The 72,089-nt window shown below is 36.4% G+C and overlaps 1 protein-coding gene across 1 annotated transcript; it reads left to right on the top strand.

Annotated features, from left to right (window-relative positions):
- Window positions 1-13,075: 13,075 nt before the first annotated feature.
- On the top strand, window positions 13,076-51,980 carry HERPUD2 (HERPUD family member 2; the record flags this gene model as incomplete). The annotated part of the gene is made up of 8 exons (XM_079150594.1): window positions 13,076-13,222; window positions 28,141-28,218; window positions 30,988-31,101; window positions 33,920-34,065; window positions 48,505-48,627; window positions 49,326-49,649; window positions 50,465-50,579; window positions 51,067-51,980. 8 exons carry the CDS (start codon window positions 13,076-13,078, stop codon window positions 51,226-51,228), a joined length of 1,209 nt encoding a protein of 402 aa, XP_079006720.1. The 3' UTR covers window positions 51,229-51,980.
- Window positions 51,981-72,089: the final 20,109 nt, after the last annotated feature.

Genomic DNA, 72,089 nt, shown 5'->3' with positions numbered 1-72,089 from the left:
AAAACTGGAGAACTAACATATAAATGGTGAGGATCAAAAAATATTGTATTTCACAGAAATCTGAGAAAAGACCAATGTAAATTTAAAGGTTTTCTTTCTTTAAGCTTAGTTGTTCTATCTTCCTTGGGATCTTCACAAATGTTAGTTGTTTATCAGGAGGATAAACAACTCAAAATCTCCCTTTCCTGAAGTAATACTACTCTGAGCTGCAATTTGGGGTAAGAGTGAATGAAAGATGGTTATGTTAACCAAAGAATGACTTTAACAGGTACAAAAGAAAAGACGATGAGCATATCACATTTATAGGAGATTCTAGTCACATGTAATAACAATGACTAGATTAAAATTCTGAGTTTGTCAGAGAAAGAACTGTTAGGAAAATGGCCTGCGTTATGACCAATCACTAAATGAGAAAGTGCGTAAGAGATAAGAATTAGGCACAATACTGAAACTACGACTGTTTATTTTGCTGGGTGAATAACAAGCAAGTTTATAGTTAATCCCGGATGCTGCTTTCAGCTGCGTAAATTTCCTAGCAGATGTCTGAAGAGTGACGTCTCCCCATTGCTTCTGAACTTTGTCCCTGTGGCAATTCTGTGGTCTCATTGCTTCTTTTTGGTAAGTCTCCTCAGTATGACCCAGACTCTCCCAGACACTCTAGTATCACCCACAAGATAGAGGACATGAAACAGTTACACAAAGTCCCTACAAAACTGCAGCTGGAAGTGATATATAGAAATGCATAGGAAAAGACCATGAAATTTTAAGACATTTTGTCAATAGCTCTATCAATTACTAACAGGGTGACCCTGAGCAAATTATTTCTCCACCACTCATTTTCCTCTCTGTAAAATGAGTATTGCCATTTAATCAATAATATTTATTGTTATTATCCAAAAAAGGATTGACTGGAGGCATAAATGGTGTAAAAATAATTAAAGCACAATATCTAACCTAAGGGAGCTCGTAGTGTAGTGAGACACACTTATTGAAGGCTTTATTAAAGAAGTAATTATCATAAGGTCAATGCAATATTTGATTTTACATGAAAGCACACAGAAGGCATCTAAGGAGGAAGCAGAAGTTTGAAAGTGGCCCTCGGAGTTTATCCTGAAGGGATTCAAAGAGATCATCATATAACAACACTTAACAAACTCCGCATTTGTAATAGGCATTCCACCAATGTTAAGTTGCTTTGTCTTCACTGTGGAGTGATCTTCGTTACACATTTTCTTGCAACAGAATTGAACATTCTTTTGCACTGGGCAATATCAAAGTTGTGAAACCTAAATCCCTTCAGGGAGATAACTCCTGCGTTCTTTAAGAATGATTGTTCCAAAAACTATGCTCGGGAGAGAAAGCTGTCCTATTACTCTGTAAAGCCTGGAATGTAGCAAGTTTTCTCAGTCAAAACTAGCTTGCTTTTTAAGAGATTCAACCTAGTTTATAAACCCTAGGGAGTCATGAAGAGCAACATACAGAGAAAGAATCGAGGAAGGGGGAAATATGTGAACTCAGCTAAGATTTTTCTCCAAGCACTTTGGTCCTTTTCCTTGACCAGTTTTGTAACTATTTAAAAATTGTCATGCATTTTTGGAAAAATTTTTTCAAGATAATAAACAAATATAAAAATCTGTATATGTAGATTGTTGAATACTTGGAATGAATGGACGAAGTAGGTTTCTGGTATATAGTCTTTGAAATACTTTCTCCCTTTCTCATCCCTGTCAGTCCAACTAATCAATTATTCTGCTGAATCTCAACCTGGCTTTAGAATTTTAACACAATTAATGAAGAAGTCACTGCCATTTTAAAGAAAATTGTCATGGCTACTGGAAGTGAGATGTGAGGAACCAGTGGAGAGTGTGATGAAAAAGATGAAGTTGTCCTCAACAATGGCACAGTGGGAAGCAAGCTTCAGTAGGGGTGAGGTTGGCACATATGCCTAGGAGCACGGACTCTGTCCTGGATCCTGTAACAGAACTCGGTCTCTTTCCCTACTGGCTGAACTGAGACTCAACTGGGCATCCGGAAAAGCAGTTTAGCGGGTGTTAAGGAGGATATCATCTGGGGGAAATGTGACAAAAAATTGGAAAAGACTATGGGAAGGAAGAATCATATCAAATTACCATTTACCTTTTCCAAATGGCCCCAGCCCACTTTGAGAGATCAGCTTACATCATTTTCCTCACTTTCTTCTGTATTTGGCTGAGACACAAGGTAGCTGGGCATCCAGAAAGACCTCCTTTACTCTATTTTATAGCCACTGTGTGCTTGTCTCAATATCTCCTACCATACTGCAACTCCTTGAAGACAAGTATATTTTACTATTCCTTAAGTCCTCTATAATAGTGACTGGCACAACTATTGTAAATTGGAATCCACATGCCTCTCTGCATATCATGGTCTCTAATGCAAAGCTTGTTCTACCTCCTATGAAACAGATCCCCATCTTTTTGGGGTGCTATCTCCCAACTCTAGACATAATTAGGAGGTCTATCATAATGGCAGCATTCCTTACAGACAAATCTGGTCTATAAAGGAAAGCAAGCACTGAACTTTACAAGGATGTGCATGCTCCCCTCACTAATGTCCTCTTCAGGGCCTTGAAGAGGGAGTATCTTCTGGGCCTTTTCATGGAATGAGGGAGGGGATGGGTGTCTATTTACTTAACATGTGATATAGCTTAACATTCCTATCTCCTTAAGCCCTTGGATTCCTTTCTCCCCGTCATGCCAGTAAAGCTCTGGCATCTCAGATGTGGGCTACCACTGAGTCCAAATTTCAGTCAACCAATCAATAAATTGTGTGAGCCATTCTCAGCTGCATGAGCAAACACATTAAACCTGTAATCTCCAGCAAGTGTACCCATAAGCCCAATATAGTGTTATATATCACCCATCTTTGCCTATACTCTTAGAATAGACTTCCATGCATGTTTCCCAGATTTCTGATATATATTTGTTAAGTCCTATGATTTTGTTTTGGTGCATGAACTAGTTCTTCCTGGGTTGTAGTGTATACCTGTCCTTGTGGAGTACACTGAGATTTAATCCTAGTATCAGTACAGTGGCAATAGCAGGTAATTATGATGGGTCTTGAGAATAAGGAACACCCCCGTTTAAAGAATTTGCTCTGAAGCTGGGTGCCGTGGTGCACACCTACAATCCCAGAGACTTGGGAGGCTGAGGCAGAAGGATTGCAAGTTCAAAACCAGTCTCAGCAACTTAGTGAGGCCCTATCTTAAAATAAAAAAATAAAAACTGGCTGGGGAAATGGCTCAGTGGTTAAGTGTTACTGGGTTCAATCCCCTGGTATAGAGAAAATTTAAAAAAAGAATTTTCTGAGTGATATTATCACTGAGTTTTCAAAGAAAAGAAGGCTAAATTTCCAGGGGGCAAACTACTTTCATCATTAGGGAATGCTTAAGGTAATGTAGAGCTTCAAGATTGTTAATTTCATTGGTGTCCAAGTAGGTACCACTAATGTAATTTTCAGCATTCTGTTCTTTCCATGTGCCCTGTCACATGGAAACTTTGATAAGATTGTGAATTCAATTGTTTCTGTAATTCAGCAATATTTAAAATAAAAATTTGCAGCTCACACATGGAGAGTGCTTATAGTCCTAGCATTTGTGAGGTTGAGGCAGGAGGATCACTTGAGTCCAGGAGTTTGAAACCAGCCTGGGCAACATAGTGAGAACCATCTCAACATGAACAAACAAAAACAACACACAAACTAAGTTTTTATGCTTGATTTTCTTTTTTTTTTTTTCACAAGATTTTTTTTTATTGTAAACAAATGGGATACATGTTGTTTCTCTGTTTGTACATGGTGTAAAGGCATACCATTTGTGTAATCATAAATTTACATAGAGTAATGTTGTTTGATTCATTGTTATTTTTTTCCCTTCCCCCCACCCCTCCCACCCCTCTTTTCCCTCTATACAGTGCTTCCTTCCTCCATTCTTGCCCCCCTCCCTAACCCTAACTCTAACCCTAACACTAACCCTTCCCTTCCCCCATTATGTGTCATCATCCACTTATTAGCGATATCATTCATCCTTTGGCTTTTTGAGATTGGCTTATCTCACTTAGCATGATATTCTCCAATTTCATCCATTTGCCTGCAAATGCCATCATTTTATCATTCTTTATGGCTGAGTAATATTCCATTGTATATATATACCACAGTTTCTTTATCCACTCATCAATTGAAGGGCATCTAGGTTAGTTCCACAGTCTGGCTATTGTGAATTGAGCAGCTATGAACATTGATGTGGCTGTATCTCTGTAGTATGCTGATTTTAAGACCTTTGGGTATAGGCCAAGGAGTGGGATAGCTGGGTCAAATGGTGGGTCCATTCCAAGTTTTCTAAGGAATCTTCACACTGCTTTCCAGAGTGGCTGCACTAATTTGCAGCCCCACCAGCAATGTTTGAGTGTACCTTTCTCCCCACATCCTCGCCAACACCTGTTGTTGCTCGTATTCTTGATAATTGCCATTCTAATTGGGGTGAGATGGAATCTTAGGGTGGTTTTGATTTGCATTTCTCTTATTACTAGAGATGTTGAACATTTTTCCATATGTTTGTTGATTGCTTGTAGATCTTCTTCTGTGAAGTGTCTATTCATTTCCTTAGCCCATTTGTCGACTGGATTATTTGAATTCTTGGAGTAGAGTGTTTTGAGTTCTTTATAGATTCTGGAGATTAGTGCTCTATCTGAAGTATGATTGGCAAAGATATTCTCCCACTCTGTAGGCTCTTTCTTCACATTGCTGATAGTTTCCTTTGCTGAGAGAAAGCTTTTTAGTTTGAATCTATCTCAGTTATTGATTCTTGCTTTTATTTCTTGTGCTATGGGAGTCCTGTTAAGGAAGTCTGGTCCTAAGTCGACATGTTGAAGATCTGGACCTACTTTTTCTTCTATAATCTGCAGGGTCTCTGGTCTGATTCCGAGGTCCTTAATCCATTTTGAGTTTAGTTTCATGCATGGTGAGAGATATGGGTTTAGTTTCATTCTGTTGCATATGGATTTCCAATTCTCCCAGCACCATTTGTTGAAGAGGCTATCTTTTCTCCATTGCATATTTTTGGCCCCTTTGTCTAGTATGAGAAAATTGTATTTATTTGGGTTTGTGTCCGTGTCCTTTATTCTGTACCATTGATCTACCTTTCTATTTTGGTACCAATACCATGCCGTTTTTGTTACTATTGCTTTGTAGTAGAGTTGAAGATCTGGTATTGCAATACCCCCTGTTTCACTCTTCCTGCTATGGATTGCTTTAGCTATTCTGGGTTTCTTATTCTTCCAGATGAATTTCATAATTGCTTGCTCTATTTCTGAAAAATATGGAACGCTTCATGAATTTGCGTGTCAACCTTGGGCAGGGGCCATGCTAATCTTCTCTGTATCGTTCCAATTTTAGTATATGTGCTGCCGAAGCGAGCACTTACGCTTGATTTTCAATAATAACACTCTGATGTCTTTAAGTACTCAAAGACTCTTTTACAGTTGTCATGGAAACCTTCTGGTCTTAGACTGTGACTTGAGCTGAGAGTTAAAAGATGTGAGTTTGGCATTTTTCTTTTTTTATAAATGCTCAAGATCACTCACAAGAATCTATGCCATGCCACTGTCCTTATAGTCATATTAATTGCCATAATGACCAAGAGAAGCAAACACTTGCTTTAGTTGGCACATAATCATAATCAGAAGAAAACACATCTGTAATCCATCAGTTTCTAGCATCTCAATTGTCATTTGTTGGGGTTGGTGAAGGAAGCTCAGTTGAAACCAAACAATTTTCAGATTCACTTTGTGTGTTCATTTCCTGGGACCACTCTTGATACCAATTCTGTATCAGTCCAGGTCCAATCAAGAGACAGAAACCACACAATGTTTTAAACATGCAAGGTTAAATATAAAGAATCATTACTTATAACCAGGAATTAGAGTAATAAGGGAACAACTACAAAGGAACAAAGAATATTCTAGAGAATATAAGAATATCAGAAGCAGGGATCAATCACAACCCTTAGGATTAAGATAGACAGTCACTGGAGAAGTCCAGTGAGCGTGGCTCGTTGGATGTCAGAGAAATTCAGCTAGGGTGCAAAGTCACCTAAAAAGTGTGAAAGGATGCCATTTATGGAGGTGTATTCATGATATTCTGCCTTAACATCATTTGAGGGGGGTTCAGAGGAAACTTCTCATAGGATTTGCTTGCAAATTTGTGCAACAGGGTTGCTAGTTAAGTTGTTCATGGAGTGGTGCTACACACTACTGGTCACTGGGCTCTGGTCCAACTGAGTTCTGCAGAAGCAAGGAATGCTGCTAGAACTGAATCCACATGCATTGTAGGGGCCTGCCTAAAGGGCACATGCTGTACTATCCAGGTAATATCCAGGTCTCCTCTTCTTCCAGTGTCCCTCTACTGCCCTCTACTGACAAAGCTTAATTTCACACAAACTGAAAAGGGAAAAGTATTTACAGGACTTTACAAAGCAAAGCAAATAAGGGTGACTTTGGAGCTTTGAAGCAATAACTTGATAGTTGTCTCAGGTGAAAGTCCCATTACATTTAACTGAAAAAAAAAAATCGAAATGAGGACTGAGTTTCTTTGGGGGCTCTGAAGGGCTTTACGAATAACCTTTTTGAGGAACTGATAAAAGTCATGGACACTTCCTCTGGATTATTTACCTTTAGATTGGTGAGATTCTAGGAATTGATGGCATACAGCAGTGTTTTCTTATGGTTATGATTATGTGCCAACTAAAGCAAGCGTTTGCTGCACTTGACCATACATACACAGTCTTATAGACAATTCAGGGGCATACATAGTCTGAACGTGCCTCTCTGAAGACAGATTAGGAACTCCCTGGATTAGGGCAGTAACTCTTCTCCAGATTTGTTTCAGTTTAGTGACATATTCTTAACTTTATTTCAATGTAGGGCAGGAAATGTAAGATCTCCAAATTCTACTAAACTACGTTTGATTTTTAGCAACAAAGATAGCAAACATTTGGAAAATACAGCCAATAATTCTAAATTTGGGGGCAGGAAATTGATGAAAAATCTTAGGGAGAAGAGAGGCTGAATGCCAGTGGAAGGGCAAGCAATTGTCAAACAGTTGCAATATTGGCATTGGGATCAGGACAAGGATAGTCATATACAGAGGGAAAGAGTTATCTAGAATCACCTGCCAAGCTTTGATAAGCTATGTTATGGTAGCTTGCCTCCAATACAGGACCAGTGGCCCTTAATTTCTATTACTCATACATATTCTTTTCCTACATTGAACAGTGGTTTATGTGACCCAAAGAGCCTAGTATAGGTGACATATGTGATTTATGAGATTATGTTATAAAAGGCATTGCAGCTTCTATGATGGTCTCTTGGATCTTTTGTTCTGGGTGAAGCCAGCTGCTATGTTGTAAGGAACCTCGAGCAGTTCCATAAAGAGGTCACATGGGGAGGAACTGAGACATCACATCAAAAATCAGCACTAATTTGTCAGCATTATGAGAGAGCTACTTGGAGGGTAGATTTCTAGTGCCAGTGAAGTCTTGAAGATGACCCAGTATCAGCCATAATCTTGATTGCATTGCCACCAGAGATTCAAACTAGAATTGCTATTAGGTTGCTCCTGAAATTTATGACCCACAATTTTTTGAGGTAAATTATTTTGCAACCAATACATCGTTTTAGGTCAAAATTCTCAAAGGGTGAAAATAGAATAATTTGTGTGCTCTCTCACATACACATACACACACCCCTTCAACCACTTCTCTGGTTACCTAAAGGAGCATCAGTGAGATGCTATTTTGCTACAATATTCTCCAAGTTTTATAAATCACTAGGTTGAAATCACAATAGAAATTAGAGGCTTCGGTCTTAATCAAATGGTCATTCCAAATACTGACTAGAAATACAGTTCCTGAAAAGCAGTAAATCCAACTGCCAAACCAGCTTATTCATGTTTTTATTAATATAGAAACTAATTAAAGTGTAGATGTATCATTATGGAGGTTATTCTAGGGAAATCACAACATGTCTGAAATACTATGTGATCAAAATTTATGAGAGTTATTATAAACTAGTGTGTCCAAAGGTGAGTCACTATTCTGAGAGATCTGGAAACTATTGTCAAGGCTGGTTGAAGGGTACAGGGCTGTTTTGTATGAAAAAGGCATGCAAAACACTTAATGTTTATTTGAAGGGAATAAAGGCAGACATATTTTGGCTTGGTCAAAAGGGGAAGAGTAGACCCAATGGCAAATGATTGGAATGCAGATTTCAACTCATAATAACTATGGCTGTTTAACAACTGGTCATGCTGCAGTGAAAACTAGGGTGTTCTCTCTCCCTGGAAGGGTTTCATGGTCCTTCAGAGATATGGGAAGAGAGATTCTGGTAGTATTTAGAAGACTGATCTAGATGACCTCTGAGACATTGTTCCTGAAAGTCTTTTGGTCTTGAATGTTTCTTATTATTCATGAATATTTTTAAATGAGAAAGCTCAATGTAATGGAAAGCCTGTGTATTATAGTAGAATCAAAACTCTATTTGAAATTTAGTAGTTGCGTGACTTTGGGTAAGACACTTACCCTTTCTGAGCTTCCGTGTCCTGACTACCTCTCAGGGCTATTCTGAGAATTCGTTAAATGACATATCACTCAAAACACATATTTGGCATTTAATGCATGTACAGTATCTTCCCTCCTTCCTCCCCCACCCATATTTTTAGGAGATGTGGTCTTTCTATGTTGCTCAGGCAAGTCTTAAGTTTCTGGGCTCAAGTGATTCTCTGATCTTAGTCTCATGAGCAGCTGAAACTCCAGGCGTAAGCCACTGCATGCGGATCTTCCATTTTCTACAAGATGGTTTAAATCAAACATCTGGAACCAATTAAGATTTTTAAAGTACAGTGTTGAAATGAACTAGTTTTCATAGGATTCCACTGTCAGTTTTCATTTTTTTAAAACAATACACTTGATTGAGATCTGATTAGATGCTTTGTGGTACAGCGTCTTAAGAAATGACAAGAATGGAGAAAGTGGAAATGGAAGGAAATCAGAAGCCAGATGGTCAACATCACCTCTGAAATCTGCAACTGCAAGATCATCACTTGATTAAAGTCTTTTATCCCAAGAGAGCAATCAAACAAACAAATGAAGAAACTCAAATATACCAACATCATAAGAGTATTTTTGCTTCCTGGAAGTTACTCCAAAGTTTAGTAAGAAAAGCTCAGTAACAAGCATTTGATTTTCTTTGGATTTTTAGGAGAATCTGGAATCTCATAGAATGAATCAGTACTTGCTTTTCTAGGTATTTTCTTTCCTACCTTGATGATTAAAAGAATTAGAAGTAAACACTCCATGATATTTGTGCAGTTATTTATTATTTACAAATAATCTTTTTTAAATTTCTCTTTCACCTTGTTACAAAGAGAGCTACCCAAATGGGCAGAACTACCCTGAATTAATAAAATACTTTCCAAGAATTGCATAGTTAATACTGTTTAGGTACACTTATTAACTATCACAAATCTTGTAATACCTATTACCATTGTATTCTTCCTCAGGGGCTGTCTTTAGTAATAAATGGTCACTGAGATGTGCAATTGTTCTTTCACATTTCCAATCTGCAAAATGTACAGTGATTTTGTTTTTTTTTGGTCTGGTACTAGGGACTGAACCCAGGGGTTCTTTGCCACTGAGCTACACCCCCAGTCTTTTATATATTTTATTTTGAGCCTGACTTTCCTCGCTAAGTTGCTGAAGCTGGCCTCAAATTTTCTATCCTCCTGCTTCATCCTCCCAAGTTGTTGGTATTACAGCTATGTGCCACCATGCCTAGCATACTAATTAGTTTATAGAGCCTTTTACTAACTGTTACTACCTTGTATCCCCTCAATAGCAATTATTTCTGTCCCACATTCCAAGTCAAACACTATCAATATTCTGGGGACCATCCTTTCATATATTGTTATATGCACATCTATACATATTTTGACAAAAATGGAATATTTATGTACTTTCTTTATTGGGGCCTAGTTCAACAGCATCAGAAACTTTTTTTAGGTACCTAATCAAGTGGCTATAAAGTTAAAATCACTTTTGTCTGATACTATATACCCATATATTTCAAATTCTTGCATTTTTATTACATTTTTCCTTTTCTTTCTTCTTCTTTTTTTTTTTTTTTTTTGTATTGGAGATTGAACCCAGAGGTGTTTTACCACTGAGCTACATCCCCAGCCCTTTTTTAAAATTTTGAGACGGAACCTCACTCAGTTGCTTAGGGGCTTATTTAGTTGCTGAGGCTGGCCTTGAACTTGTGATCCTCCTGCTTCAGTCTCCTGAGATGCTGGGATTACAGGTGTGCATCACAGAGCCTGGCATTCATTATAATTTTAAAGTTTTTGTTCAAACTAGTGAACCTTTGATGGACTCCACTTTAAACAGTGCCCAACACTGTGAAATGCATTTTCTGTCTTGTTTTTTATTCATTTATTTATACCACTGTATTCTTTGTTATTAATGGAGCAAAGAATTCTTTTTTAATAATTGCTAACATACATTTCATTAATAATGTACATTTTCTAGTGCCAAGTGAGATGATCACATCATTTTCAAAGGATTCCTGGAAGTCCGAGTCACAAGCATAAGTGACGGGAGCTGTAGGGATGGATGGATGGTGGTGTTTGAGGTTTCCTGGCTTAAATAGAAATTTGATATAAAACAAGTTTTAGAGAAGACAGTCAAGGATTTGTATGATGACACAATGATGCCACCAAAGCCCTAGCCTCTGCCATCCTTGGCATGAAGACATTTAGTTCTTCTGTTTGTTACTTCATGCATGAACTACGGGTGCTGCACCCCCAGCATAACATGCCTTCAGAATACAGCTACAGGGTATGGATGAGTTCTGGTCTACAGGGCTTGTCCATCCAAAAGCTTTCCTGGGAACCCCAGTAGCAACTTCACATTTTATCTCCTTTGCTTGACCTGTGTCAGATGGCAAGTGGTTGCTCCTGGCTGCAAGGAAGTGTGAAAAAGTTTTGTTTTGTTTTTTTTTTTTTTTTTAAATTAACCTAGAATGTTAAGATTCTGTTAGGGTGACAGGGTAAACAAAGAGCAGAGTCTGCCACAGAAAACCTGAGTCACAGAAAGCTGTGGTCATTCCATGATGGGCAACAAGGGGGACTTCACTTTTTTCAGAGGAGCACTTGGGAAGGTACAGCTAAGATGTAAAATAACCTAACATAAAGAAAAGGTGGTGTGAATTGGGGGAGGAGGATGGAAGGGATCCTGTTGCATTAGCTACTGAGTGGAAATTCTTCCATTTGGTCACTAATTCAGTGGTGGTTTGAAGTCCTTCCTGTGCTGAGAAGGAAAAAGTTCCCAAAGTTCCCTGTATTATCAGTCTGCATTCTCCTGTAAGTTGAAGTCTGAAGCAGTGAAAATGTACATTAAACAAACTTTAATTTACCGACACCTAAACCCATGCAGACAATGCAGCATAAACCAGCAGTAGCGGTGGACTCAATCTGTTGCTATGTCAAACCTTAAAGCAGAAAAATAATACTGTCAATCTTCTTCACGCCCCACTGTACTGAACACACAGTAGTAGGTGCTCAATAAGCACTTGTCAACTTTTGTTAAGATTAAGAGGAACCGAGATGAATTGACGTTTGAGAGACTGCCATACTCTGTAATTATACCTAGGTTCACATGGATAGTTAATTTCCTTTATCCGCATGCAGTCGGGTAGGCAGGACGGTTCCCTAAACGGAGGCTCAGGAAGGTTAGCTACGTTCCCATAAAGTAGAGATTTATTTCAGGGGTAACCCAAAGCCTGTACTCCTTATATGATGTACCGCATGGTCTCCTCTCTACCATAGTTTCTGGCACTGTGCTTTGCAGGTAGTCGACACTCAAAAAATTTTGAGCAGTTTGATTCAGCATCAGGGAGGGCAAAGACAAGCCATGGGATGAGGAAGCACTTCCTGCATCTCCAGGGTGTGGTCAAGAAGATATGCTAGCGTCAGCTAAACTGGTAGTTAGGCCTCAGTGCTGCTGGGGTGCCAGGGCTGCACCAACAGCCACCGCACTCCGGCCTCCGCTAGGGCGATGCGCAGGCGGGTCCAGGGCGCCCAGTCATCAGCAGTGCAAACACCACGGGAGGCGGTGGGGCTGACCCGGCCACGCGCAGGGGCGTTCCGCGCGTGACGCACTTCCGCTCTGCACCTTCCGGCTTAAAGAGGAGCCGGACCCCGTTCACAACAACAACAACAAAATCTGCGCGCTCGGGGCCGGCGTTGCGGCCGTCGTCCCGCCCTCTTGCCACCTGCCGCCGCCTCTGCTCGAGGGGTCAGTTGGAGAGCCGGGCCGCGCCTCTCGGCCAACTTCTCTGACTGCTACCCGCTCCGCCTCGCGAGACCCGGGGTGGGCCGTGCCGGCCACCGCGGAGCAGCGGAAGGGAGCGGCCGCCGCCGAGAACGCCCGCCCCGACTGTGCTGCTGGCCGCCCAGCTGGGCGCGGAGGGCGGCGGTGGCGGGCCCTGTTGCCTTGTCTCAGGTACCCCTTCCCCGGGTGGCCGCCCTGCGCTGCCCAGCTACTTCCACAGCCCGTGCAGCGGCGCGATCGCGTAGGGGCCTTGTTGCGTTTCAGCTTGGGGGTCGCTGTAGGGGCGGGGCGGTGACCCTGGCGGTCGCGCCCCCACCCTTCCCATCCCGCTCTCTCATCGCTTTCTCTCTCCCCCACCCCCCCGCCTCCCTCCGCAGTCCGGAGCCAGGCGGAGCCCGGACCTGGCGGGGAGAGCTGCACCTTGGCTGGGCACCCAGACCCCGCCGCCGCCGCTGCCGCCGCCACCACCGCCACCACCGTCTCTGTCCATCCTTGGTACTGGCAATGGCCTTCGTATCGCCAGATGCACTTGTGACTGACTGGAACACAGAATACTAAGAACTGACTTCCGTCCCCATTTAGCCGCGCTAGCGGTAAACACTTGGGCCCATTAGGGCTCATTGCTGCTCCTCCTGACCGTCCGACTTTGAGGGCACCATGGACCAAAGTGGGATGGAGATTCCTGTGACCCTCATCATTAAAGCACCGAATCAGAAATACAGTGACCAGACTATTAGCTGCTTCTTGAACTGGACCGTGGGGAAACTAAAAACGCATCTATCTAACGTGTACCCTAGCAAACCAGTAAGTGTGCAAAAGCCGGGCACAACTGCTCTGACTTGCTGTGTTTTTGCCATGTACCTTCTTTCTGGCTCATCCCCTCTCCTCTTGAATAGGTCTCTTTTGGTAGAGCTCGAGGTAGTTTTAGGTCTGAGGCTGTGAATGTCTCCTGGGTGTTCAACCATCATTAATATCTTCCTGATGAAGTTCAGTTAATTAGTAAGAGTGTGCAGAAATACCAAGAGACAGGATTGGCAGATATGGTAAGGGACCATTTTCTTTAAAGTCATCAGCCTAAAAGGAGAATGATATGCATTCTTTCTGTTTTTGTTTTATTAAAGATAAAGAAGCATACAACCCTTATTTGAGATTGTATGGCTGTCTACATTAAAATTCCATTTTATTGTAAGCACCTCACCCAGAAATTTGCTAATTGTGAAGATAATTTTTTTCCTTGGAAATAGATATATGATTCCTGTAAAAATTATACTTTTAGGGCTGTGTTTCAAGGAGCAGAGTTACAAGTTTCTTTCTTCCACCACCACTCCTTTCTTATTTTTCTCCTGAAGAGGACACAGAAATCTCTTTAATTTAGGATAGTCCTTCTATCCCCGCCTCCACCTCCCAACCATTTGGTATGTCTTTTTATTCCTTTCATAGGGAGTTTATATCACCTGTTTCCCCAAGATCAGTGTGACTTTGTTTTCCATTCTGAATAGGTTTTGGATATTGCAAAGAAATACATATGTACAGTGTAGATCCATTTGTTCCTAAAGTCAGATTTAAAAGGACTCAATTGGTAGTTAAGATGTCTTGAAATAGTTAATGAAAGAAGGATAGTCTCATGTAGAATGAGGTTTTCATATTCTCCATTGTATAAATTTTTCATTCTTGAATAGTGTTCATTTACTTACACTTTTGTTTAAATAATGGAAAGGTGTGGATTTTATGATGGGAACTACTTTTGCATTAGGCAGATTTAAACCTTTTGCATCAGACAAATTTAAGCATGGGTTTACTAGAAGGTATCTATGCCTTCTAGGCTTGTTTTACAGTCTTAAGTTAGGAAGACACTTGGTCTATCTTAAGATATTTATGAATTAAGACCATTTCAGTGTTGCAGTATTAAGTTTGGTTAGGCTTTTAGATTTCTAGAATAATCACAGAATTAGGACCGTTATTGTGAAAACAGGTTTAGAAAAACAGTTGTCATTTGCTGTGTTTGTCAGTATTTTGTGATACAAATATTTTTAGTAGAGGGCAAAATCCCCCCGAAGTACCTAAGTATTTGGAACAAACTAGCTGAAGCTATGGTTTATTCAGAGCTTTTGTTTGAAAGTTTTTCATGATAACTATTTGTTAAAAAATTTCTGCTTTACAAAGAAAATTTCTATTGCATATGATTAGTTTTACACATTTTTGAAATGAAAGTAGCTTTTCAGAGTAGTCAGAATTGAAAGTCAGACTTCCATAGTACTGTTCCTAACAGCCCAGATATCACTTAATATCATAATATTAATATCATAGCCCATGTACATTCTTGATCATATATGTACTTATGTGAGAACTTCATGTTGTACTAATAAAGCAAAGGGACTTGGTCTGCAGTCTGATAGACCAAGAGTTATTACTGTTTTGTAACTTGTCCTTTTAAAAAAGTATTAGGGGAATGTGAAACCTATTTACCTTATCTGCCTGGAAGAAACCTGTTTTTGGCAGTTTTCCCCCATGTATGCTAATCACTAGTGGAGGACTGTCATTGCCCTTGTTTATTAGCTGCTTGAGGAGATCAGTTGCAAAACTTCTCTCTCAACCCTTCTGCCTCTTGTAGACACAGAGATACTTTTTGAGGCTTTACTAGATAATATGCGTCCTATTCATGACTCAGCCTTGTGGTAAACCCAACATTTTTTTTATCCTCCAGAAAGTTTTCTCCAAGTGGATTGTAATGTCAAATAGTATAATGTCCTTTCCAGGTTAATGACAGTTGGACAGGGGTGCATGTGTTTACTGTTAACAATGTCACTGAAAACTTTGTATGGTTATTAGATTTGGCAGGTTTATGTTATGATCATTAGAGATTAATTTGAAGTATCACAGTGGTTGAGCCAGTCAACTGTTCATGGTACCTTACAGCTATGGTAATCATCAACATGGGCCTTGGAGTTCTAAAAATTCACTTAAAAATTTTTTTTAGATGTTGATGGACTTTTATTTTTATTCATTTGTTTATATGTGGTGCTGAGAATTGAACCCACTGCCTAACACATGCTAGGCACACGCTCTACCACTGAGCCACAATCGCAGCCCAAAATTCACTTTTTAATGTTATTTTAAATTCAGAACATTTTCAAAGTTAAGTAATAGTATAACAGAAATATGTTTCTTGTGTCCATTCACAATGACAACTTAACATTGACTGTTTGTTTCAAGTGCTCTTTGGTGGTTTTTTTTTTTTTTTGAGACAAAGTCTTGCTATGTTGCCCCAGGCTGTTCTCCAGTTTGTGGGCTCAAGTGATTCTCCTGCCTCAGCGCCCAAGAAACTGGGACTACCGGCATGTGCCACCACTCTTGGCTGCTGTTTGTTTTGTTTTGTTTTTTTGTGGGGGACTGGGGATTGAACTCAGGAGCACTTGACCACCAAGCCACATCCCCAGTCCTATTTTGTATTTTATTTTGAGACGGTCTCACTGAGTTGCTTTAGTGCCTTGCTTTTTGCTTAGGCTGACTTTGTACTTGATTCTCCTGTCTCAGCCTCCTGAGCCACTGGAATTACAGGTATGGGCCACTGCTGTTTGGTTTTTAAGAGATCATTTCTTGTGCCTCTTCCTTACAGATTTGCTGATGGAGGTGGGTGGACTTGGAAGCAGGGGCTCCATGGCCTTGCAGCAGAGCAGTTCCCCCCAGTAATAAGGAGAAAAGTTGATGGCTTTGGTTGATACTACCCTAGTTGGATCTGATGGGTCCAGGAGTAGGTGAAGGGCCTTGGTTACTGTGGCAGTGGCTTTTGGGAAAGTAAATGGGGACTGCTGGAGGGGAAGAATAAAGATTTGAAGTTGTCTTTTTAGGATTCCTTTAAGGGTAGGTCACGTGTTTACATGCTGTTAAGGAATTCTTGCTCAACTCTATAAATGTAATCTTGAAGTCTTAAGATCTCAGCTTTATGGTCAGTTATTGAATTGACCCTAATCTCCATGTGAATATTTAAAATTCAACTCCCCATCCTGTAAACTCACTACACATGTATCTCTCCCCTCAGAAAGCACACTTTCTTGAGCTTTATTTATTTATTTAACTAGGATTTTCTTGACCTGGCATTCAAATATCTATACCATGTGAAGATGATGATGACTGTCCTTTGCTCTTATGAAGCTCAGGTCTAGTGGGGGATATAAACATGTAAGTAAATAATTATCCTATTGTGTGACTAGTGTTATACAGGAGGAGTATACTGTGCTGTAGGAGCATAGAGAGGGAATGGTCAGTTCTGGTGTGGGGGTTAGGGAAATGTATAGCTATTTGAAGAAAAGGTTCACAGGGACATTTACATTTTCATACAGAGTTGATAACAGTTTTAAGGAGAGGAGAGAAGTCAGAATCTAATAGTTTTCTTTTTGTAACTATCCTTTCATACTTAATGTTGAGCTGATGATTAGATACTTTATACTATATTACTTAGTAATACAGTCCTTAGTAAAAAGATGATAGATCTTTAATGAGCTGTGAAGGGGAAGGTACTTTCTAGTTAAGAATTTAGGCAGTTGCCATATTTATGAAAATATTTCCAAGTCATTAAAAACTTCAGATGTGGAATTGAGCTCTTTTGCAGTGTAGTAAACTTTTGAGTGGTATTGATAATCCATTAGGATTTAGTCTAGGAACTGGGAAGTGTACCAGTTCGTGTTGATGATAATATGTGTAGATAGGTGTGGCTCCAATTCTAATATGATATTTTTTTTTACTTGATGACTTTAATTTTTTAGGTCTTAAAATTGGCCTGTAGTGTGAAATTTGAAATTTAGGTCATTGCTACAAGATGATGAAGATTCCTGTCAAGAAAGGCCACTTTCACTTGAGTTTGGGAGCCTGATCAGAGTTTAGACTTAAATTTTCAGAGATATAGATACCTAAGTAGTTGAACTTAATTTCATTTAGTTAGAATGGACTAAGGAAAAAAAAAATGTAAATCTCTTAAGACCAATTAGGTACTTTTTAATTTATTTCTTCTTACTGTCTGTTCTTATATGCAAATGCTAACTAAGATGTACCTGACTCACCCTGAGTTCAGTGTTAAAGGCAAATCTTTCTGGGACTTGTATTCCCTGGTTCCCATTTTCCAGTTATGCGGTCAAAGTGCCTCTTGATTGTTTGCCTCCTTCTGGGTACATTCCTTCTGTTTTTTGATGTTCTTTTGTTAAACTAAATCAGTCACTTTGAATATTTAGGTCTTCTAACTTGGCTGATGAGCCAATCCAGTCTGTGCTGTTTCAAGTTGTTCTTTTACTCTGAGATTCTGTTAGAATTAAAGAAGCAAGAATGGAACTAGTCATATAGATTCTATTCTGAGAATATAATAACATTCCATAACCAAATTGCCTACAATCCAGAAGGAAGTCTTCAATTCATTTTTCAGAGGAAATAGCTTGTATTATATCATTTAAAATTTGTAGCTGTTATTTTTATAATTCCCTATTACCTTACTTGGGTCATTTTAAAAACCTGCAGCATAATTGCCTCAGAACTGTTGACTTCAAGGAGTTATAATCCATACATGTAGATACTTTTTGTTTTGTAGGACTGTTGTCTTATAAAATTTTAATAAATTTAAGAGGGTTTTATGTTACCTAGCAATATAGTTCAAATTTTTAAAACCATTTGTGAACAAAAGTACTTTCAAATTGAATGTGAAGGTTGATGAAAAATAGACTAAGTTGAAATTTTTAATGACTGCTGACTAAAATTTCTTTTATTACTTGAAGTTCTTTATAGCCTTCTAATGTTTTTTTGAAAAAATAAAAGTACTCCAAAGGTAATGTTTGGTTTAATCATGTATTAATGCTTTTTTAAAAAAGATGTTTTTAGAAGTTTTACTTTGTTTCTCTTTATATACTATTGATTTCATTGTCTATAATCCTTTTATTCATCTGCTCTGATTTTTAGAATACCATTCGTTAAGTAGTTGTTATTGTGTAATTCTACTTGATATGGTTATCACATTTATTTCTCATAGACACTTTACGACATAAGTTTATTATAGCTCATTTTATAGATGAGGAAACTTAAGTTTGGTGATTTTTTTTTTTCCCCCAAGATCATAGAACTCTCAGTAGAATTAGAATTTGGGTCCAGATTGGTTTGACTGAAAAACCTAGGCTCTTATTTATTCTATTCACATTAGATATAATGACTATAGAGTACATGAAGAAAGGCATTTAGGGTCTTGGCCATGTCAATTATATACCTGTAAACTAAAAAGAACCAATTCCACTATAAAAAGAAATGTGTGGGTTTGGATGGTTTGTTATCTTAACAGCTGTGATGAATGGATAATATAGCTGACACTATTACTATTTACTATTTACTATTGTGCTGACACTTATCAGTCTAGTGTGTAGTTAGTTCTGTTTCTGCTGATAAATTTATAGGGAAGATATGGGAATATAATATCCTAAGGCTGCAAAATACTTTCTTGTGGCCTGTCTTTTCATAGTTTCTATGTTTGGGTAATCTCTATTGTACATGCATCTGATAAGTGAATGGCCTGTGAATGGAAACTGCTAAGCAGGGAATGTCCCTTTGCAATTCCAGAATATTATTCTTAAGTCTGTGTGTCAGTTATTGCTGCAGGGAACTAATAGGTCAAGGCTGTTTGGGTAACCATGCTACAGTGTTTCTGAATTTCCTGGGACTTTAGATTGGGTAAATTTAATTGGAAATGGAAGGGAGATATATTCCAGTACAAATTCACCCAATTCATTTTCTACAGAAATTTTGTGCACTTCCTTGTACCCAGTGCTTTAAAACTGTTTGACACTTGTAACTAAACTATATGTAATTACTGAAATGTTAATAGTTATTACTTTTAAAGGATTTGAGCTATCAATTATTTAAACTATCTTGTCAGTTGAAGATTACTCTTATTGAGCAACTAACACACAAGATATTTTAAATTTTAAAAATTAACATTTTAAAATCAGTAGGTGAAATTTGATTATGCTTAAGTCAGATGTAGTAGAAATCTGATTTTTAAGCCATACATAATTATGAGACACATTTAGTCCTTCACATAAAAAATTTAATGCTCTAATACTGTGAATTTTTTGAAATATAAAAATCTTGTTGGTTTTGTAAACTCAGCTCTCAGATCCTTGTGAATATTTTACATGTATTTGAGTTGGATAATATTTTACCTTTTTATTTAAAAATATTTTGTATTGGTATATTTCAATTATATATTATAGTGGGATTCATTTTCATTTGTGTTTGATGTCTAGTTAAACTTTCGAGTTTCAGATAATGGTGTTTGTATAAGCATTTAAAAAAGAAAAATCTTCAGATTTGGACTTACTTTTGAATAATATACAATCAGGTGAACTTTTGTTGCTTTGTTATTTTGCAATGTCTGTTAAGTGAGTATCAGAACTTTTTTGACCCACTGTTTATTAAAGTTAAGCAGCTGTTTATTTTGAACGGAACAGTTCTGTCTCTAGGCTAGGAATATTGTTAGGATGTTTCTATCTTGATCTTCATCTTGTTGTTCACTGTCTCTGCTCTACCACATATGACCAGTTTTGTCTAGGGTAGTACAGTGGAAGTGAGAATAGATGTGTACCTGGCTGGGTGTGGTGGTGCACACCTGTAATCTCAGTGACTTGGGAGGCTGAGGCAGGGGGATGGAGAGTTCAAAGCCAGCCTCAGCCACAGGGAGGTGCTAAGCAACTCACTGAGACCCTGACTATAAATAAATACAAAATAAGGCCGGGGATGTGGCTAAGTGGTTGAGTGCCTCTGTGTTCAATCCCTGGTACCACTCCCCACCCCCCAAAAAATGTGTATCTGACAGGGTCTGCTGTTTGTTATAGGAGTGAGTGCTAGGAAGAATGGTGGTGGTGTTAACAGAAATAGTTTTACTTATGTTACTCTGTGGAGCCAGTAGTTTTATCAGTAGAATCTTTTATTTGACAATTTAGTTAGCACTTTCTGATTTGCTAATCCTGAGTTTTATGGCTTCTTACATATAAGGATACCCTGTATATTTTTTTAAATTCAGAGAAAAATGATCTTTATCATGTTAAGCTACTGAGATCTTGGAATTTGTTATAGCAGCCAGTATCACTTATCTGAACTAATATAAAAAGGAAATTTTCAACAGAGGAAAATGTTATTAGCAAGACTGGAGAAATAAAATTATATCAGTTTTGCAAGTTGAATTGAAAACTTTTTCCACATTTTTTTATTGTACATATTAATGGGATTTGTTGTTACATATTTGTGCATGCACACAATATAACAGTATAATTTGAAGTTGAATTTAATTTAGATTGAGACCTCAAAGTCTGTATTTTACTTAATGCTGTAGCTTATAATTCCAAAATAACTGGTTGAAAATTCAGTTGTTACTGTCATTAGTTATGTCTGACAAGTGTTTCACCTGATATTTACATTAAATTAAACTGAAGAGGCAATATTTTTAGTGACAGAAAAAATTTCAAATCTCATTTCTTGCCTAATTTAGACACATAAGGAACTTATTTTACTGTTTTCAGTCAGTAAAATGGAAGAATTCCTTTTTCTTTTAAAACTTCAGATTTTTTGAAGGCATTGGAATATTCAGTTGAGAGTAACAATATTTTTCTTATTGAATTATAATTTACATACTATAAAGTTTGCTCTCTTAAAGTACACAACTCAATGGTTTTCACTATTTTCACTGAAAGGGATATGGACCTTTTTGTTCTTGACATTCATGTTCCATTTAGAGATACAAATGTGAATGCAATAACAGATTGTGATTTATGTTAGGAAGGAAATAAGCAGTGTGTGTGAAAGGGAATACGGTACTAAGTTTGTAAGTCAGGGAAGACCTGGCTGAGGAGGTTTTTAAAACTAAGGTCTAAAAGATGATTAATAGCCGGTTACATAGGAGCTGGAAGAGAATAGTGCTTGGAAGAGTGTCTTGAGTTGGGGAAGAACTGGAGGATCTAAGTGAATGCGCCTCTCTTTAATGAGGGAGAAAGAATACTATCCGCAGAGGTTGGAGAGAGATGGATGCCCGGTCTGGCCATGGTTAAGGAATTAGAATTAAATTCAGTATAGTGGTATATCTATCAGGTATACCTATCAGTATATATATCAGAGAGTGAAAGGAGTGAATTTTGTTTTTAAAAGATCACACCAACTATGGATTTCAGAATGGAAGCAAGGAAACCAATTAAGAGGCTATTGCAGAAGCCCAGGTAAGTGATAATCATTTAGATTAGGCGATGGAGATGGAGATGGAAAAATGTAATCAGATCTGTGAGGGACTTGTAGATATTATCTGTAGGACTTACTGCCAGTCAGGTATGAGAGGCAAGATAAAAGAAAGAAGAATGGAGAATTATGCTCATGTATTCTGCTGGTGGCAAGTTGTTTTAGGATAGGGAAGAAATAGGAAATGGGAAAAAAGTTTTAAGGAATTAGGAATTGAGATCCATTGTAGACATTTTGGCTTTGAGTTGCCTATTAAGAAGACATCTGAAGGTGTCATGTGTTACCGCAGTTGTATATGAGTCTGGGTCTGAGAGGGAGAGAGAGGACTTAGATAGAGAGACAAATTTGTAACTCATGAAGAAACCTAGCTTTTAGAAATTGGATGGAAAATTTAGCAAGGGACTCTGTAGGGGCAAAGAACAGTCATTTGGATGAAGTGTATAAATGCTCCATAATGCTTTTTCTGTGCTTTGATCCTTCTCCCATAGGTGCCAGTGGGAAAGACTGGGATGTCTTTTCTTCTTGCAAATGTCGGGCTCTTTTGCTGGGTGCTGTTGGGTCTTTCCCTTGTCTGAATGAGGGACTTAGCTATTGCCCAGCCTTTCTGTTCATAGGAGTAAGGCTTTAAGAATAATTTTGGGATAAGGCATTACCATTTTCTCTCTGGGCTACTAGTTAATACTAGTTTAGTCAACTATATTTTGGGTCAAACGAGATTATGCTAACTCTTAACATTTAATTATTTATATGTGTCTTTCAAACTGGAACCCACAGTTTTTGAACTCGGAGTACTCAAAATCTTTAATTTTGAGTTTTTTTATCTTGATTGAAGAATCAGTAGTAGTCTGGATGATTACTTTATAGCTGTTATTCTATTTCTTCCCTTTCCTTTAATGTAAAACACCTTTTAAGTTGTATATATTTACTGTTTCATACTATCCTCCCCTCCTTTTCTCTTGAATCCATTGCAGGTATGTTTTTACCTTGCCATTCTCAAGATAACTTTCATAAATCATTATTGATCTTTTTGTAGGATGCTTTGGGAGGAATGCAGAAGCACACAGAATAATATGAGGGAAGAACACACTATTTTAATACCAAGGACCTGGAAATGTTCAAATATTTGTTAGTAAACTATAGTACTTCCATATATGGGTTATTATATGTTTGTCAAAAAGAATAGGAAAGTATCTCTATACTTTTATGGTATAATATCCAGAGTATATTGAGAAAACAAGGTTTTTGGAAGTTAAGTATAGTGTTCAACCTTTTAGGTAAGAAAGGAGGAGAAATAGAAGGATGTGTATTTAGGTTTGTTATATTGTTAAAAAGAAATAATGAAAAGTAATCTAAAATTATAAGGGGTACAGAGGACAGAAACTAAATTTCTCTGTACCTTGTAAAGTTTTAACTTTATTGCCATGTATGTCATATATAATTCAACAAACCCCAAATTAAATAGAAAATAATTCCCAAGAAGAAATATAAGAATTTAACAATATGAGAAAGGTGACAGTCGAGAGAAGAATTATTTCAAGTTACTTTGAAACACAGTATTTTGACTGCATATTTCTAGTGGCATATATCCGAAGGCTAGAAAAATGCTACAGGAAATCTTAAGATTTCATACAATATTATAGGAACAATTATATGGCAGGAGAAAACAATAAGTACATTTGCTAATGGCATGTTTGTTGATTATTAGTAATCAAGGTTTTCAGGAAGAAGATAACATAAGCAAAAAATGTTTAATTGAAATGGGAAATAAAAATCTGAACTCAGGATTTAAGTTTCTCTTTCTAAAAAAATACTTTTCTAGCTTTGCTCATTGAAGAATTTCAGAAGTTATGACAAGTAAAAATAAACACTTGTTATCTCTCAGATTTTGGTCTTCAGATACCAGTTCCTGTTAAAAGGAATCAAGGCTCCTGGAGTAGTGACTGATTCTAGGTCTGTAAGTGTAGAGAATGAACCTGGGTGTTTTGTGTCTGAAAAAAAGGGAAACTGTTAGAGTAGATACAGATCATGCCAAAACAACACTGGAGCCAACTTGAAGGGTCTTCTGCTGGCCAAAGATGGAACAATGTGAGGATAAAAAAAGGGGGAGAAAAGATGTCTTTACATTGAAAAACATAAAATTCTGCAAGCTCATAATGATACTAAAAAGAAAGTTCATTGGTCACTGTAGAGGTGGCTTGCACTGTCACCTTGAAAAGTAATGAAAGAATTGTGTGTACATCTTTGCTGATTATATGAACTGGGTAACCAAATATTTGATGGGGTTAAGTTCTTTTAGAAGAATTGTATCTAATAAATACAGGAGGATTTATAGGATTAAAAATAACAGTTCTCTACATAATGAAATAATACATCTAGGTAAGTGAATGTAGGTAATTAGTAAGGTTGATGGGAACTTTGTAAGGGATAGATTAGGCTGACGGTATCTGAACTTATTGATCCATCTCAACTTTACTAAAAGTGGATTATCTAATCCACACATGCTGATAATGATGTGATGCAGGAAGCACATAGCACTGTTATAAAGTACTCTTGTCAAAGAAAAAGGATCTGAATATAATCAACCCTCTATAGCTAACCACTACAGTGTATAGTACCAGGAGGATACAGTCAGCCAGAACAGATTGGGAAATTCTATAAAACAGATTCCATGATTCCTTCAGCAAATAACATGGGCAAAATTAGAAGGAAGTGGAACTGTGAAAAGAGTAAAAGGGATATAACAATCCAATCCTGTGAGTGAACCTTGTTTGAATTCTGACTGAGACAAACCATCTCTAAAAGAACATTTTTGAGTAGGTGGGAAAAATTGAACTGCATTGTATTACATAATAAGAAATCATTCTTTTGTTGAATGTAGTAACATTGTGGATACTTTAAGAAAACTGGTTACAGATACACACTAAATCTTTACAGTTAGAAAGAGATGATGTATGGAGTTTGTGTTAAAATACTTTCTTTGGGTGAGGGAGAAAGAGAAAAGAGGGAATAGAATAGATGAAACAAGAAAAGAAGAATGTTGGCAATGATTGAAGCTGAGTATTTTGAGAGTTCTTGAAGATGGTACCTGGGGGTTCATTTTATTTCCTCCACTTTGTGTATGTTTGAGAATTTTTATAATAAGGTATAAACATTCATAAAAAGATGTCCTTTATGCAGAATAATGATACAACAGAAGTATCTATTGATTAAATGTTTGATCTAGTGAAAAAGTGATAATTTGATGGCTGTAATACTTATTAAAGAAACTTCTTTAGGTTCTAGTATAATGTTTCCAGAGTTCTAGGGTCCTGGCTCTGGGGATCTCAACAGACCAAACTTGGCCACCTGTCCCAGTATGCCAATTGAGGAGATAGCAGTGGTGAAGGGCACTAACAGAACTTTAATCATTGTGACCACACAGGGATAGATTAGGAATTCAGTGATCAACAATCTATCTTTCAGGGACTGACAGAAAATTTGAGGTTTTATAGGAAAAAAAGCAAAGTTGGGGACTTGGATGGGTTAGGTATTTGCATAGCTGGCAGGCCATCTTGGTCTGGTTGATCTTTATCTAAGGATTGGTTCTGTGAAGCTCTGGGAAGGTCATCATCACTTGAGGGGGGTGCAGTTCAGTTCCTAGATGAGATGACTGCTCCTGCTTAGGTGGGCAGCCTTGCTTCAGTCATGGGATGCTTCTGTCATTGGGTTAGGGTGTTTCTGTCATGAGGTAATTGTTCCTGCTTAGTGGGGCACTCTCATCATGGGATGATCTGTTCTGTGAGACTTGCCATTGCTTAGGGATAATTTTATTTCCTTATCATAAAGATGCTTATCAGACCGCTGGTCCTGGAATCTAAGATATCTGCAGAAGATATCAGGGAGCTGAAGTTGTAGCTCAGTGGTAGAGTGCTTGCCTAGCACGCATGAGGCACTGTGTTTGATCCTCAGCACCACATAAAAATAAAAAAATTAAAGGTTCATCTACAAATATAAACATATTTTAAATAAATAGATAAGTAAAATAAAGGTATTGTGTCTATTGACAACTAAAAAATTTTTTTATAAAAAAAGTGACTGAGAGGGAAAACAAGTTAAAAGAGGTAAATGAAATTAGGGAAAAAATGAAGTTGGTTGGTTCTGTATCTGGGCTTTCCTTCAATAATTACATTGTAGAAATTTATAAGGCATTAGATATTTCATTTTGGCCAGGGGTTAACATCATTCATTATTTAGCATTTAATTTATGTTTATGTAATTTACACTTTACACTTCATTGATGGTAAGGGTATGGGAGAAGAAAACAAAAAAGAAAACTCAGTTTCTTCAACCATCCACAGAACTCAATACAGATACTTCTGTGACCTCTGGTGGACAAAATGTGTGAGAATTTCTCCCCACCAGCAAGCAGATAATTGCAGCTAATTCTCCAGCAGACACCGACTGGGTGTCCTCTAATTCGGTTGAATTCTGACACTATCTGGAGATGTGCTCAGTCCCACGAGATACCAACCCTGCCCGACTTCAGATGCTCAGTATAAGAACATAATAGTGGCCTGTGTTTCTGACCAACTTGCTATAAATGAGGGTTCTCTAGATTCCCTTTTGGGTTGGTTAGTTTGCTAGAGCAGCTCATAAAACTCAGGGAAACACTTGGCTTATATTTACTCATATATTCCAAAGGATATTACAAAGGATCAGATGAAAGACCAGATGGAAGAGATGCATAAGGTGAGATATGGGAGAAGGGGTGTTGGAGAGCTTTTGTGTCCTTTCTGACACACCACCTTCTAGGATCTACAAATACTAAGGTATTCTGCTATGAGAAATTTCTCCAAACTTAGTCCTTTTGGGGTTTTTATGGATGCTTCATTACATAGGCATGATTGATTAAATCATTGGTCATTGGTTTGCTAATTCAAACTTTGGCCCCTCCTTTTGGAAGTTGGAGGGTGAGACTGAAATTTTTAACTCTTCAATCATGTGAGCTCTCTAGGGATCCCCAGCCATCAATCATTCCTTAGCATTCAAGAGATACTCTTGTCACTGGAGAGTTCAGGGATTTTAGGAGCTGTATTGGAAGGAAATGAGATGAAGACCAAATACATATTTCAGAACATTGCAGTACCCCCTCTCAAACTTTATATGTATTGATAAGAAATTCGGAGGCTAGTGATTTTTATCTAAAAAGTCTCATGTCATATTTGGTTGTTTACATATGGGAGTGTGTATTTGTATATTTTAGAAATGACTACTCAAAAATGCTTCCAGGACAAACTGTACCTAACAGTTAAGTATCTTAGCTAACTGTGCCTTTTCCTTTGTCTTTGGGGTATAAGGACGCCTGAACCACAGCTCTTAGTCAGTAGGACAATTTTTATTACAACTAGTTTTAACATATGACTCTTTTGTAGTAGTCATGTTGAACATATAGTCTGTTTAAAAATTGTTATAGTTGGGGCTTGGATTTTGATTTTTGGGTTTTAACAGTTGATATAGCTGATATTTTTTTAATAGAATTCAAGGACTGTTTGCCTGCAAATAAGTCTTATGGAGACTAACACAAATGCTTTAATTTCAAATATGCAAGCTATGTGAATATTAGCAGATTTATCATTAAGAATAAAATATGACAGCTAACCAGGACATTTTTTGTGTCCTGGGTTGTGTATAGAGATGGCAACTGAGTCTTCAAGTATTTTTGTTAATTTTTTTCCAAGTCTTGGGTTTTTGAAAATATATAAAGCACAATGTCAGAGGTAATAAAAACTAGAATAGATACACGAATTGTAATTAAATTCAAATGACTCGAATTAAAACCAATAAATTGTTCTGCATTATGTTGTAAAGAAGAAAATAAATCTTATGTATTTTAGATTAAAAACTCTGACAAAACAATGCCAAATAACTCTGGTGACCTTGAAAATTTATCCTGTTGTTAACTACTTAAATTCTTTTGTGTATGTGCTGGGAATTGAACCCAGGGCACCTTGCTCACCAAGCCACATTTCCAGCCCTTTTAATTTTTTGAGACAGTATCTTGCTACGTTGTCCAGGCTGTCCATGAACTCATGATCCCCTTGCCTCATCCCCCAGAGTCTCTGGGATGATAAGTGCACACCATCATGCCTGGCCTATTGTTGGCCATAATAAAGGTCAAACATTTTTCTCATTTATGCAATCTTGAAGGTTTTTAATGATAGTCATGTGTGCATCATAGTTGAAAAGATTACCAATTTATCTCTTTTTTGGCCACATTTTAAAAATATCATAATTATTTTTATTATTTTATTATAGGTATGCTGCTATTTGCTGAGCACTTAAGTAGAATTTAGAAAAACAAATTATTAATTTATGTCAGTTTTTTGCTTAATTATCCCTAGAGGGAGTTTTATTTCACCTATATTTAGTCATGCTTTTCCCAACTTTGTTTGTATAAGTAATAAAGTTGAATTCTTTTCTTTATCCCCTAGTTGACGAAGGACCAGAGATTGGTGTATTCGGGCAGACTACTTCCTGATCATCTGCAGCTAAAAGACATTCTCAGAAAAGTAAGCTTTTCTTCCATTTTTTGAAATCAGATATATTCAGAGTTTGTGAGAGGAGATAAATTTCTCCAGTTTTATCCAACCAGTTCAGTTTTTATTTAAAATCAACCATGTTGGGTTAGCCTAACAGGTAAAATAAATTAGAAAGTAAGCAATATGATAAATTGAGATTAGTTTGGGTAAGTTTTATATTTTCATCTGATACCTAAATTTAAAGAAGGATTATAATATATTTGTGTTGGTGTTTGTCATCTTTTGTAAGAAAACACTAATGACTTACAAATGGAATAGGAGTAGAGTACTCAGTAGGTGGTGAAAGACTGATAACCGTCTTTCCTCCAAATCCTCTTTAAACCTGACTGCATGACAATTTAATACAGAATGCTTGGTTTGGGAGTTTCATTTCAGGATAGAAAGTAGAATGAAGCCCAACTGTTGTTCCCATCATCAAACTTTGATTGCTAATGCTCATAACTTAAATACATTTATTTCAATGTAGTTTTTTTGACAATTACCTTGAATACTAGTTATTTTAATGGCAGCTTTAAGCTCATATTTATTTGTAGGATTTATACTTTGAAATTTTACTTTTTTTGTGATTATGGCAGAGTTGAATAGGTTTATATTTTGCTTTTGTTCTTTGACTTAACTCTTAATATGGTTCTGGTTTAGAAGGTTTGCATTTTATTCTGATGTTTATTGTGATGTTTATGTATTCTGATGTTTCTCACCTTATGCCACTATATTCCTTCTGCTTGGTTGACATTTCAGCTTTGCCAGTGTGACTTGGTACAGGCATTTCCATTATGTAGTTTCAAATAACCAAAGTGGTTTAATATCTGCCCCCTCAAAAATAATGGAATTTTGCAGCAGATTCTTTTTTTTCTTTTTATAGTAGACTTTATTTTGAGGGAGAGTTTTAGGTTTATAGCAAAATTGAATGGAAGGTACAGAGATTTCCCTTCACATGCGGAGCCCATCTCAGTGTCGACATCCTGCACCAGAGTGGTACACTGGTTATCATCAATGCACCTACATTGACATATCACTCAAAGTTCATAGTTTACATTAGAGTCCACTCTTGTTGGTGTATATTCATTCTGTGGGTTTTAGCAAATGTATATATGACATGTCTCAATTATAGCATCATGCTGAATAGTCCAAAAAACCTCTGTCTGCCTATTTTTTTTTTTTTTTTCTGTTTAAAAGTATTTCTGTTATCTGCTTTGAAATACAGGTATCTTTACTATTTTATCTCAAGGATAGCTCGAACTTACACATGAATACTTTTAAAAAGACTTTTGCTGCCAGAAATAGTTTTAGACAAGGTGATTTAAAATTAAAGCTGCCTTAGGGAAAGAACTGTTATGCCCTTTATATCAAGCATTTTGAGCAGTATGTTTACATTTCTAATAGACCATTGAACTGGTTTTGTGGAAGATGGTGTTACATTTTGCCATTAGGTTTACTCGTTTAGTTATAAAATATTTTATAGAAACATTCTCCAAAGTTGAATCACTGAGTTGTGATTAGTATGCAAATTTGGACCTAGGTTTCTAAGGGTAAACATTTTATATTTGAATATTTTTTGATATTCTGTATGCAAAAGCTGAGATGACATTGTAAATTAGAAGCACCTTCAAGCACATTTCATGTTACACTGTCTCTGATGCCTTATCTTAGCATTCTAACCCCATTAACTTCTTCCTCTGAACTCCTAAAGTGGTTAGAGTTTGTGCTTCTGTTTTATGCAAAAGACTCACATATTTTATGTTTTTCTAACTGTGCTGTAATGCACTTGTCTGGTCTCTTAACAAATGTCTTGAGGCTTTTGTGAAGGGGCTGACCTTACCTTTCTTGGATCCATCTCAGAATTAAGCATGATTCTAGGTTCATGGGAGGCAGCTGATAATCAATTCTTAGTTTCTAGTAGCATTGCTTCCTTTCCTCACCACTAGAAATCTTTGTTTTCTTCCTGCCTCTTTTTATCATTCTGTTGCTATTTTTTATCCTCCTTTTTAAAAAATTGCTGATGCATCATTCTTCTTTGTCCTCCTTTGTTCTTTTTTTCCTCCATCTTATACTAGCTTTGAGAATAAAATATGCATGTTCTAACTAAGGTAAAATGCCATGCTTAATCATTGTTTAGCATATTTTCTTTCAGTTGTTGGTTTGTGGAAACACATGGTATATTTGTAGAGCATAGTTTAAACGTATACTTTATTTTTTGCATAAATGTTCCAGATAAAAAGTTTTTGACTTAAAAATTGGGCAAACACCAATAACAGCTAAAATTAAGACAAATGATATTGTGATGAAGTTACTTGAATTTCTTTTATGGGTGCTAACTCTCAAGCATTTGAAATAGTTTCACTATTCGAAGTTGGTGGGCTTAAGCTTCATTGTGACTCTTAACCAGTTCTGATATTAAGGTGCTACTTGTTTTATATATTGAAAAAATAGATTGTGATCATCCAACTTTACAGCATAGTTTGCTTTAAGACTGCTTGGAATGCAAAGTAATAATTTTTTAGTATAGCACTTACTGAGTACTTAGACCATTTTTCAAGCTTGGAGAGAAAATATTGAATTCAAAAGACCCCTAAATATTAAGGTGGCAAACTTACCTTCAAATTACAACAGTTTATTACTAATAACTGGCTAGACTAGAAAGGAAATGTAAATTTTAAGTATTTAAGCTTAGCTACTGACTTTTTAAAATTATATTTTCTAGTTACTCCCCTTTAAATATGTAATCTTCTTTAATTTTAGCAAGATGAGTATCATATGGTTCATCTAGTATGTACTTCTCGGACTCCTCCCAGTTCTCCAAAATCCAGCACCAATAGAGAAAGTCGGGAAGCATTGGCATCCAGCAGCAATTCTGTGAGTTGTTTTAGGAGGAGTAAACATCGAAGTTTTCTGATTCTCCTTCTTTGCCTCTCAAAATCTAAATGGAAAACAAAAACAGTTGGAGCCTGTGAGTTTTGAGATTGTGTTTTGAACAATTGGAATAAGGCATTTAAAATTTGTTTTTAGCTATCGTAATACCCAGTGTTATCTTAAATCCTATTTACTGTGAGTTATAATTCACTGAATGGCAGGTCATTAATCTCCACGAATTTAATTAATTACTGAAATACTCAGAAAACAGAATTATGATATGGTCATATAATCTAGACTTTCAAGCCAGTGAAATTTCAACAAATGTATCTAATATAATGTATCTAATAATAATGTAGTTTATTCAAGGTAGATTAAATTGTTTACATTTATAAATACCTTAAATCTTCTTAAAATAGAGTAAGTGGCCAAGGATTTTGAGTATATTTTTATTTTATTTTAAATCACTGGATTTGGACATACTTTCAGACTATAGGGGAAGAAGTATTTAATGTACTTATTTATTTCAAACTTGCTTATTTATCTCCCTTTGTTTTTCCATCTGCCTAAAATTGTTTTGAAAAATTTTGTAATAGTTGAACTTTTCAATTTAGACAGTCTCTACAAATTTTAAAGACATTGGCACTGATCTCTTTCTGTTAAATTATTTTTGATTTACCTTTAATATTTATATGATACATTTGGGGCGAGAGGATTGAGATTAGTGGAAACTTGCTTTAAACTTCATAGGCAGGCAGTGAACTTTTATTTGGATAAGTATGCTTTACTTTTTATGAAGATTCTAGCCAAAACTTTTAAGGAAGGAATGAGTGGCAGGATAACTAGTTGAAGTATCTTCTGATACGTACTGTAAACTGCTTCTTTAAGAAACTAGGTTCTCCAGTTGCTATTTTTAATAATATAGCATGGTAAGTATTTTCTAGTATCAACCGTGGGAATTTAGCTTACATTAAACCGAAGTATACTTTATTGGAAGACCCAAGGATCTTTATATGCTTCCTACCTTGATTATGATGAAGGGACAAATATTGGCATTGGCTTGGAGTTTTGTATGTAGTCTTGGATGAAGTTGTATTGCTTCAGTTTTTTGTTAGGAAAGAACCCTCTGATTTAAGTGACTTATCTGGTGGTTCCTTAGCTATGATTTCATGTCATTAGTATGTATATTTATTTTGTTTCAGGGTGTTATGAAAATCTAAAAAATATCAAAGGAATGTTAAGTTGAATTGCCTTAAATTTTTCATGGCTCAAAACTTTCAGAGGGATTTAAAAATGTGTTAAAAAAATCTAATCATGAAAGAATTACCTAAAAGGCCAGAAATGACTAGTTCTGGCAAAATTAGGCCATTCTGATGAATGACTAGGATTTTCTTCTATTAACTATGTTAATAAATATCTTATCATGATGTTCCTTTATAATGAATATCTTATCATGATGTTCATTTAGTGAGAAATCTTTCCAAAAAGGCTTTCCAAGTTTATGTCCCAAAGTATTGGAGTCTTTATTTGGTATCTATTTTGTGTGAAGTAGCATCATTTTTTTAAATCTTTAAAAAAATTTTTTAGTGCATTATAGTTATACATAATAGTGGAATTGATTTTGACATTTGTAAATGCATATAAGGTAGTTTTCTCCATTTTCATCCCCAGTACTTCCTTCTTCCCTCCCCTCTTTCCTCCCCCATTGCCTTCCTCTACTCTGTTGGTCTTCTGTTTACAAGGCACTGATTAGTGCATTATAGTTATGTATAAAATTGAAATGCTTTGTGATATATTCATACATGCACATAGCATAATTTGGTCAACTTCATTCCCCAGTTCTTTCCCTTTCCTTCCCCTCCCTCTCTGAAATAACTTCTTAAAGAAAGCTTTTGTTAGTTTTGCAAGAGATCTATGTGCTTGGGACCAAGACTTCTGTCAGTTGGAAGGCAGTACAGGTAAATTACAGTTTCAGCAAACTTGAAAGGATGTTAAAACAATACTATACCCAGCTTTTACAAAAGTGACAAAACTATAATTTAAGTAAAATGCAATTATGTTTTTTAAATTTACACAAGACACTTAATAAACTACTTTCAGCAAACTGGGGTGCTATTTTAGGCATTATATTGGTTAAGGTTATTGAATCAGTGAGTTACTGACATCATTTGAGCATGAAAATTAAAAACCCTGTTTGGTATCTTACCTATTTTGTAAAAAAAACTCTTTGTTAATGACATCTGTGAACTAAATAGACTTTTAGAACTGAAGGGAATTGAAATCTGGTTCAATCTCATTTTCTGTAAGAAAGTAGAGACTCTGAGAGGTTAAGTGAATCTTTAAGGTTGTACTCTTTGTTAATGTCAGAGCTAGCATCAGGTTCTAGATCTCTGATTCCTATCCTCATCATGTTAAGCTAGTGTGTTACCAGTAGCATGCTTTGCAGTACCTGGCACATAGTAACTGTTTAAATGACTAGTGATTAGTTAGATTTATTGAGCACTTTCCTTGTGTTAAGCATCATGAAAGGAACTTGGCATGCATTAGTTTAATTCAAGAATGTGATATACAATTTTTGTTTATTATTATTCTGTTCCTTAGCTTTGAACAGTTGATAAATGCATTTATATATAGTGTTTAGTTAAGCAGTTTTAACTTTCTGATCTTTTTAGTCTTATTAAAATTGATACATATATTGGAACATTTCTAAAATTTATTTTGCAGAGGGAATTTATTATGAGTACATTTTTGGCATGTCTGTAATCTCATAATTGTAATAAATTAAATTTTCTTGAAAAAATAATTCCATTTTTGTTTGTAGAGTTCAGATCATTCAGGATCAACAACTCCATCATCCAGTCAAGAAACTTTGTCCTTAGCTGCTGCATCTTCCTCAGAAGGATTGAGGCAGCGTACCCTTCCACAAGCACAAACGGACCCAGCACAATTTCCCTATGTAATGCAAGGGTAAGTGAAATTAGGTTGCTTGGACCACATTTCGAGTAGATAGGCCCCAGGTAACTAAGTTTTTTTTTTTTTTTTTTTTTTTTTTTTCTTTTTCTGACTCAGTTTCATTATAGAGTTACTCAGTTTAGTCTTTTGGGGAGAAGTTGGGTAAGGTGGGGTACTTGTGAGAGTAGGGATCTGCAGTCTGTTTTTAAAAAGCCCTACTTGGATCGTCCAGGCTTAGGAACTACTGAAGTAGAGTAAAAACCACCCTGGCTTATAAGGATATATGATCCTTGCATGTTATTTTGAATTACTGTATTGAGCATTCTATAGGGAGTTTTCTCAAGGGGCTTACTATGGCTACCTCATGTTTAACAATTACATCAGGCCTCTTGAGTTTGGCAGTTCCATAGGAAATGCAGCCAACAGCCACAGGGTAAAAGCACATCTTTCGGACATATCAGAGAATAGGATCTTAGAAAATATAGTTTGAACCTCAGTTGTGTCAAAAGCAGATACCTTATTAGGATACTTTCATTTATTTTTTGAAGTAAAGGAAATGTAAAAAACAAGTAGTGATGACTGTTCTGCATTGCACATGAAACCATGGGGCTGTAGTGTATGGCACTGGTCCAGGTTTACGTAAGCTAGAAATGGCTAGGAACCCAGAATGATAAAGGAGGTGATGGAACAAGGACTGCCATGCTGAATAGGATAGCATGAACATTCAGGTACCTTTTACTTAGAACTTTTATCTTAAGTCATTTATTGATATAGAAGAATAAAGCTGAATATGTAGCAAAATATAAGAAAACTCATTTGTCTCATATTTCTTCAGTATAAAGCCTTTCTTATCAAAGTAAGTATTTAGATGAGCCTGGTTATAGACTTTTATAAGGCACTATGAAAATACTTTTGTTTTTAGAATATGATAACTATAAACCAAAACTTAGTTATTTGTAACAGCAGTGTTCTTAGAATTTACATTATGAAACAGTAGCTTACAGTACTTTGTCTTATAATAGTGATTCCTTTCCTTTCTTTTTTGCAGAGTAAGACAGTTCAGTTCCTCTTAACTATACAGATAATTTTATTTAGTATAGCAATGGAAGGAGTGTTAAAAAGAAGGCTTGAAGAATATATTATGACATTAATAGTGGTTATCTCTGGATGATAAGATTTTAAATTTTTTCATACTTATTTGTTTTATAATAAAACAAAGCTTGTAAGATAGCAGACCTTCAGAATAAGACATTTCTGTAAATGATTAGTAGTGTTTCTAAATGAGGTTGTTGGGGAAATCAGTCTACAGGAGAGAAAAAGATTCAGCTTCTATTATATAGAGGTAATTACTATTTTTTTAGCTTTTAATGAAGTTTATTTTTGAATTTGTTCTTTTTGTATATACATGACAGTAGAGTGCATTATACATTTATGGAGTCTAACTTATCCTAGTTAGGATTCCATTCCTGTGGTTGTACATGATGTGGAGTTTCATTGGTCATGTATTCATATATGAACATAGGAAAGTTATATCCAATTTATTCTATTGTCATTCCTATTCCCATCCCCCTCCATTTCCTTTATTCCCCTTTGTCTAATCTAGTGAACTTCTATTTTTCCCCACCCTTCCCCCTTGCATTGTGTGTTAGCATTCACATATCAGAGAGAACATTTGGCCTTTGGTGTTTTGGGACTAACTTATTTCACTTAGCAAGATAGTCTCCAGTTCCATCCATTTACTGGCAAATGCCATAATTTCATTCTTTATGGTTGAGTAATAATCCATTATGTATATATACAACATTTTCTTTATTCATTCATTTGTTGAAGGGTACTTAGCTTTGCTATTGTGAATTGAGCTGCTCTAAACATTGATGTGGCAGCGTCACCATAGTATGCTGATTTTAAGTCCTTTGGGTATATACCAAGAAGTGGAATGATTTCATTGCAAGTTTTCTGAAGAATCTCTATATTGCTTTCCGTAGTGGTTGCACCAGTTTGTAGTCCCACCAGGTAATGTTATGAATGTACCTTTTTTCCCCATATCCTCACAACATTTATTGTTACTTGTATTCTTGATAATTGCCATTCTAATTGGAGTGAGATGGAATCTTAGTGTACTTGGAATTTACATTTCTGTAACTGCTAGAGATGTTGACATTTTTTCATATATTGGTTGACCATTAAATAAACCTTAAATTATATAATTGACCTAAAACTATACTACAGAGCTATAATAACAAAAATGGCATGGTATTGGCATAGAAACAGACATGAAGACCAATGGAACAGAATAGAAGATGCAGAGACAACCCACATATATACAGTTATCACATACTAGACAAAGGTGCCATAAACATACAGTAGAGAAAAGATAACCTCTTCAACAAATGGTGCTGGGAAAACTGGAAATCCATATGTAGTAGAATGAAATTTAACCCCTCTCACCCTGCATAAAACTCGAAGTAGATCAAGGACCTAGGCATTAGACCAGAGACTTTGTGCCTACTAAAAGAAAATGTAGGCCCAACTATCCATCATGTTGGCCTAGGAAACATATTCCTCAACAAGACTTCTGAAGCACAAGAAGTAAAATCAAGAATCAATAAATGGGGTGGTATCAAACTAAAAAGCTTCCTCACAGCAAAGGAAACAATCAAGAACATGAAGAGAGATCCTGGAGAATGGGAGAAAATCTTTGCAACCTGCACCTTATATAGAGCATTAATCTCCAGGACACACAAAGAATTCACAAAACTTACCACCAAAAAACCCCCAAATAACCCAATCAATAAATGAGCAAAGGAAATGAACAGGCACTTCCTAGAAGAAGTGCAAATGGTCATAAAGGTATTGTTAAATGGATTAGAAAAATCTGAAATAGTGTTTATTTTGCCAGAAGAGAGGGGAAAAATAGTGAGCAACAAACTGTTCACTTAGGGAATCTCTTTAGCTTCACTTAGGAAGTTTATTGCTAGATAAATAATATTGGATTTTTAGTCAGCAGGGCAGTATCGTTTAGTGTTTGAACAGATGCTGGAGCCAGCCAGTTTGGTTTGAATCCAGGACCTATTCATTCACTACATAAGCTAGTCTCTTCCCTACTGTACTTCAGTTTATTCATTACTTGGAGGATAATAGTACTTATGGGATTTCTATATGGATTAAAATAATTAGTGGATGTCAAGTGGTTAAAACAGTAATAGGTGCATAGTGATGTGTTAGCAACTACTTATAAATTCATCCATCCTTATAGGTGAGTATTGGACAACCATTCAGCAAACAATTTTGTGTGCCTGGTGCACTAAAGCATTCAGATGAATGAATGCCAGTGCTAGGTGCTGGAGAATAGGACTTTGGAGAGAATACTTTGATTTACAAAATAATTGATAAGAAAGTTCAATAAATATGTTATTTAGTTCAACAGTGAACATGTTTTGACTGTATAGTTGTCATTTTTTATTAATGAAGACATTATATCTTTAAATCTTGTTTAATACAGTCTTAGCCTTAAATATGCTAAAGTGGTAATTTGGTGACCTTGAATAATTTGGTAATTATTTTATCAAAATAAAAGCTCTCTCCATTTTCAAATTCCAGTACAGTTTATATTTAATTAGTTGGCATGTGGTTTCCATCTTGTAGGTTAGTATTCTCAGTCTTCTGTGAGTTTGTTAAAATTGCTGATTCCTGTTCCCTTCTTGCTGAGGTTTTGAATTGCTAGTTTTGGGATGTTTCTCAGGAATCTGCCAACCTAACAAGACTCTGAGAACTTCACTTTGAGAAATCCTAATGTAGGGGATTAGTCGTCTCTTCAGCTCATGAGGAAACATGAGAAGGGCATAGCAGGACTGCACATCACCATACTGGCCATTTACAAAGTCACATTTATAAATCTGACTGTTTTTTGACTCATTCTGTTCTGCTGTCACATTTATTTATCTTAACTCTAAAAATTGCTGACTGGTTTATAGAATAACCAACTTTATATATTCAGTTTTTCTCTCTGAAATAGTAATAGCCTTGTTTTATAACAAAATTGAAAACTTAGTCATACTGTTAGGGTTTAAATAGGAGGTATCCCCAAAAATTTATGTGTGAGACAATGCAGGAATGTTTGGAGGTAAAATGATTATATTATGGAAGCTGTATCCTAATTGGTGAATTAATTCTGATGGGTTAATAATTTGAATTAATTAATGGGTGATAACTGGCAGGTAGTATGTGTCTATAGAAGTAGGTCATTGGGGACTTGCTTTTGGGAATTATATTCCTCCTGGTTTCTTGCACTCAAGCTCTTTCTGCTTCTTTTTTTTTTTTTTAAATCTTTATTTATATTTTTATGTGGTGCTGAGGATTGAACCCAGTGCCTCTCATATGCGAGGCAAGCGCTCTATCACTGAGCTATAGCGCCAGCCCAAAATATCTTTCTTTTCTTTTGTATTTATTTATTTAATTTATTTATTATTTATTTATTTTGTGTGTGTGTGTGTGTGTGTGTGTGCTGGGGATTGAACTCATAGCCTTGTGCTTGTGAGGCAAGCACCCTATCAATTGAACTATATCCCCAGCCTGTCTTTCTGCTTCTTGAGTGTCATGAACTGAGCAGCTTTCCTCTACCTTGCCCTTCTGCCATGTTCTGCCTTACCTTAGGTCCAGAGCTGTGGAATTGGCCAACCATGGACTGAACCTCTGAAACCATGAGCTAGAATAAACTTTTCCTCTTCTAAGTTGTTCTGGTTAGGCATTTTGATCATAATGATGAAAAGCTAACATATATATATGTCCTTCTGTGTTGTCTGATTTTTTAAAGTAAAAATCGCTTGAAGCCACCACTTAAAAATAGCTGCTACTTGCATTTTTATAAATATTTTTCCAAACACTTTTTTCTCTCTACTTTTTCAATGAAAATATAATTTCTATTGTTTTATAAATTCTTTTAAAATAACATAGCCTGAATATATTTTCAGATAAATATAAATCTGTAGCATTTAAAGTTTGTTTTTTCATTTTCTGGATGTATTAATTTATTTACTTTTCTATTGATGGAAAGTATATTCATTGGTTTTGCTGTTTGATAACTTCAAAATCTCAGTGGCATACAAGAAAACACTTTACTTTTCTTGCTCCCAGGTCTCTAAGTCACCAGGACAACTTTGCTTTAGGCTGTAGGTTGAGTTCAGTTCTGTTTCATGTTACTCCTTCTCTTTGAATTAGTAATTCTCTAGAACATGTACTTTTCATGGTAAATGACAAACACAAGAAGCAAACTAACCCCTGAGCATATTCAAAGCCTTATATATGTCACATTTATTAACACTGATTGTTCAAAAGCAAGTCACACAGTTACTCATTAGCATTGGGGTTGTCAGGTATCACAAAGTGCTGTGCTAGAAAATGCTTAACAGCTGTCATTTCTGCAGAAAACAATAAGCCCTGGATTTCCTGATTTTTGTGGTGTAAATACTCTTACCATGGCCAATTTCAAGACTCCAAGGTTTGACTCACAAAATTCCTGAACTTTAGCCATCAACTCTTGTGAGCCAGTGTGCGTCAGCACTTGTCACCTTTGCCACAGTGTGGCAGAAAGGTTGCACGTGTGATTCTGTTATCAAACAGTGAATAATTGAGGCAATTTTCTAACAGAAATGTTTGGGTTATCTTTTTCCTACTAAATATCACTGAAATCAACATTCGTAGGTATGCTCATAACTTTAGGATGTATGGTGAGAGGGGGAATTCCTGAGTCGAAGTGTTCTTAAGACTTTTTGAGGCCCTTAAAGATGATTGTAAATGAGATACTCTATTTTTTGCTTGATTTCTTTCTTTAAGCATAAAATGCTTACATAGAATTTTAAAATTTATCACCCATGTGCAATGATTTCAATTCTGAAATACTAAGTTCAATTAGTTTGTTGTATTTTTTTTTTTTTTTTTGCTGATATTGTCTTTTAGTTAACATTTTCTGAATTTTTGAAATTTAAATTTTTTTTCTATAGGTTTTAAATTTGAAGGGCAGCTTTCAGGGATAAAAATATCTTATTTTTTAAGGAATTTGTGCCATGGTTCTCATGTTTTTCATGTGAGGTGAAATCAAATGCCAAGATTTTTATCTTTTATAATTAACAATTTTTTTATTAAAATTTTTAAAAAATTCAGTATGAAAAACATATTTATTTTTTTAGATAGATTTTGTAGTTCATCATTCTACTTAATTATTCTAATTTGTAAAAATGCAAATTCAAATCATTTTTTATTTTGAGGAGATTTCCTTGAGTTACAGTTTTTTAAAGTTCTGATTTGGTTGTCTTTACAATCTTCTCTACTACTTCTATTTCACCTCTTTTTTATGCCTTCTTTATGTGAGGTGAATCTTCTTGGCTCTTTTGACTTCTATGCTGTGATTCTTATTGTACTCTTGGCCTTGCCAATACTCCCTTGTGTGTATCCTATAATTTTGTTTTCTCACCTGAAAAGACTTGATCTTTTACTTTACTTTCTTTCTTCTGTTGAAATTCCATCTGACATCGGCCTGGCATTTATCCTTTTTTTATTCTGAGGTTTTGAATTTATAGTTTCTGATATTCTTTAATCTGTAGTTGCATTTAATTCTTAAATTGATTGTTATAATTTCCCTCTATTTCGTAGCTTTTTAGGAAGGGCTTTACAATAAAGTTTTTTAAAATGATCTGTTCAAAAAATTGTTTCTTATCCCCAAGTTTCTTCTTGCAACTGTAAGTAGTATTATTTTCTTGGTTCACATTTAAAGGTATTAGATTTTCCTGGACCCACAAAATAAAGGTGACTCTGAAGATAAGAGCATGAAGGGGTTGGCTATCCTATCCAGCTTCTTAACACAGAATTATCTTTTATCATCGATATGGTGGAACCATATTTTTAATAAATGAAGAATTTTTGCTCTGGCTTCTGGAGATATTTGGGCATTGCCTTCTTAGATTTTCCCCTTTACCTTAACTAGCAACTTCTCATGGTTCCTTTCCCCTTTTTGTGTTCTTTCCTGTGGCACAGACTCTAGAGACTGTTGCACTGGTCTTGAATATTTGTGTATATGCATATTTAAATTTTGCACTATCCTCTCACTTTTAAGTATGCTGTAGGCAGGGTCTGTGGGTAATTTTAATTCCTTTCTCATTTGGCCTACATGTATTTGGTGTATGAACTATGGTAACTATAGAAAAAAACAATTTTTACTCAGTGTTATCATGAAAAGTTATTAATAAGAATGAAAATGTAGTATAAATATTTTTCAATCTTTCCCTTCAAGAACTTCATTAACTTGAAAGGCAGTAGCTAAATATCAGAAAATTTCCAATGGTCAGTATGTTCGAAACACTCTGTTGAAATGATCATTGTACTTCAGTTCTTTTTTTTTTTTTTTTTTTTTTTTTTTTAGAATGCTTCATTTATTGCCACATAGTAGCTGTACAAGTCCAAGCAAAGAAAAAGGTGACTTGGTGTTAATAAAATAGTAGTTCTAGAACAGAAACAAAAACCTTTATAAGCAAAAAACGTAATCCAATATTTCTAAAATAATGAAAACAGATCTCATAGAAGAAAAAACAACAAGTAGAACATAAAATAATATGACAGCTGAAACCCATCAAGTCAAACTTATTAGTAAATTCAAATAAACTTAGCCTTAACTCCCATTTTTGAAAGAAAATATTTTCGGATTGATACACAGAGCAAAAATCTATGTCCCATATAAAAAGATACCATTGCAACACAGTTATTCATAGAAGCAAAAAACAAAACATGGGTAAATGTAAAGCAGATAAATAGAGTAGAAGTTAAAGTCATTCAGATCTCAATGTCTGACAAATCAGAATTTGGAAAAGAGGATGAAAAGAGCAAATAATGAAACTTTATAATGCCAAAGGTCCCAAATCATAATGGAGGTACAATAAGCATCCCTACGTCACATAACATAGTAAAATTTTAATAATGCAGAATTTAATAAGGTTAGAAATGGAATCAGTCAATATTTAGGGATGTGAAAGGTGAAGTGAAATAGGCATTTTCTAACTTTTGGAGAAATCTAATATAATTCACTCCTTCTGGGGAAAAATCATATTTATTTAAAAGTAAATTTAATGTGCTTCTGTCTTCTTAACCATTCATTTCATTCCTCAGAATGCATCATAATTAAATAATTAAGATCTAGACAATTGTTTACAGACAAAACTCACTGCAGTAGTAAAAACATTTCATAGGTAAATATATATGACTTATTATTATTGGTCATTAAAAGCAACAATGCTTTTGAAGAACGTTAATGGCTTAAGATTGAAGATTTTAAAAAAACAGGAAAATATTAAAACCCAAATGTCTCAAAAAAAATGAATGAATGAATTTGAAGGTAAAATGGTTACCATAGGTTTGGGAGTATAGGGAAAGGGAAAGACAGGGAGAAGTGGTCCTAATTTACAGATGGATAGAAGTAAGAAGTTCCAGTGTATATTGAATATAGGGTGACTAAGATAATAATTATTATACTGTATATATCAAAAAGCCAAAAATAAGGATTTTAGAAGTTCCAGTCATATGTAAAAGATATTTATGTGAGGAAACAAATGTTTAAACTGATTTAAACTTTACACAATTTATACATGTATGGAACAATCAAGTTATCCCATCAAAATATACAATTTTTATGTTTTGTGTTTCAGTTAAAAATAAATTTAATTTTAAAAAAGTAAAAAAAAAAGAAGATTGTAAATTTCCAGTAAAGAAAAGTTATGCTACATTACTCTGCCAGTAACAGTTGTTGAAGAGCCCGATTCCCCATATCTGTGCACATACTTGCTATTGTGATAAATTGGAATGCCCTTGTTTTAATTTGATACAGGAAAAAGTGGCATTCTGTTTTGTTTTATGAATTGCTTATTTGTTGGTTTATTGATAGGTTGAAAATTTGTGACAGTTCTATATCTAAAAGGAACTAGTAGGATCTAATAATACTGAGTATTAGCACAGACTGGGCAATTTATTAATAAGCACTTATTTACATGCCTTACTTCATTAAACTTTATACCAACCCTGTTCGTTGGTGTACATTATTCTCCCATTTTATGGATGAGGAGAGTAAAACTTAAAGGATAATATAGCTTGTTGAAATTCAGACATGGTCAGTGCCAGAACTAGAATTCAAATCCATATCTGAATTTGAAGTCTATGTTCGTAATGGTCTTGCTGAAGTGACTGTTTTGTCTATCATTTGAGTCAGTATTTTTTTCTGAAAAATACTGTCTATCATTAGTATTTTGATTCTATAAATACTAATGAAAAGGTAGGAAAGAATATTGAAATAGATGATAGACATTGTAACTCCTTGTTATATTTTATTGTCTAGGGAATGAGGACAAGTAAGAAAGTCTGTACATGTCCACTATGGGTGTACCTCTTTTTTCCCAAATATTTTCCATCTATGGTTGGTTGAATTCTTAGATGCAGAATTCATGGATACTGAGGGCTGACTGTATCAGCGGTTTCTTCATTGTGACTTTCGTAGGGCCATAAGGAGGGACCAGGTTATTCTCTTATTGTTTTCCTTGCATAAAGAATATGACATTTTCTATGGAGGCAGACATATTACACATCCCCAATAATTACATTTCCCCTATGTTCTGCTATTTTATTCAACTCTTTGCCAAAAAAGCAACTATTTTCAGTTGTAAAAGCAATATGTGTGTATTAAAGAGTAAAAATAGTAAAAGAAAAAAAAACAGTAAAAGAAGGGGAGAATTTACCTCATCCAATCATCTAGAGACTACAGGTTAAACATCTCTAATCACAAAGTTTGAAATCCAGACAGCTCCAAAATCTAAAACTTTTTGACGATGTCATGAGTGAAAAATTCTACATCTGACCTCATGTGATCAGTTGCAATGAAAATGCAGTCACACTAAGTGTATCATATAAAATTACCTCTGGACTATGTGTATAAAGTATATATGAAAGATAAATGAATTTCATGTTTAGACTTGTCTCCCATTGCAAGGTATCTGATTACATGCAAATGTTTCCAAATACAAAAACATCTGAAATATGAAACACTTCTGTTCTCAGGATTTTGGATAAGTGATATTCAGTCTGTATTTAATATTTAGTATTCCCTTTTAGAATCTTTTTCTTTTAAATGGGTTTATTTATTATAGCTATAATTCTTTACCGTGTTGTTTACCTTTCATATTTTCATTTAGTGTTAATAAACTACGTGAAATTTACAGTTTACTAGTTTAAGTAGTTGCTTTTTTTCAGTACTGTATTTTTAGTTTTTCCTTGCTGTTCATATAAAGTTGTTCAGTACACATTTATCATGCTAATGTACAGATACAATAATGTATAAAGCCCATTCTGTGTTCTTAGGAACACATACTTTGGTTAGAAAGGAGAACAAACAGGAATTTATTTCTTTTAGCTGTTTCCTAACAACTTATACATGTGCATAGTACCATTAAGAAGAAAAAAAAAAAAAAAAAAAACTAACAACCAATAAAGTGTATACAAGAGTTTCATTAATGAGTGTCCTAGTTAGCCATTTGCCCTCTTCTGAGGCAACCAGTCTTAGCTGTTTCCACTGCATTATTACAGGGATCCTTATATAAGGGTGTATCTGTGGTACATGTGTTCATGGCAAACATCCACATGCATGTATTTTAACATAAGTAATAGCATTATTTTATACATACTAGACTACATCTTGCTTTTTCACTAAATATGTTGATAACTTGTTTTATATAAATGCAAAAGAGCTACCCCATCTTTTATAGTTGCAGAGTATTCCATAATGTGGATTTCTGTAATTGAATGAACCGATTCCTGTTGATGTAAATTAGGTCAAAAAGTATTTTTTATCCACTATTTTTTTTTGACTTTTGAAGACTTAATTAAACTATTAAAAATATTTTTAAAAACCCTGGAAAATATTATAATGACCATCAGTGTATCTAACCAGCCTCAACAACTATTAACAGACTACCATTTTCCATTAGTCTTTATTTTTTTTTGTTCTTGGGTCAGAGTTAAAGCAAAACCTGGACATATCATTTCTTCTGTAAATACTTTACTGTTCTCTATAACAGATTTGATAGATGTGAACTTCAAAAACTTAATCACAATACCATAGAAAACTTTATTAGGGCTGGGGGTAGTTTCATTAGTTAGTATGTACAAAGACTGAAAGGGCAGAGGTGTGAATTTTTTCTGTATTTCATATTTCGGTAAACTGATTTTCTGGGTATAAGATTCTTGGTTGACATCATTTTCTTTCAGAGCTTGAAAAATGCTATTCCAGGCCCTTGTGTCTTTTAGAGTAAACTGATTTTCAAAAACAGAATTACTTGGACAATTGCATATAAGAGAACATTTTTATAGGTCCTTACTTTTGTAAAATTGTTTTTAAAAGACTTATTCCAGTTTTTACTGTCACTAGCACTGAGTTGGATTTTACTTCTACCATTTTCTAATAGTAGATGTTTTTGTTTAGTCTTTTTACCTTTGCAAATAATCAAAAAACTATCTTTGTTTTAATTAGCATTTGTTGTTCTGATTGTTTTTGAATTATGTATTTAGAAATGATGCTAAATACTATTGCAAAGTTTTTTCTAAGTTTTTTCTCTAAATTTTTATGTCAAATATATATATATATATTTTTTTTTTTTTTTTTTTGGGGGGGGGTTGCCATTTGTTCCTTATACTTTTAAGTTAGGAAAGTCCTTCCTCCAGAGTTTTGGTAAATAATTCTGGTTTTCTTTTAGATTAACTATGGTTCAACTCTTTATTACTTTATTTTACTAGATTATTTTAATCTACTTGAAATTTATCTGAATATATGGAAAAAAGTGAAACATTTAAATTACCTTTTCCCTACCACCAACTTGGTAATCACCTTTTCTAGCACCAGATTATTCTCTTTCCTGTTGTTTAATGATGCATCCTCCAAAATATACTAAATTTTTATATAATGTTTCATTGATTTCTCTTTTTACATATTTTAAGAAAACTTGTAATTTAATATAAAATCATTTATTTCTTGTTTTATGGAAAGTGCTAAGTGTATATCAACTTGTCTGAAGGGTAATAAACACGGTTGAAAATTATAGTATGCCAGCTTGAGCCCAAAGGTATTTTAGCAGTTCTATAGTTCAGTGGCTTCTTTTTTTTTTTTTTGGTACTGGGCATTGAACCCAAAGGTTCTTTGTCACTGAACCACATCCTTAGCCTTTTTAATTTTGTATTTTGAGACAGAACCTCACTAAGCAGCTTAGGGCCTTGTTTAGTTGCTGAGGCTGGCCTGGAACTTGGGATCCTCTTACCTCAACCTCCTGAGTTACTGGGATTATAGGCCTGCCCCACCATGCCCAGCTGGTAGTTTTTAACTTATTGGAGTAAAAGGAAGGAAGCATATCAATTGTCTATGGGAGTTCATTTATTTTGGCAACATATGTTCAATAATTGCCTTATGTTCTGGACTGCAATAGGATGAGGTGGGAAGCTATAGAATTTGAGTGAAAAACAATGAACAGGTTAACCTTACCGTTTTTCAAGTTCAAGTAACAGATTTGTTTGAGGTTGTGTTTCTTATTTATAGTAGAGATTGGTAGCACTGTATTTTCAGGGGGAGAGAGTGGTTTTTCCTTTTGGAACCATCTTACTGGCTATACTGGCTTTAGGTAGTTTTCAGAGATGCATCGGCTCCCTGTTATAAATGCCTGTTTGTAGAAATTTTTTATAATATTTCTTTTCCCTGGCTTTCTCTTTAGGTTTGATCAACAATTCACATTATTTTAAGGGAAGAGTTGCGTTGCGGTTATTTTTTCCCCTTCTTATACAGGACTTGTCAATTGCTGGGAGCAACTGAGGCTTCTCTGCTTTTCCATCTTAATTGAGTATTCAGGAAAGCTTAGGAAGGTAGGGGGAAAGCTGTAATCAGGAGATGGAAGATTCTTATTGGCTCCCATTACTCCTTCAAGGATAAGGAAAGTTCCGGTAATACATAGGGAACATTGAAGAATATGGAAATGAATATTTGTGTCTTATTTAGCACCAGGTTTCCTAAAGTACAGCCTCTTGGTAAGTTTTAGCCCTCAACCCCAGCTATTCTAAATTAGATCTTTATAATCAACTATTACAATTGTATGTATAAATGGTTTTTAGAGGATACAATTATCATTAGTTACTCATTTCACTCTGGGGAGACCAAACTAATATCAGCCCAAGATAAAATTCAAGTAATATGAAAGAGAGCAAATTCACAAATTCTGCATTTACTTATATGTGTATCCCCATAGTTGTCTAGATATATTCAAATTTCTACAGATCTCACGTTACACATTTTAGAGTCATGCTGTGAGTTAGGAAATATGAGGAATAAAAACAAACTGTCTAACATTTGTGGAATATAGGATAACAACCGTCTATGGAAGATTCTGTTATTAAGCTCCATTTTAGAAATGGAGAAACTGAGGCATAATGAAATTAAATGTGGCCTTCCACAAGCTTACTGAGTTTGTAAAATTTTAAGCTTGAAAAATATATACATAGCCAGGTGTGGTGGTACATACCTATAATCCCAGTGACTCAGGAGGCTTAGGCAAGTGGACTGCAAGTTTGAGGTTAGCCTCAGCAACTTAGCGAAGCCCTAAGCAACTTAGACTCTGTCTCAAAATAAAAAATAAAGAGGAGTGGGTGGGTATGTGGCTCAGTGGTTGAGCACCCACCCCTGGGTTCAATCCCCAGGAACACCCCAATATATATAGATATATATAGATATGTATGTACACACACACACACACACACACACACACATCTTTATATCTATGCATAGCAAATAGGCTACTCTTGGCTTTTTAAAAATATTTCACAGATTTTTGTAATGTTTGTTTTTATTTTGCAACTAATTAGCTGATATTTTTTATATTTTAAAATAATATGAAATATTTGGCTGGTTTCCCCATTCCTCAAAATATTTTGTCATGAAGTTTATGTTTAGGGATTTGTTTCTTAAGGAGAATGTTCTTAAAGTGAAAGTATTTTTTGACTTTACATGCTGAAATGAGAAGATAACAAATATTCGGGTTTGCTACACATATTGTGAATGACGTGCTTTGTCTATGTACTTGGGCCCAAGGTCACCTTATGTAAGATGCATGGCCTTATTTGAAGAATGTTGAAAATAAGTATTTTTCTTTCCAGTATTATTATTATTATTATTTTTTTTTTATTTTTGTGGTACTGGGGATCGAACTCAGGGCCTTGTGCTTGCAAGGCAAGCACTCTACCAGCTGAGCTATCTCCCCAGCTCTCCAGTATTATTTAAAAACATTTTTGTTAATGGTTGACTTGAATTTGGAAATAAAAATTGAGAGAAGTTTTTTTTTTTTTTTAACTTTTGAAGCATTAAAAGACTATTTCTTCACTTCTTTGTTGCAGAAACATAGATAACCAGTTTCCTGGGCAAGCTGTTGCACCTGGAATCCCAGTGTATCCCGCCTTCAGCCCGTTGCAGATGTTGTGGTGGCAACAGATGTATGCTCATCAGTATTATATGCAATAGTAAGTTAGTCTATGTGAGTTCATTTTTTTCAGTTATTCACTGTTACTTGCTTTATTTTCTATTTTATACTAAGTAAGTTGATTTGGGGTTTATCTGCTTATGTATTTAATCAGTTGTTCAAAATTATTATGAGAAGGAATTCACAAACATCTCAGCAGATACTTTATTTTAAATTATCTGACTAAAGGAAAAAAAAAAATGGTTCACCTCCAGTTCACATTAGGGAAACCTAGCCTTGACTCCTCTCTCCATCCCCTGATTACATTTACCAGTATTCAGATGTTTTTTCCAGTAAAACATTTTTATAAATTCAAGAAGAGAAGACTTAAGAGAGTTTCACTGAATGGCACAGATCTACATGAAGAGATAACTTATCATTAGTTTATAAGGTAATTTAGTGAAAGAGAAGAGTGGTGAATGTGGCTATTCTTATTTCTTCTACTTCTCCCTTGTCATCTTTGACTACCAGACTGAGAGAAAATCCTTTCCTGAGCTGCACATGCCATCAATCTTGGCTCTGCTTTTCTACTGGAATTTGTACTTGCCTAAAAAATGTGGGGCAGGAGTTGTGATGTTTCATATTAGGTTCATGAAGAATACCTAATTCCTTAGGAATCTTAAGAAAAGTACAGTATGGTAAAGCTTTTGTTCATTTAAAGAATTCTTTTTCTTTTTTTTCCCCTGGTGAATGTTTTAGTCAAGCTGCAGTTTCAGCTCAGGCCACATCAACTGCTAACCCAGCCCAGCCTGCTGTATCACAGCCTCTAAATTTGGCACATGTTCCTGGAGAAGAACCCCCACCAGCCCCAAACCTTGTGGCCCAAGAAAATCGACCCATGAATGAGAATGTTCAAATGAATGCACAGGGAGGTCCAGTGCTAAACGAAGAAGACTTCAATCGTGACTGGCTAGACTGGATGTACACATTCTCACGAGCTGCAATTCTCCTTAGCATTGTTTACTTCTATTCTTCTTTTAGTCGGTTTATCATGGTAATGGGAGCCATGCTACTGGTTTATTTGTGAGTGATGTTCATGAATTTTTTGTGGGTTCTTTTAACTAATTTCTAAAATGGTTCAGTGTATAATCTGACACAGGGTATGTCAGAAGGGTTGAATGTTAAGCGAAGGGTTTTGAATATTGGGCTTCAGATATCTGGCGTATTTTTATATCAAAAGCAGGGACAGGCTGTGTTGAGTAAGAATATCAGAATTTTAGAATCAGTTTTTGTTTATTGTGTTTTATAAAAATTGTGAATTCAATGAGACATGGCTTTTTAATTATTTAGAACTTGAAATGTATGATGTATTCCTGCATAAACACGTTCTTTTTAATTTAGTTACCAGTAGGAGGTCCTATAAATACAGGTCAGATGTTTTGAGCCAGTTTCTTTTTTTTTTTTTTTCCGGTGCTGGGGATCGAACCCAGGGCCTCGTGCTTGCAAGGCAAGCACTCTACCGACTGAGCTATCTCCCCGTCAGATGTTTTGATAAGTAGACTCTTTTCCTTGTCTCTTCTCCTTGTCTCTCCTCTACAAGGAGCAAACAAATATCTGGTTATATTTCATTTTGAAAAATGCCAAAAAAAGGTTTGTGACTCCTGATCTCTCTTAGTATTTCACATAGAGCCATTTAAGCCCATGGTAGACTTTTAGATTTGAATTGAGTTTTGTTGTGCTGTCATTGCTTTGAGAAGGGTAGTTCCTGGCCTGAAGTGAGGGATTTGGTTTTTTTATTTGTTTGAATCATTTTTCTTTTGTAGGACATTAATATTTTATAATGTTACAATTAAAAACAGTTTCAACTTACTTTCTCTTTTCTGTATTATATTGAACAGACACCAAGCTGGATGGTTTCCTTTTAGGCAAGAAGGAGGTCAGCAACAGGCTCCCAACAATGTTGATGTTAACAATGATGGGCAAAATGCAAACAACTTAGAACTTGAAGAAATGGTATGTTATTGAGGTTTTGGCAGACTTTAAATACAGATATTTGCTTAGCACTGTGTGGGATCAACATGTTGAAAGAGTCTTGACTGTTCTGTCAATATTTGTGGAATGGCACATGAAGAAAAGCAAACATATAAATTGTGGTTTTATTGGGGAGAACTTAGAATACAATATTGAATTAATCATGTATTGAAAATAAGTGGGAAGGACTAACATTCTTTCTGAAAATAGCCTAAAAAAATTATGCACATGATAAGAATTTATTGTAGCAGTTGCCCCCTATAAACTTGATCACCAAATGCAAGTGTATATAAGTTCAAATTTATCAGTTTGGGACTTCCCAAAGATTTTTAGTGACCATGTATTTACCATTTTTGATTAAATGCACATAATCTTTATTTTCAAAAAGAACTTAACTCTCTCTTTCATTTGTGGGTTGATATTAGTGGTTCAGATCACTCAGGAGTATGTTTCTTGTTTTGTTTAAAAGGAGCGCCTTATGGATGATGGGCTTGAAGATGAGAGTGGAGAAGATGGAGGTGAAGATGCCAATGCAATTCAAAGGCCTGGATTAATGGCCTCAGCGTGGTCTTTTATCACCACCTTCTTTACGTCACTAATACCAGAGGGGCCTCCCCAGGTTGCCAATTAGACCTGAAAAACTGTGCCTGCAGCAAAGGAGGGTCTGACTTTAGGAAAGTGGTTTAAATAACAGTGCAATTTCAAAAAAAATTTATAACTTTCTTTTGATCATCATGTACAGAGGTGTTCTTTTCTTTAAGCTCCTCATGCATATGAATATTTTAAGCACAAACGGACTACTAAATGTGTGATTTTTTTTTTTTTTTTTTTTTAAGATCCTAACAGAACATAGCATAACAATATTGGTCTTCCAGGTATTTGTTTTTTTTTTTTTTTTTTTTTTTCATTTCGATTATGTGTAGTGTATCAAGACAGACTTACTTGGGCATATTTCTTTAAAGAGCTGCTTCACCTATAAATGTCTATAGCTAGTTACCCAGCCCTTCAGTGTGTAATTTGAATAAATATATCTATTTTCTGTGAATTATCCTGAAAGTTTTAAACAGAATGACCTCATAGTTTTTAATAAAGAATATTATTTACCTAAAATGTGCTAGTAGCATCTTGCCCAGCCATAAAGCAATAAACTTGTCAGTAATCTTAATTTTGACATTTGAATAAATGATGGAAACTTTCTATTTTAAGGGCATGTATCCCATCTGTTGGAATTAGTACTTTAAAAAGAAAAAAAGGGCAGCTCTTCAGTGGAATTAACAGTGATAAAAAATGTTTGATACAGGCAGTACTTTTATAAAAAAAAAAATGCCAGAAATTGCTCCCTGTAATTTTTTAAATAAAAAGTCAATTATGAATTATGGTAAACAGTCTTATGGGATATTTGTTCAAACTTTCAGTAACTAACCTATTTACATGCACAAATCTATGTAAAACTTCAGTTGTTGTTTAGAAGGGTTGCTGAAGTCTTTGTCATGTTTGCCTCTTTTCCTTTCTGATGGATATTTCCTAATTCTTAGGTATTCTGGAGCCTTGGTACTTTATTTAAAAATCCCTGTAAAAGCCAATGTACTATTTTATAAGAAAGCAGCGAGGTTTTTATAGGATAGCCAGTTAAAATCAAACAAATGTGGATGGGAAAACTTTATGTCACATGAAATGCATTGTAAAATTATGAAGGAAGTACTGTAGTACTGGCATAGGAATGTATGGTTAGGTAGCAGAACAGTGGAAGATTAAGAAAATATGAATTATTCTGTAAGTTGTGTACTTACAGTGATAAAGGTAACATTTCAAGGGGTTTACCTTTTGGAAAGAAAAAATTGGCTTCTATCTGTACGTGTCAAAGAAAACATCATGACTGAAAATCAAACCATGGAAATATGAATAGAAAATATAAAAAAATACTTACATAATATTGGGGTAAGAAAATACCTTTATGGCAGAATTCCTAAAAGAAAAGATTGCTGTGTATGTAATATTTAGGATTTATAATTTAAAGGCAAATAGGAAAAAAAAGATTGAAAAGTTAATAAATGATGTCTCCGGTCTGGTGAAAAAAAAATTGAGTTCCAGTTAAAAAGAACAAAACCAAAAAACACCCAATTAAGAAGTGGGTAATAAACACTTGGGTCAGGGGATGGAGCAAAGTACTGTAGTATTTAGAAGTTACTATCAAATTGGTAAGATGATACTTGGTATTGAAGCCATAGGGGAATGTAAAGTAGCATAGGACCTTTCCTGCAAGTGTCCAATTTTCAAAATATGTGCAGAATCATTCATTGTCATCCTGTTGTTCTTAGAATCAAGATAAGACTAACATGATTTACAAAATCCTGAAAGGTCTGGTGGCCCTTGCCGCCTTTAAATCTGAGCTCCCTCTTAATTTCTGTTTTAGTTAGACTGGTCTTCCATTCAGCACTCTCCCCTTCCAGGACTTTTGAAATTGCTGTTCATTTTACTCAGAACATAGTCTGTCCCTTCTTTGTCTCATTAATACTAATCATTCATTGGACATCAGCATAATTGCCAGTTCCCTTAGGAAAGCTTTTCCCTGGGAGAACCGTTTTCTTTGCATTTAACGATGTTGTAGTTTACATTTGTTTCTCTATTTGGCTACCACAACATATAAGGCCTTTGAGTTTGGGGAGTATTTGTGCCCATTTGTTACATCCCTAGCCCTAGAAGAGTGCCTGGTATTTAACTCAACACTGAATGAGTGCTTACCTTTTCAATCAGCAAAAGTTTGAAAAGATATCCTGCGTGTGAGATTTGGCTTTCAAGATGTTCATTGCTTTTTTTTTTTTTTTTTTTTTTTGGTATATGTGTGTGTTATTGGAAAACATTAGAACTGGCAGGTGTTCAGCAGAGGAGTACATTTGAATGTTGTTTGGGTTTGTGATTAGGGATGGCTTTTCAGGGCAGATGCAATCCTTGCATCCAGAAAGAGGGTCTGAATTTTAACCTGGGAGTTAAGTAAACTGTTAATGCTGGCATAATGCTCCATGGGTCAGATGGCAGGGACAGGGTAGGGAGAGAAGATGCAGAGTTCAGTTTCTTCTGTTGGGAACTAGAGAGAGGGGAATTGGAGCTGTGGAACTCATGGGGAGGGGACCAGCATTGTGGGGGACACCCCTCTGGAAGAAATGAGCAGGTCCCTGCACTGCAACCTCAGGCTGGGGGTTAAGGAGGAAGTTTCTAGTCATAGATACCCCGGTGAAGGGGTGTGGCCGGGGTTCTAATTTTCAGTTACTTTGCATACATTTTTAATTTTCTTATATTAACCTCACTCTCAATAAGTCCTCATCAAAAACTATAGTCCAGTGTCAGCTGATTAAAGGAGGGGCTCTGTCCATACTGGGGCCAGATGGTGTCAGAGTAGCTGTGGTAGCTTAGAGATGATTTCCAGATGACAAGAGAGCAGCACGGAAGCCTGCTGGTCTTAGGCCAAGTGTTGACTGGTGACAACTGGGATGCATGATTCTGGAACATGTAAATAATTGCATATTTACAAGTCCTTACATAAAGACTTCTCACTTACACATCCCAGTAAGAACTAGGCTTTCTGCAATGAGAGGTGGGTAAGGTAAAAGTGATTCTGCAATGGGCTGGAGAGTTGGACATCTGCACTGTAGTTTGGTGACATTCAATGCTACAACCCATCAGGATTCTGTTTTTTTTTTGGCTCTTTTCCATCATCACTTACTGAAATTCAGCTTTTCAAATTAGTGAGAGAAAAGTCCATGTTTGCAGCCTCAGTTTTTCAGTCCCACTGGCAGTTTTGCCTCGCAGTGTGGTGATTCATATATCAGCTTTTTGTTCTAAGTCAGAGCCTTAGGTCTGTTGTATATGGAGTGATGGTACTGGACCTGCAAAACTGGTCCAGGCTCTGGCATGTAGTTTTCTCAACTACAAAGTTGTTGGGGAGGCCTGGTGTGGCCAGCTGGCTCCCTTTTGTGGGTGGTAATGCCAGCATCACATGCTTGAACTGCAGCCTGGGAAAGTCATAGAAACCGACTGCACAGTGAGTAGAAAGCATGTTTATTGGATCTTATGTGCCACACATTAATGAATTTATGAATCATTGAAACACTTGGGATGTTTCAGTGTTCAGACATTTAAAAAGCATTAAAACATTTAAAACCAAAGAGAAATCAATGGTAATGCTTCTTGATGGCATACTGTGGAGTACTTGACAAAAATGTTTCTATAGAGAAAGCCCAGAATAACTACTCAGTTTTCCTGTTTCAGAGTCCTCAGGCTTCTTTACTGGCTAGGATGCTTAGTAAATGGGAAGCCCAAGCACCATGAGGCCTCAGCACTGAAATGAATGGGACACAGAAGCTTTGTCTCCTCTTCCAGAGCAAACCCCAGTGGTTGTAGCTGTTCTCTATACTTGGAGGGTACACCCTGGAGGCCCCCAGTCTAGGGGATCAGTTTTATGAGTAATATTGTCAAAGCTTACTTCCTGATCCTACTGCTAAATTCTGTCTTTCCCCAACTGATCTACTTTCCAAAATAAGTACACCAGTGCCTGCATACACTGCTATGTGGGGTGGCAAGCCATTGTACCCCAGGATCTTAAAGCCACAGGGTGAGCAAATGGGAAAGTTGTGATCCATGTGGGGTCTTTACCAATTACCACCTCAAGGAGGAGAAGTATAGGGGAGAGGCTGCTGTTGTGCCATCCTTTCCAGCTACATAATAATAAAGATGAATAACTCGAATGCTCAAACCGTTATTGATATTTGAACATTGGCTCTAGTCCTGCTCTGTGCTAAGCACTATACCTGCAATTTAAAAAGTCCCAAGGTAGGTACCATTGTCACTTCCGTTTTCCAAGTGAGAACACTAAGATTTACATAGCTTACCAAAGTCACACAGTACATAACAGATTTGAATCCATGTCTGTTCTACTCCAGACCTTGAACTTTTTAAAAAGTAACTCACACACAAGGCTTGTAGAGACCTCGATTTTTAGCAGAGTGAAGAGCTTGTCTTGCACCAACCCTTCTGCTGAGAAAATTGGAGAAGCCAGGATATACATATCTATTAAGGCACTGGAGGGCTGTTCAGAAAGCAAGAGCCCATATTCCAGAGTTGAGACCTACATTTGGTACCGTTTTTGCCCCCTCAAGTCACTTGCTAATTCAAGGTCAGTGGTTGAGAAACTGAACAAAATTTTTGTAAGACAAAATAGAATTCAGAATCCAAGTATTCTGAGACCCTTGAATTGTCTAGAAAATGGTGAAGACATTAAAATAGCAATAAAGTAAGGGGGCATGTTTCAGTTTCTGTGGTATTTCCTTAAAAGTATATAAAACTAACAAGATAATAGGGGAATATAAAATAGCAAAGTAATCCAAAAGAAGGCAAGTAAGGAGTAAAAGGGACGCAGAACCAATGGGAGCAAACAGGAAACATTTAGAAGTTGGATTTAAACCCAGATGCACCAGTATGTACATCAAGTGTATGTGGACTAAACATTCCATTTTAAAGAAAATATGGTCAACCTGGATACAGAACAAAACTGAATGATCTGAGACTTAACACAACTTAAATACAAAAAAAAAAAAAAAAAAAAAAAAAAAATTGAAGGGAAAAGGATGAGAAAAGACATCATGCAAGTAGGAAGCAAAAAGAAGCAGGTAGGTGGTGCCTGCCTGCAATCCCAGTGGCTAGGAAGGATGAGGCAGGAGGATCACAATGTTCAAAGCCAGATTGAGTATTTAGTGAGGCCCTAAGTAATTTAGTGAGACCCTGTCTCAAAATACAAAATAGAAAGGGCTGGGGATGTGGCTCAGTGGTTGAGTGCACCTGGATTCAATCCCTGCTACCAAAAACACAAAAAACCAGAAAACCAGACAGGTGTATTCAGAACAGATAGTAGGGGGTCAGATAAGAGTCACTTTCTAGGGTTAGGGGAGTATTTTATTTGTTTTGGTACCAGGGATTGAACTCAGGGGCACTGGACCACTGAGCCACATCCCCAGCCCTATTTTGTATTTTATTTAGAGACAGGGTCTCGCTGAGTTGTTCAGCATGTCACTGTTCCTGAGTTGGCTTTGAATTTGAGATTCTCCTGCCAGGCTTCTGGGATTGCAGGCATGAGCCATGACACCCAGCTAGGGGAGTATTTTATAATGATAAAAGCTTCATTTTAGCAGGAGCTTGCAACCTGCTGAGGTAATTGAGCTGCCTGTGAGGCTCACAAAGGTGCCCATAGCCCTGCCTCATCTGAGAGCTGGTCTGAAAGGAGCCAGATTCAAAAGTATTAAGAGACATAGGAAATGAGATTAGGGGAAAACACAAGGAGTGGAGCATACTATCAAAAGGCCAAGTAATCCAACATTTTCTTCTATAAATATGGTCTGAGTCCTGTGCATGCTTCCTGCCCACTTTTTTGGGGGTCAGGATCACTAAGAAATGTTAATGTTAGCTTACAGTTATCAAATGCTTACGGTTCTAAGTGCTTCGCAGGTGTTCATTTGTTGAATCCTCACAGTAACCCTGGAGATTTCCATTCCACAGATGGGAAAACCAGCACTGTTAGAGCTGGCATGCAAAACAAGTTGATCCCGTGTCAGAGTCCCTGCTTCTGGTCATGGAGCAGCCTCCAGCTTCAATAATCTGACTCAGGATACATGTTATCCTGTCAAGGACTGTTCCTTCCACTTTGATGGCTCCAGGTTGTCATGGAAATTCTCAGTATTTAGAGGGTAGAGAGGAGAATGAGATGTGTTTTTTATGGATTACTAGAGATGTTGAATGTTTTTTCATATATTTGTTGGCCAATTGTATTTCCTCTTTTGAGAAGTGTGTGTTTAGTTCTTTTGCCCATTTTTCAACTGGATTTTTTTTTTTTTTGTGCCAATTTTTTTGAGTTCTTTATATATTCTGGGTATAAATGCCCTATTTGAGGAGTAGGTGGCAAAGATCTCCCATTCTATAGGCTATATCTTCATGCTCTTCATTGTTTCTTTTGCTATGCAGAAACTTCAATTTGATGCTATCTCAGTTATTGATTTTTGGTTTTATTTTTTGCCTTTTAGGAATCTTATTAAAGAGGTTAGTTCCTGTGCAAACATGTTGAAGTATTTGGCTTGTTGCAGAATTTCTGGCCTATTTCCTAGGTCTTTGATCCACTTTGAGTTTACTTTTGGGCAGGATGAGAGAAAGACATATAGATTTCTAGTTTTTCCAGCACCATTTGTTGAAAAGACTATCTTTTCTCCAACAAATGTTTTTGGCACCTTGTCTAGTATCAGATAAGTGTATTTATGTGGGTTTATTTCTGTGTCTTCTATTCTGTTGCATTGGTCTTCATGTCTGTTTTGGTGCCAATTCCATGCTATTTTTTTACTATAGCTCTGTAGTATGTTTTGAGGTCTGTTATTGTTATGCCTCTTGCATCAATCACTATTTTTGCTTAGGATTGCTTTGGCTATTCTGAATTTCTTATTTTCCAAATGAAATTTAGAATTGCTTTTTGTAGTTCTGTGAAGACTGTCATTGGTATTTTGATGGGAATTACATTGAAGCTGTATAATGCTTTTGGTAGTATGGCCATTTTGATGATATTAATTCTGCTTATCCAAGAACATGGTAGGTCTTTCCACCTTCTAGGGTCTTCTCCAAGGACACCCTTCATTGGTATAGTTCCCAAGTATTTTATTTTATTTTTTTAGGTTATTGTGAATGGAATACTTTTCCCAATTACTTTTTCAGAAGATTCATTATTGGAACATAATTGATTTATGTATGTTGATCTTATATCCTGCTACTTTACTAAATTTATTTATCAGCTCTAGAAATCTTCTGGTGGAATTCTATTTATGTCTTTTAAATATAGGATAATGTTATCATCAAATAGATAATTGGAGCTCTTTTTAGCCTATTTGTATCCCTTTAATTTCTTTCTCTTGCCTGATTGTTCTGGCTAGAGTTTCAGTGTTGGAGTGGGCAACCTTGTCTCTAGAGGAAATGTCTTCAGTTTTTCTTCATTCAGAATAATGTTGGCCTTGAGTTTGTCATATATAGCCATTACAATGTTGAGATAAGTTCCTTCTATCCCTAGTTTTTCTAGTGTTTTAAATATGAATGGGTGTTGTACTTTGTCAAATGCTTTCTCTGCTTTTATTGAGATAGTCATGTGATTCTTGTCCTTAAGTCTATTTATGTGGCGAATTACATTTATTGGTTTGCATATTTTGAACTAACCTTGCATCCCTGGGATTAAACCCACTTGATCATGGTGCACTATCTTTTTAATGTGTTTTCGTATATGATTTGCCAATATTTTATTAAGAATTTTTGCATCTATGTTCATCAAGACTATCTGCTTTATAGATTCTGGAGATTAGTGCTCTATCTGAAGTATGATTGGCAAAGATATTCTCCCACTCTGTAGTCTCTTTCTTCACATTGCTGATAGTTTCCTTTGCTGAGAGAAAGCTTTTTAGTTTGAATCTATCCCAGTTATTGATTCTTGCTTTTATTTCTTGTGCTATGGAAGTCCTGTTAAGGAAGTCTGGTCCTAGGCCGACATGTTGAAGATCTGGACCTACTTTTTCTTCTATAATCTGCAGGGTCTCTGGTCTGATTCCGAGGTCCTTAATCCATTTTGAGTTTAGTTTCGTGCATGGTGAGAGATATGGGTTTAGTTTCATTCTGTTGCATATGGATTTCCAATTCTCCCAGCACCATTTGTTGAAGAGGCTATCTTTTCTCCATTGCATGAATTCAAATAATCCAGTCGACAAATGGGCTAAGGAAATGAATAGACACTTCACAGAAGAAGATCTACAAGCAATCAACAAACATATGGAAAAATGTTCAACATCCCTAGTAATAAGAGAAATGCAAATCAAAACCACCCTAAGATTCCATCTCACCCCAATTAGAATGGCAATTATCAAGAATACGAGCAACAACAGGTGTTGGCGAGGATGTGGGGAGAAAGGTACACTCATACATTGCTGGTGGGGCTGCAAATTAGTGCAGCCACTCTGGAAAGCAGTGTGGAGATTCCTTAGAAAACTTGGAATGGACCCTCCATTTGACCCAGCTATCCCACTCCTTGGCCTATACCCAAAGGACTTAAAATCAGCATACTGCAGAGATACAGCCACATCAATGTTCATAGCTGCTCAATTCACAATAGCCAGACTGTGGAACCAACCTAGATGCCCTTCAATTGATGAGTGGATAAAGAAACTGTGGTATATATATACAATGGAATATTACTCAGCCATAAAGAATGATAAAATGATGGCATTTGCAGGCAAATGGATGAAATTGGAGAATATCATGCTGTTAGATAAGCCAATCTCAAAAAGCCAAAGGATGAATGATATCGCTAATAAGTGGAGGATGACACATAATGGGGGGGAGGGAAGGGTTAGTATTAAGGTTAGAGTTAGGGTTAGGGAGGGGGGCAAGTATGGAGGAAGGAAGTACTGTATAGAGGGAAAAGAGGGGTGGGAGGGGTGGGGGGAAGGGAAAAAATAACAGAATGAATCAAACAACATTGCTCTGTGTAAATTTATGATTACACAAATGGTATGCCTTTACTCCATGTACAGAGAAACAGCATGTATCCAATTTGTTTACAATAAAAAAAAATAAAAATAAAAATGTAATGGTTCAGGATGCAAAAAAAAAAAAAAAAAAAAAAAAAGACTATCTGCTTGAAGTTTTATTCCCATGATGTGTTTTTGTCTGGTTTTGGTATCAGGGTGATACTAGCTTCGTAGAATGAATTTGGCAGTGATCTCTCCTTTTCTCTTTCATGGAATAATTTGAGGAGAATTGGTATAGTTCTTTAAAGGTCTGGTAGAACATGGTTGAGAATCCATCCAGTCCTGGGTTTTTTTTTTTTTTTTGGTTGGAAGACTTTTGATTACTGCTTCAATTTTATTACTTGACATTGATCTGTTTAGAATTTCTATACACTCATGGTTCAATTTGGGTAGGTCGTATGTCTCTAGGAATTTGTCAATATCTTCGAGATATTGTAAATTCTTCTTCTTCTTTTTTTTTTTTATTTGCAGTGCTAGGGAATTGAACTCAAGGCCTTGTACTTATGAGGCAAGCACTCTACCAACTGAGCCATATCCCCAGCTGATATTCCAGCTTATTGAGAGCATAAATTTTCAAAATAGTTTCTGATGGTCCTCTGGATTTTTGTAACATCTGTGGTGACATTTCCTTTTTCATCTTTAATTTTGTTAATTTGAATCTTCTCTCCCTTTATTTTGATTAGTTTGACTAAGGGTTTATTGATCTTTGTTATCCTTTCATTGATCCTTTGTATTGTTTTTTATTTTTAATTTTGTTAATTTCAGCTGTGATATTAATTATTTTCTTTCTTTTACTGATTTTGGAATTGGTTTCTTCTTTTTTTAGGGTCTTAAGTTCTAATTTTAGATGGCTTATTTAGTATTTTTCTATTTTTTAATGTACGAACTCAATGCTAGAACTGCCTCCATACCATCCCAGAAATTTTGATATATTGTATCATTATTCTCATTTGTTTGTAATACTTTTCTTGTTTCTCCCTTGATTTCTTCTGGTATATATCCATCATTCAAAAGTATATTATTTAATCTCCAGGTGTTAGAGTGGTTTCTGTTTTTTATCTTCTTGTTGATTTCTAAGTTTACTCCATTATAATCTGATAGGATGTAGGGAATTTTCTCCATTTTTTGTGTTTGCTAAGATTTGCTTTGTGACCTAAAATATGATCTATTTTAGAAAATGTTTTAGCAAGAAAATGTTCTGCTGAGAAGAAAGTGAATTCAATCCTTGATGGATGAAACATTCTGTAGATGTCTATTAGGCCCATTTGATTACTAGTATTTTCCAGTTCTGAAGAATATTTAGTTTTTTTCTGGATGATCTATCTAGTGGTGGGAGAGGTATGTTGAGGTCACCCAGTATTACTGTATTGTGGTCTATTTGCTTCTTAATATTGAGAAGAGTTTGTTTTATGTGTTTAGATGTACCATCATTTGGGGCATAAATATTTACAATTATTATATCTTGTTGGATGATTCCCTTAACCAGTTTGAGGTGACTTTCTATTTCTCTCCTGGTTAATTTGGCTTGAAGTCTACTTTGCCTGATATGAGTGTAGTTACCCCTGCTTGTTTATGGGTAATATTTGCATGGTATATATTTTCTCATTCTTTCACCTTCAGTCTGTGGATGTCTTTGTCTATGAAGTTTGTTTCTTGCAGAAAACATATTGTTGGATCTTGTTTATCAGTCTAGTCTGCCAATCTTTGTCTTTTGATTGAAGAGTTTAGACCATTTATATTCAATGTTTTTTTATAGAGAGATACTCTTTATTTTGTGCCATTTGATGTATTTCTCAAGTTTAAAACATACTTGAGTCTCCTTTAATTGACTACTTTTCTAGTGCAATTCATCCCTGTTCTGGTTTCCATTTTTATTTTTTATTGCTTCTTCATGAAATATTTTATTGAGTATGTTTTGTAGTACAGGTTTTGTATTGATGAATTCTTTTACTTTTTGCTTATCATGAAAGGTTTTTATTTCATCCTCAATTCTGAAGGATTATTTTGCTGGGTAAGGTAACCTTGGTTTGCACCCATTTTCTTTCCGAGCTTGATGTATATTATTCCCTCCTTACTTTTAGTATATGGGTTGAGAAATCAGTTGAAATATGAATTGGTTTACCTCTAAATATGACCTGCCATTTTTCTCTTGAAGCTTTGAAAATTGTATCTGTATTCAGCATATTAGGTATTTTCATTAAAATGTATCTTGGAGAAGATCTCTTCTGACTATTTGGATTTCTATATGCTTCTTGTATTTAAATTTCCATCTTATTCCTGTGATTTGGAAAATTTTCTAATATTATTTCATTGAAAAAATTGTGTATCTCTGTAGTTTGTATTTCAGAGCCTTCATGTACTCTAATGATTCTTAAATATGGTCTCTTGATATTATCCCAGATTTCTTGATTATTCTCATCATGCTCTCTTAACATCTTTTTTTCTTTGTGGTCAACTTTATTTTCAAGATTATATACTTTGTCTTCAAGGTCTAAAATCCTACCTTCAAAGTGGTCTAATCTATTGGTAATGCTTTCTATTGAATTTTAAATTTGGTTTATTGAGTTTTTTATTTCTACGATTTCTGTTTGGTTCTTTTTCAGAATCTCTACCTTTTTGTTCAAGTGATCTTTTACTTCCTGTATTTTCTCTCTATCTTACTACTTATGTCTTCATTTAGGTCATTGGACATTTTAACTATGTACTTCCTAAGTTCTTTCTCTGACATTTTCTGCACTGTGGTGTTGATGAAGTCAGTCGTTGAAATGTTGGGGGCTGTTTGGGGTGGTTTCTTCTTTTGCTTTTCCCTATGCTTATATGTCTACTCATCTATTGGGTTGGTTATTGCTGCTTCTTTTGAGCAAGGAACTACTTCATGAGCTTCTTTCTCTTAAGAGCCTGGGTTGGGTGAATATCCAGGTATTGATACTTTGACTCAATGTGTGGCTTCTGCTGCTCCCAACATCAGCACCACTTTGAGAAAAACCACCGGAACCCTATTTACTACTATCACTTCAGAGCCAAGCCACGTACTATTCAACCTTATGAAAAGTGAAAAACTTGTTGATATTGTTCTCCACAACCCTCTAATCCAGGTATGAACTAGTCAAGTAGTCAAGTTCTCTTAGATCAGTTTTTCCTTCACTGCTCCTTTCTGTGTCATGGGAGATCAGAAATCACTGCCTAGCTCTGTTCTGTCATCTTCAGAATCTGCTGACCACCTTTTATTTGTTGGGGGGGGCGGGCGTTCTCAGGGATTGAACTCAGGGGTACTCAGCCCTATTTTGTATTTTATTTAGAGACAGGGTCTAACTCAGTTGCTTAGAGCCTCACTTTTGCTGAGACTTGCTTTGAACTTGAGATCCTCCTGCCTCAGCCTCCTGAGCTGCTGGAATTACAGGCGTGCACTACCTTGCCCGACTCTGGCCACATTTTAAATATGGAAAGAGCTCTGGGAGCAGTCAGTGACTGAACCAGGTATGGTGAGTTATGAACAGATCAGGGACTCATCTGGTTCTAGTGCTACTTCCCATTAAGTTACTCTGTTTGTTACACCAGGAAATTAGAGTGAATTTATTAAATCTTGGTGTGTTGCTCTTTCAAGGTGGTGAACCTATTCAATTACTGGTTACTTTCCCATGGCTGTGACGGGAACTGTGGCAGAGATGACTCTACTTCACTATTTTGGACACTAGATGGTGCTGTAACACCACACATCTCTACTGCTGTGGTCCTGGCCAAAGTTACTTTAGCCCTTGGGGGCACTGGTGAGGAGGATGTTGTCTTACTTCAGTGTGAAAAGGCAGCTTCCATATCAGGACAAATCCTCTCTTCGCTCCTCTGTGCACCTGTTCCACTGTCCTCTCACCTATGTGTTTTTGTTTGTTTGTTTTCTCTGCTTGGTATGTTTTCTCTGTCTGCATAGCTTCCTCACAACCTGTGCTGGCTACAGTCCCTCACTCTCCTGATTCTGCCTCCCAGGTAGGGTCTATGTAACCATGCAATTTCAGTCCCAATTGCTGGCTGCAGGATCCTTACTATGCTTCCCTTACTATGCTTCCTGAGAGAAGTAAACTGATTGGCTTGACACAAAGTCTTTTGGCAGACAGTCTCTCAGTTGAGAACTGGCAGAGACACTGGCTGCCCTGGTTTAGAGCCAACCTGCAACCTGAGAATGAGGGGGAGCTGTGGGAAGGGCTCACTTAGTGTGGTCTCTTCAATAGCAGCCTAGAAGTCAATTCTGCTCTCAATTCTTGGTGCTCTGGGCACCAAGGCTCTCCTGCTTCCTGGGTTGGCCTGGAGAAGCAGGAGAGCTAGAGCTAGAGGAGTAGTGATCTCTGAGTAGCATCACGAGGGCCTAGTACTCTGGTAATTCTACAACCAAACATTTGTACCCGACTCAGAAGTTTGCTAACTCCACTGTATAATCATGATCTAATTTTGTGCCCATCTTGGTAACACTTCTGTGACTGTATTGCGGTTGCCTTTTTTCTGGTCTCTCATAGGCAGACAATAGGCAAACCAAAGGCAGAGAGAGATTATGTCACCTATTGATTATGTCACCTATTAGTACTGACCCTACAGCTCATATTCTAGAGACATTTATTACATGTAAGAATCAAACAATTGATAACACCTTTTTGAAGCTGGCAGCTGTTATGACTGTTTTACAACTGAGGAAACTGAGGCACAGTTAAGCAGCATGAAGCCATCTGATTAAATGACTGGGTTCCTTGTGGCCCAGTCCCACAGAGCTGCATTCAAAGAACACCCAGTGTGAGTATCTTCTCAACATACCGTACCTCTCTCCATTCTTCTTCCCATACCAGAAATAAGCACCAGAAGACAATACTGGGGCTTCTGGGCCCTCCGGGTGTTCTGAGCCTCTCTAGAGTGGTGAGAGGTGCTCCTTTGCTCCTTCAAAGGCACTCTGTGGAAGTCCATTGGAAGCATATTTTTCCCCACATTTTTTATTGGTTCATTATAGTTGATGGATTTGTTGTTACACATTCATACATACACATAACTTGGGCCAATGTCACTCCTTGGCACTTCCTTCCCACCTTTTGGCCCCTTTTGTCTACTTATCTCCTTTTGATTTTGAGATCTTCAACATATGAGAAAAAACATATAACCCTTGATCTTTTGATTTTGACTTATTTTGATTAACATAATGATCTCTAGTTCCATCCATTTTCCTGCAAATGACATAATTTTATTCTCCTTTATGTTTGAATAAGACTCCATTGTGTTTATATACCGCAGTTTCTTTATCCATTCATCCATTCATTGACAATGAGTGGTTCCATAGGTTTGGCTATTGTGAATTGTGGTGCTATAAACATGGGGATGCATCTATCACTGTAGTAAGATAACTTTAATTCTTAGGATAAATGCTGAGGAGTGGTATAGCTGGGTCATATGGTGGTTCCATGCTTAGCCTTCTGAGGAAAGTCCATACTAATTCATTGGAAGTATATTTTAGTACCTTTATGAATTTTCTTGTGAGAAAACTCCAGTGCATAAAAGTCTTCACCTCATTAAGTCAGCTGATACCTGGTAGATTTGTAAAGTTTTATCTTGAGACCCTGGCTAGTGTAATGGTTAAGGCCATGTTAGAGGTGGAATGGGGATTTGAGGGCAGGTCTGGATGTGCTGAGTTAGAGGTAGAAGGAAGAAGAGCAGAAGGTAGATGTCCGGGTGGAAGGATGTCTGGTTTGGATATGGATTGAGTGTGTCTCCAAGGATTCATGTTTTGGGAGCTTGGTTCCTAGTGTGGTGGTACTGAGAGGAGGTGTGCTCTTTAAGAAGCAGGGCTTAATGGAAGGTCCTTAGGTCACTGGGGTGCTGTCCTCAGAAGGGACTGTGGAGCCCCAACCTCTCAGGCTTCCTGTTTTTCAGATGTGATCTTTTCTTTCCACATGCACTTCTGCCATTGTAACTCCATCCTTCGTGAGTCCCCATGCAGGCACTTGAATGTGCACTTGAATCTCCACAGCTGTAAGCTGAATATATCTCTTTATAATGCTAGCCTGCCTGAAGTATTTCATTACAATAATGTAAAATGGTCTAAAACGAGGAGTTCAACAGACTGGTTTGGATGCAGGACTGAAATGTGAGAGATGGATTGTACAGAATGTGGATTCCTTCTGGGATATGGCAGTCAATAATGGGGCCACAGGTGAGATAACTGGTAAGTAATTTAGGAGATTATTATTTAATGCCAAAACCATCATATACAATTATAGGGTAAAATGAAAAATTTTCCTGAGCATGGTGGCACCTGTCTGTAATTGGGAGACTGACACAGGAGGATTGAGAATTCAAAGCCAACCTCAGCAAAATTGAGGCACTGAGCAACTCGGTGAGACCTTGTCTCTAAATAAAATACAAAATAGGACTGGGGATGTGACTCAGTGGTTCAGGGCCCTTGAATTCAATCCCCAGTACCAGAAAAAGAAAAATTTGTGTGTGTAATTAAGTTAGAATAAAAACCTCAGAGAAATTTAGCTTTTGCATTAGGTCATTTTTTAACACCATAATCTCTTAGGGAAACAATCACTTAATTCTCAGGTCTGTGTGTGTGTGTGTGTGTGTGTGTGTGTGTGTGTGTGTGTGTGAGTTTGTGTGTGTGTGTGTGTACACCTCCACTAGACTGTGTCTGGCTCCTTTCTATAGTGTTCACCAGGGTACCTGGTCCACACAGGGCACCCATATGAAGAAAGATGTTCATTGTGCTATGAATAATAGTGAAAAATGGAAAAACAACAATATAAATGTCTAAAAAAGGGCATGGTTTGGTAAAATAGCATATATCTACTTGATGGAATGTCATGTAGCCTTTCTATAATGGCTGTAAAAACTATATCGAAAAATCAAAAATGCATTTGCATTTTCCCTCTTATGTAGTCTTTCTTAAGAAGCTGGTGGATATTGAGTTTCCAGGAGAAACAAGTAGATGATAGAAAAGGCCCTCAAGGTCCAGACACTGGAGTTACAGACTTTAAAATAGCTATACTGACTACGTTCAAGAAATAACAATCAAGAGTAGATCCCCCCCCCCCAAAAAAAAAGAGCCATGGGATACTGAAATCAGGAAATTCAACACAGCAGAGAGATGGCGAAGGGAATCCTCAAGGTGATGAAGGGAGGCCCTGGGATGACCGCCGACAGCAGACAGAGAAGGCAGCCAGTACTAAGTATGTACTACTAAAGTTCTCGTTGCCCCTTGATGCGTTGATAAGCTTTGGACAACCTCTGAGAGCTGATGAAAGACCACTGTGAACTTAAAGAATAAAATACCCAGCAGCTTCCTCCCTCTGAAGCTATTTCTGATGGACATGCTGTAGATTGTCCAAATTAGAGTTCTGTCAGATGCCTTACCCGTGTTGACTCCTGTGATTTCCAAGGGTCACCCATGACCTTGCCTGCTGGCATCCCCAGAAAGGGCTCTTATAAATTCTCAGGGAAGCTGAAGTCAGACTATGACTCAGGCAATTTGTCATCTTATCTTTTCTCAGGAGCCTTTGAATAATAGTGTTGATATTATTATTCTCTCTCACAGATTCGTGCTTCCTGGCTACTTATAAAAAAAGTTTTTCTTTTTTTTCTAACTATTAAGAAAAGCAAAGGAGTGGTTAGCACAAGAGGAAGGAAGTGGTTATCTTGTGGGAAAGGGCATTGTGGCAGAGGCAATGTGTGACAGAATCCTGTTTAGGTATAAAAGAAGATCACATTTGTCAGTCTTTTATTAGTAAAGTTGAGGCCCTGTGGCAGTTCTCACCAAAGAAAGTAAAATGTGTCACTTCTCGAGAAAAGCATTTAGAAGAAGATGTAAATTCTCCATGGCATCTCTTATTTGTCTTACCTGACTAGAAGCAAAAAACCCCAAGATGGTGGAATTATGAATCGAAAGCAACCCAGAATCTTAAGTTACTGTTGGGAGTGTCAAGCAGAGCTCCTCAGCCAGTGTGGACTTTGATGTGATGAAGATCTACACTAGTTGCCCCTTGTTATGGTTTGGATATGAGGTGTCCCCCAAAAGCTTCTGTGTTAATTTGGGGATGTTTGGAGAGGAAATGATTAAGAGCTGTAATTAAATCCATCCATCCTATTTCGAACGAACTGGGTGGTACTGTAGGCAGGTAGGATGTGGCTGAAGAAGGTGGGTCACTGGGGATCTTTCCTGGAAGGGTGCGAAGGATCTTCCCTACAATCCTTTGCCTCCCGCCTCTCTTAGTTTTCTGGTGGTCATGAACACAGCTGCACTCCTTCACCATGCCCTTCTGCCATGATGTCCTGCCTCACCTTGTGCCCAGAGTTATGGAATCAGCCCACCATGGACTGAACCTTTGAACCATGAGCCAAAATACACTTCTTCCCCTCTAAGTTTTCTTGTTGGGTATTTTGGTCAGAGTGATGCAAAGCTGAGTAACACACCTCTTATCTGTGGTTATACTTTCTGGTTTCAATTACTGCAGTCTGAAAATATTACATGGAAAATTTCAGAAGTAATCAGTTCATAAATTTTAAATTGCTTGCCATTCTGAGAGGCATGATAAAATTTCATCCTACTCAGTATAGGTATTGAATAACCTATGTGCTCATGTTTGAATAACTCTTATGTAATACCCTAAGGCTATACACCTCACCTCACTGATTCACCTTATTCATCTCATCATGTAGATATTGTGTCATTTTGCATCATCTTAATAAGATGAATACCATACAGTAAGATATTTTGAGAAAGACATTCACACAACTTGTATTGCAATATACTATTAGAATTGTTCTATTTTATTATTAGTTATTATTTATCGCTTACTGTGCTTAATTTATAAATTAAATCTTATCCTAGGTACGCATACACAAAAACATAGTACATAGAGGGTTTGGTACTATCTGTAGTTTCAGGCATTCATGGGAGGTCTCAGAATGCATCTCTCACAGATAAGGGGGACTCCTGTAAATGTGTATGTGTAAGGTCAGTGAGATTTGAGATTTTTAGATCTGTCTGTAGCTGCTTCAATATACTAATACAAATAAACAGGGGTCTTCTGAGAGCACTAATAATAATCTAGTTCTTAAATTGGGTGCTGAGTTTATGGGTATTAATTTTATTATTATTCTTGAAACTGCATTTTTAAAATGTTTTCTGTATGTACTGTAAATTTCACAATAAACAATATTACTCTCTTATGTACATTTTGACCTCCTAATATTGAGAGTTAATTGATCTTTTTCACTCTGGTCCAGCCAATAGAATGTGAGGGAACATAAATTGGAACAGTTATGGAAAGTTGTTCCATAATCGATTTCAAGAACCTAATCATTATCTTTTGATTCAGTGGTTCCACTTCTAAGAGTTAAAGCTAAGGAAATAACCCTGAATGTTGGAAAAAGTTTCATGCAGAAAGATGTGCATTGCAATGTTATCAGTAGCAGTGAAAAATGGAAAAAGCACAGCATGGTTTGTTAAAGTTGTGTGATGACTCAGTGGAATGTCATGCAGTTTTTCTAAATGATGGTTGTAGAGATTATGTTGTAACCTCAGAAATGCATATGAGAGAATAAAAGATGAAGAAAAAAACAGGATACAGAATTGTGTCTATTGGATGATTATAGCTATGTGAAAAAAAACAGCCAGTGAGGCAGAAAGCTCGATGCCATATACATCTTATACCTAACTGTTTTTTAGACCATTAATTTGAAAATCAACAATAATTCAGGTATAATTCAGGTATAAACATAATGTTTCTGCATAAGGTCTATAATTTATAACATCTCATGAAGTTATACATGAGAACCTTTTGTTCTAGAATAGTTTCAAAATTCAAATACAGATTTAATACATCTGATTCAGTTCAACAATACATTGGAATACTTTAACACATTTGGGTCTGAGGATGGCGGAGGAAAGAGTAGAAAGGAGGGAGCACGACGTGGGCAGGAACAAGGTTTGCTAGTCCATGGCTACGACTGTGGCAGTGGTAGTGGTCAGCTATCTGTCTAATGAGTAGGCAATGACCTCTAGAGTTTCTCTCACTGTGTCTGTGACCTTTCATCTCATCATGTGAGAAGAAACCACAAGGTCTGTTGTTATAGTATTCCCTTTTTCTCAGGGATTTCTGATCATCAAAAAGAAAATGTGAAGACAAGACTGATGGGGAAGAAGTCAGTTTCGAAGAAGGTAGTTAGGTCTGTCTTCCCTACACTTTCCTCTCTCCAGGAAAGACCAAACCACCCTCTTCTACTATGGTGAGTTCAAACCTTTGCTCTCCATTGTTTGCTCTCTTTGGTTAAGCCACCATGTCCTAAAGAAGGAAGAAATCTTACCAGGTCTCAAAGGTCTTTAATTGCCCTCAGACAGTTTCTCTTTGGAAGGCTGTCAGGGTGATGGACTCTCAGATCATGGGCACAGATAAGGACAAAGAAGGAAAGATACCAAGAAAGATGCAAAAATGTACATAATGAACTCATGTATCTCGAGGAAACCTCTAATCTAATGACAATGGATTTCGTTGAGAAGATTGTACCTGAACAATTAATTATTCATGGCAGAGACATCATTAAGATTTCATTTTGTTTAAAGGCCTCTAAGTGACTTGGGAAATTGGGTTAAGCTGGAGAAGAATTTCAAGAAAGAGACAAGGGAAAGCTTTTCATTATATTGACTTTTAAAAATATTTTCAAGATAGATATTATGGCTTGGCACATAAATTATACTCTAACTGAAAACCTCCAATGACTTGCCTGGGCAGGATTCTGCACATGGAGAATGGTGGATCCGTGTAACCAGATGGGGCAGATTGACAGAGATTTGGGAAAGGTGTAGGAAATGTATTCCAGAATTTTATAATAAGTCGAACTGGTTTTTGGTCACTCCAGGAGTAGAGGAGGAGCCTCCTTGAAAAGCAAGATTTGTGCGCACTGTGGCATTTTGTGCCCAATGATCAACCCCCGGTGCCCTGTGGAAGGTAAGTGCCTGTTTGCTGACAGTGTTAGGTAGGATACTTTGTATAAAGTTCCATATACCCAGAGTGTCATAGTACCTGCTTATCTTAAAGGCAAACCTTGAAAATTGTTGTCAGGTTGAGATTTCAGTATGGGATGGATTCAAACAGAGAGCTCCCTCTCAAGAAATACTAATTGCTTTGTGCTAATTGTTTACAAAAAAGCAATGCTTTGCTGTCTTGTTTATTGTTGTCTTAGCATGATCCCTGCCCTATGTGTGCTTTGTTCAGTTAACTGCCATCTGCCACCTTGGACCTCTGGACTGCTCTGATGTTGAATACCCTTAATTGTCCATGCCCTACCTGTTAGAGAACAAAATCTTTGGATCACTTCCCCCAACTTTGCCCTCATTCAGCAGGAAGCAGCTTAGAGATGTCATTGCCCATTTTCCCACAGAAACGGAATGTAGAAATTGACAGTGAGGAAATTTAACAGTGGTACACTTTATGCTTTGAATATAGCCCTTGCTGCTCTGCCACTGCAACTTATTTTTAAAACAGACATGTTTCTTTCTCTTCTTCTCTCCCAGTTCCTCCCTAATTTCTCCTCCTCCCTAATCTCAGGGGAAACAGGATTACCTTTCTTCCCCATTTTCGGCAGAATTATCTGTCCTTGAGTACACACACACAATAGAAAAGGAGTAATCTAGACTTTGGGGATGGTACCAGAAGATCTCAGAAATGAGAATCTCCCAAATTAACAAGAGAGTTACAACTCCAACAGAGAACATGTGGACTGTAACCTGTGAATCACCTCTTTAAAAGCTGATGGGAAGAATCACAGCCTCTAGGACAGGAATCCCCTGTGTTTCTCCTTTGCTAGCAAAGTAATAAACCTTTTTCCTTTTTCTCAAACAAACCATAGAGATCTAGTGTGAATTTTC

Source organism: Sciurus vulgaris (genome assembly GCF_902686455.1).
Source record: "Sciurus vulgaris genome assembly, chromosome: 8".
Taxonomy (NCBI): Eukaryota; Metazoa; Chordata; class Mammalia; order Rodentia; family Sciuridae; genus Sciurus; species Sciurus vulgaris.
This window is presented reverse-complemented; position numbering and strand designations above follow the sequence as displayed.